We start from the raw sequence: 52685 nt of genomic DNA, 5'->3' as shown, positions 1-52685 counted from the left end.
AAGAAATTATCTAATATACTAGTCTATGTGAAAAGTGTATTAACATGATTTAGAAAAAAGCAACTGAGCAGTAATAAGCCACTCTTGTCAGTTAAGAAATTTAGAATATGTTATTAATCATTTAATAATGATTATTTTTATATGTCATAGATTTATAGGTAAAGGTTCCCCTCGCACATATGTGCTAGTCGTTCCCAACTCTAGGGGGTGGTGCTCATCTCTGTTTCAAAGCCGAAGAGCCAGCGCTGTCTGAAGACATCTCCATGGTCATGTGGCCGCCATGACTAAACGCCAAAGGTGCACGGAATGCTATTACCTTCCCACCAAAGGTGGTCCCTATTTGTCTACTTGAATTTTTTACGTGCTTTCGAACTGCTAGGTCGGCAGAACCTGGGACAAGTAACGGGAGCTCACCCCGTTATGCAGCACTAGGGATTTGAACCACTGAACTGCTGATCTTTCGATCAACATTTAGATTTATTTGTTGTTGTTAGTTGCGAAGTCGTGTCCGACCCATCGCGACCCCATGGACAACGTTCCTCCAGGCCTTCCTGTCCTCTACCATCCTCTGGAGTCCATTTAAACTCATGCCTACTGCTTCAGTGACTCCATACAGCCACCTCGTTCTCTGTCGTCCCATTCTTCTTTTGCCCTCAATCTTTCCCAGCATTAGGCTCTTCTCCAGTGAGTCCTTCTTTCTCATTAGGTGGCCAAAGTATTTCAGTTTCATCTTCAGGATCTGGCCTTCTAAAGAGCAGTCAGGGTTGATCTCCTCTAGAACTGACTTGTTTGTTCGCCTTGCAGTCCAAGGGACTCGCAGGAGTCTTCTCCAGCAGCAGAGTTCAAAGGCCTCAATTCTTTGGCGCTCAGCCTTTCTTATGGTCCAACCTTCACAGCCATACATTGCAACTGGGAAAACCATAGCTTTTACTCTACGCAGGGTGTTGGCAGGGTGATGTCTCTGCTTTTTAGTACGCTGTCTAGATTTGCCATAGCTTTCCTCCCCAGGAGCGTCTTTTTATTTCTTGGCTGCAGTCCCCCTCTGCAGTGATCTTGGAGCCCAGGAAAATAAAATCTGTCACTACCTCCATTTCTTCACCATCTATCTGCCAGGAATTGAGAGGGCCGGATGCCATGATTTTAGTTTTCTTAATGTTGAGTTTCAAGCCAACTTTTGCACTCTCCTCCTTCACCTGCATCAAGAGACTCTTTAGTTCCTCTTCGCTTTCTGCCATTAGATTTATACTGTAAGTTAAAAAAACATCTCGTCCTTCCAGCACTATTCTTTCTCATATATAGTTTACTTAGCTTTTCTTCTAAAAACACAGAAGAATGAGGTTAATAATTGAAAAATGTAATTGAAGAATGAAGTTAGTAATGCAGGAATACTGAAATGAATGTATGTTATATATATATATATTATGTGTCTGCATGTGTACATATATTTATATATACCAATGTTGCTAATATTCTAGCTAGTAATCCTCTATATTCTCCTCTCTCTCTCTCTCTCTCTCTCTGCACGTGTACACAGACACACAGAGTATATAGTATAATATCTAGTAATACCCATGTATTACTGGGAGACTGTAAGTTCTAGTCCTGCCTTAGCAATAAAAACCAGCTGGGTGACTTTGGGTCAATCACTCTCCCTCTACCCAATATACTTCACAAGGTTGTTGTTCTTGGGAAAATAGGAGGAAGGAGTGTTAGTTATATTTGCTGTTGAGTTGTTTGTAAAAAAAAAATAAAGGTGAGATATAAATAATAAAATAAAAGATATTCTATCAAGCAAGTAAATAACATTGCTGTAGAGGGCTATGAAGACTGCTAACACAGCTCAAACAGAAATTATAATTACTCCTCTCTAAAATCTCAATGAAATCTGCTAGTCTTACTATTTCATCATTGTAGAAAAGCCAGTGTTACTTCATTTTTAAAAAGTATTTTAAAGGATAAATTAGCACAATGATTTTCAATCAACACTTTGAGTCAGGAACTTTGGTTCAAGAGATAACTGGTTTGACTTCCATAGAAAATTAGGTATATTTGGATGATTTTACACAATCTAGGGGAATACACACGATCCATAGGATTCAGCTCCTAGTTTAATCCAGTGCTTTGGAAAAAGTACCTAATTGATTTAGAGCAAACTTGCAGCCCGCAGGCCGTATTTGGCCTGTGTAGGCCACATCCACCCCGCCCCTCAAGGGCAAAAAAATCCTGATGTCACAATACAGCCACATCACAACATTCGGTATTTATTCAACACAGAATAAGATGCAATCGAGTTTGACACCCCTGATTTAGGGGGTGCTGCTTTGACCTAGTGCCTAACCCAAACTATGCATGGAACCTCCCATTATCTAGTATAGGTAAAGTGTAAACCGTTGTAACATGTTTGTGAATTGAATGAGAAGAAAATTGTAAGTTTATTAGATAACACTGTCCAATTTCAGAAAAATAGGAACTTTGAAATAAACCTCTTAATTTTTTTGGTTAATTTTGTTGTAAATGTCATTTTTTTTCCAAACAAAATTAATATTTGCAAGCTATTGCCTATTTAGTGGGAATAACTTTGAATTATGTTTCTAATAATGTATTCCGTAAAGAGGATCATGATGATGGGGGGATTATTATTATTCACTCCAGGGGACTATCTAGGATTAACTATGAATTAAATCCATTTTTATGTAAGTCCATTCTAAAATTGTATATATATTTTGACTTAGAGATATTTCCTAAAGAGGTAAAATATTGAACATTCATGTATGGATACATAATTTTGTAACAGTAACAGAGTTGGAAGGGACCTTGGAGGTCATCTAGTCCAACCCCCTGCTCACGCAGGAGACCTATACTAGGGATTCGAACCGCCGACCTTTCTGATCGACAAGCTCAGAGTCCCTAAAGACTTTTGGGGACTTCATGTGTCCAGTCAGAATGAAGCCACACATTATAAATGGACATTTGGTGTTTTTTTTTCTTTTTAACATTAATATTTTTCATTTTTTTTTACAGCTAACTCCTCCAAAACGAAGTGATTTCATCTTGTGAACTGAAGTTGATTGTTTAAATATGAAGGAAAAGGCTAAGGGGTCAAGAAGTATGGCATCATCTAGAGCAGGGGTCTCCAACCTTGGCAACTTTAAGCCTGGTGGACTTCAACTCCCAGAATTCCCCAGCCAGCTTTGCCAAGTTGCTGATCTAGAGGGCTACAAGTTATATGAAAGTGGGAAGTCATAAGTTGCAGGATCCAATCTGGGTCGGTCACAGGGACCAGGCATCTTCTGAGCTTTTGGACTCATGCTGGAGCCTCAGGGAATTTCTCCCTAGCAGAATGTGTCATAGTTGGTTATAGCTGCATATTATTATTCGGCTGAAAATGAAGAATCAAGATGGGTTTGGGGAAAAACTGTAAAAGCAATTCAAGGGAATCATCTAATTTTGTCAAAGGAGTTGAATGAACGGGTGGGAATAAGGCAAGGAAGTAAAGAAAGTGTGACTGTATCACTTAAGAGACTCCAAATGAATAAAAATGGCAAGCTGGTGAATATGTGTTTAGAAAAATAAATGTAAGTATATTATGAATGGAAAAAGAATAAAATGAAAAGCATGACTGACTATGTTGAAAGACTGAGAGAATCAGTGAAGGCTATAAGGGTAATGAGAAATCGTGAACGTGGGGAAAATTACATTAGCTAGCATCAAGAATAGATCCTGGGAAATAATGGACATGGAACAAAATGAAGTAAAAGTTGAATGAAGAAAGAGAAAGTAGACATCCAACAGGGAAAAGAATTAACAAAAGGATTAATATTACAACATGAATAGAGAATGGTAAAATAAAAAAACTCTAGGAAGTGCAGCATAGCTTTATATAAGTATACCGATAGTACTGTATAGCTTATGTCCAGCAAGAATATGCATAGAAGATTCCCTTCTCTTTAGCAGGTCATTGAGAAATGTATGAATGTGAAAAATATTTACTATAGGTTTGACTATTTAGAGGACACATTCAATAAAATCAGTGGTGGGTTGCTACCGGTTCGCACTAGATCCGGCAAACTTGTAGCAGCGGTGGCAGTGCACAGAAGTGCTGTGCTTGTGTGCGCATGAGCAAACCAGTAGCGACAAGATTTGGAACCCGCCCCTGAATAAAATAAATAGGTTTGAATTATAGAATACTTTGCACAGATATGGAGTGACAGCTGGTTGTTGAACATAGTAGAGCATTCTATAATGATATACTATATACTATTATAATAATACAGTATATAATAGAGTATGCATGAGAAAAATAAAGTGCTTAAAAGTGTTTTGGTGTTAAACCGGAAATAAGACAGGTTGAGATTCTAAAAGAAAACTGGGACATTTAAAAAACAAATACAATGTATGATGGTGAGGTAGAAGAAAAAAACAATGCAAATTTGACTTGATGGTTATGTGTGTATAAAACTATCCACATGGGACGTAAGAACCACTTCCTTTCCCAAATAAAGTTTGTAACTCAGAAGCATACCAGCAAATACTCTTTTATTACATTTGTTCAATTTGCCATACTATAATTTTAAGACTGTTTCATGAACATAAAGATCAGTATGAAAGTAATGGTTTGAGAGTAAGTCAACTTCAATTTTGAAAACAAAAGTAGCATTTTTCACATACTTCAGTTTTTACACAATTACTTCCTCAACAAAAAACAAAACAAAATTATTTCAAGTTTTTCCCCATTGCACTTGTTACCACCAGAATTACATGAAAGACTTTACAATACAAAATTACAAAGAGGGGCAGAATCTACTAGTACAAAACAGATAGAGACTATGTAAATCTTAAATTGAAATGTACTAGATATTCAATGAAGAATTTCAACCTGTGGCTTCTGGTGAACTTTTCAACATTCATTTATATGGATTTTTTTTTCTTTTCCTGAAAGCGTCCTTTGTTTAAGAGGAGAATATTAGTGGTATCCTGGAAACAAGGCAAGGACAGTCTTATTTTGCAGTTCAAGTATTATCATAAAAGGGAGCCAAGATCTATGCACTGTGCTTTAAGTAGCGGCACTTTGAGATCGTACAGGGAGAAGAGGCAAGTAAAAATACAGCATTTTAGCTTATATGCATGTCCAAAGAATAAAACATTTCAAAATAAATTCCCCCAAGTCTAATTATTTGAGATTCAATTATAGTGTTAAGATAAAAATCAGTGTTACCTGTAAGTTAAATTGACCTAGCTGTTTTAAAAATATGAAAACAATTCAAGATGTTCATAAAACAAACATTATTTTGAGAGAATGTGACAAGCAAGACAGCTGCTGCTCTTGGTCTAGAGGCTTGAGAGATGATAATATACTTCTATCAGCATTTAGTGGCTGATTATGCTCATACCACTTGCCCATAATCTTCCTGCCTTAATTTCTACAACAGAGATGGGCAACTCCCATCATCCAGCACAGGTAGCCATGCTAGCTGGATTGATGAGAACTATTTGATAATATCTGAAAGGACACTTAGGCCCATCCCTATTCTAGAAGTTTAAAAAAATGATTCTGAACATCCATGTCATATATTTTGGTTTATTCGACAGAGGAGCAACACCCAAACATAGTCCTGGCAAGAACAGTAAGTATCTCATTTGCAGAGGAATAAAACTAAGATTCACTTTGATTCATATGACTAAGACTAGGACACATTTCTACCTGCTTTTGCCTTCATTTTCACTATTTGGCTAATCAGCATCCTTTCTAAAAAGATGCCTTTCCTAAAGAGACAGTCGACAAAGAGGTATTTGAGAGTGTAATGTACTAGCCAGTTGTTCAAAGTAAAGCACCTTTGCTTTGAGATCCAGGCAGCTAAATTCAGGACTTTCAAAGGCTGGCTGCAGTAGCGTACTGTGCAAATTTTGCAGTTTGTTCTCATACTTCAGTTGCATTCCTCTTTTTTGTATTGTTAAATGAATCATAAGAACATAAACATTATCACTATAGCTTAAACTAGTTTCAGCAGAAAACATCAAACTGCTTTTCACAGTGCACCGATTTATTTCATAAAACATGTTCATGATGACCCAAATGGTAACAGTTTTCCAGAATGGGGAGGCAGGCCTTTGTATCGGTTAAAGCCTCCCCAATCCTCCTCTTTGTGAGGTGGCACCCACATTTACCACGCTTGGTTTGAGGTTCCCCTGTGGAAGGAGCACTACTTCTACAGTTAGTTGTAAACACTTTCCTCAAAAGAGATTAAGTGGCATCTTTTCCAAAAGGATTCTCACACATGAGAAAACATTGAAAATTACAAAATGAGGGAGGGTTAAACTTGCAAATCAAGAAAATCAACCCTCTTAGCCCTTCACCGATTACTCAGGATCAAAGTTTTTTCTCTCTTAGTTTATTCTTCAGGTATTCATTTACCAGTACAGATTGTCCATCACCATTGCTTAAATACTTATCCTTTCCAAATTTATGTTCTTGCTTTTGCCTTCTTATCTCTTTATACCGTAAGGTGATGTCACTGAAACAAATAAAAAACAAGAATTGTTTCTTTCACTTAAAAAAAAGACAATAAACCTCTGTAGCTCCTCTCATTTCTCTAAAACAATTGTAAACTAGGTTTTGAGAATATCAAGCACCTCTTAATTCTGTTTAAAAAGTGCTAGATGTTTTAATCAGCCTTCCAAATAAATAAACTGAGATGATCCACTCTCAAACCCATCTACCCCAATTCTTTGGAGACTTAACACAAAGCAGAAATGTCTTGGCAGCACTTCAGATCTGATCTCCAAAAAGTATTTCAGGGCGTGTGGAAAAATGAACGTAGCATCCCTCTGCAATACCTTTAAGCAATTATAACTTTTCCTGAAATCCAGGAAATTGAGCCCAATTAAAGGGTTATGATCCCAAAAATATGTTTATGTGGCACCTTGAAACTGAATCCAAAGCAAGTTATCCTGCAGCCCTCCTTTCTCAGAGATGGGGAGCAGAAGATGGCCTAGCCAGATGGGATACATTCTGCCATAACCTAGGGTGTGCTATGGGATATCTTTTTGTCCCATTTCTCTACTTCAATAAGAAAGAACAAGAAATCTAGATAAGAAATTTCATTTGGGGGATTAGTTCAGTATACAAACTCTTTCTCTCCTCTTCCTTGGATCTAGAGTCGCCCTATTGATGAGATGGGTGGGATATACATTAAAACAAACAAACAAACGAACAAATAAATAATCTAATGGGAACAGATAGTGTGCTTCTTTCAGAATTAAAGGGCAATTAAGTGTTATAATTAAGGCTTTATTGAAGATCTTTAATTGAAGGGTTACCTGAAAATCAACAAGAAAGTCAATTTCTATTAGTGAGTCTCCCAACTCTGAAAATATCTTGAAAATATGGATGTTTGTTCATGTGTTTAATAATTTTTATCATACCGTAGTATTTTAAAATTCCCATACAAACAACCTAAAGATTACAAGCCTAGCTAGACAGTCAAGAATCAAATTTTGCTTACTGAATTACAAGCCTAGCTAGACAGTCAAGAATCAAGTTTTGCTTACTGAATGAAAAAGCGCCAAACTGTCCACGCAAGCACAAGCATCATTCCAAGGATCCAACATTGAGTAATGTAGAAAGGGAGTGACAGTGTTAAAGTGTATGGATCATATTTTACCACTATAAGGAACTCTGTAGCTGTGATAGCAGCAACCAGCCAAGCTTGCTGACCCAACTTCTTATGGAATTTCCTGCAATAAAACAAAAGTAGCATATATATACAAGACATATCTGTACCCAAAGTATTATTCACAAGGCAAATCCAAAAAATGCATTATCTTAAAAATGTGCTGATTAAATTGAATTACTCCAGTTAATATCAATTTCATTCAGTAATATTATAAAAATATTATCTTGAAATGCTTCTCTATACTATACCCAGGAAGCATAGCTTCAGACGCACATGCTTTTCAGACACTCTCATGTGCCCCAAAATCAGAGGCTGAAATAGGTGATCTTTGAGAAGAGTCTATATCCTAGTAAAAGATTTGATGGAATGGATTACAGTCCACAAAACATTACCCCATAAATAACAGTAAATGTCTATCATACAAATATTGATCAGCATGGTAACCAAAATTTCCACATTGATAAAACTACATTTCATATACATATGGTATATTAACCAACCTTGTTCTAATGGTTTATTTACAATGGACATTTCATTCCCCAAAGCATTCCAAAACAACAAGCAAACAACAAGCTGATCTGTTACTTGAGCAAGATGTCTGGACAGCTGTTATGGCTTCCCCTACAACAACTCTCTCCAACCTTTGCAGCTTGGCAGCCTGGCAGGGGGAGGGAGAGGAGATGAATCCCTGTGAGTGACAGGGATGTGTGTGTGTGAGCACATGCAGTTCCAACTGCCGAAGCAGCAGGTGTGCACACTGCTCACACAAGGAAGGAAGGAAGGAAGGAAGGAAGGAAGGAAGGAAGGAAGGAAGGAAGGAAGGAAGGAAGGAAGGACAGGTGGGTGGCGATTTAACAACAGACAGATTCCACGATGCTCTTTCTTGAACAATCTGTTAGACAATGGTACCTAAGCAGTTATCGTTAATTGGTTCCCAGAAGTGCAATGAATACCAAACGATCTGTATGATAAAAAATAATGTAGCGTGTCACAAAGGAGCCGACACTGAGAAGTTTGAGATTGTGCATTGAATACCAAACAAATAATGAGTACTGGGACAAAATTTTCATGTCAAAATGAGTTGAATACCAAATTTGATGAGTTCCAAAGCTGTTTAGTATAAAGGTACCACTGTATTCACTGTGGTGCAATATTATTACATTAATACTTTAGCTTTTTAATAAAGAAGAGAAAGTATAGCAATTTCACATAGTTAATTATAAATAATGAATTTAGGCAGATCATTTTGCTATACCTACAATGCAGGTTTATATGGGCGGATTCTGACATCCCTAACAAACTTTTCAGTGCCTGCTTTTAAATCTAGTACCTAGTAGTTTCCCTACACCGTATCTAGTTTCTGCTGTTTTAAACCAACACCCAGGAAAAATCTACATGAGGGAATGCTGGAAACAATAACAACTGCTACAGCAAGGAATGTTAATCCTAGAGCTCTTTAATCTATTTCCTAGCACAAAGGATCCTGCTGAACTGGATTGTTACATTTCTCCAAATATGACCTTATATTCTGTATCACCAAACCAAACACAGTAAAATCTCCAGAGTTTATCACCTCCCTACACTGACCATCTCCATAAATTGACCTAATTTTCATAGACTATTATCACTCTTATTCCAGCAGCTATGTTCCACATAGAAAGAAAAGACACAGGCTGTAAAAAGGTATGACTTAATGGCATTCCTTTACAATCCTTCCTTTGCAATCACCAGAGCACAACCAGAATAGGTAAAGCCAAGGCCTTGAGCCCCTTTCTTGTACATTTTATACGTTAAAAAAATGGTTTGAAGGAGAAAAAAAACTTAATACACATTTCCCCTTAAAAACATCTGTACCCCACTTCCAAAATGACCCCTAGCCCATAGCCTTCAATATACCATGCAAAATCTGCATAGCGGTGTATCTGAATATCTGAAAATTTGCAGAGCATTCAATGAGCATTTTAGCATCTGAAAGTAGTCTTTTATTTAAAAGAAGTTACATAAATCTTTGAGCCGCCTAACAGAATGGTGTGCTAGAATAGAAGGGGGTGGGAATCACCATTAATCTTTGAAAATACTCAGAAACAGAAATATGCCTTTATGTATGTTTTATAAAGGGACAATTCTGTAGACAGTTTGCTTTTAACTTCCTCCTACTAGGAAGTGTAGGACTGAGGAGATTCTTATGCTTGTGCAGAAATTGAAACTTTAGTGGAACTGGGAAACACTGACAGTAGTCATTTTCTCTGTAATAAAAGTTAAGAAAGGTAGGAAATGATTACATATGGGATCATTTTTTGGGATCTTTTCCTTTGATCTCCATATCGTCTTGGCAAAGAATGGCAATACAATGAATCAGTAATGAGGGGTTGGTGATAGATGAAGCTTCCCTTTTCCAATGTTATACCATGTGGTTGAACAGAGGGCAAAAGAATAAAAGATTCTTTTTCAACTCTAACACAAGGACCGAAAAATGGACCAGAATACTGAGGAGAGAAGTGAGACCTTTTCTTACTTTGAAGCAGGAAATATATTCCATATCAGTAGGTTCAAAATGAGGGGTCAGGGAACGGTCTGAATGTCATTGCTCAATATCCTGAAATCCAACTAAAGTAACCATTTTTAGCCATTCTTCCTCGCTCTGGGAATCAAAGGCTAACAAGTGATCTCCATAAGGTTTTGGAATCCTGGATACTAAACACAGAAGTTTCTCTGATAGTCAGAGATAAAACAGTATCTCTGCTTTACAGCTGAAAAGTTGTAAACCAGTTTGCTTCATTATCACCAAATTTAAAACAAAATTACAACAAAACGAAAGATAGATCCAATCAGATGGATCTGCGTTCTACTATTTGATAAACAAAATAAACAAATAATAAGCAGGCAGGTGTTTACTTCATGCATTGCTTAATGAGGTCATACTGTTGCAAAATATGAATACTGTAAAGTGCCTTTATAGTGTCAGAAACCAAGATTACAAAAATCTTTATGGTAAATCCAGATTTAACAACATCCCCAGGTCTTAAAATATTGCCTTTAAAACACTCTCCAAAATTTTCCTATGCAAAAACTAATCATAAAGTTCATTCAAGCTGTTGTGCGCTACTATACATTTGAAAATGGCATGCAGCAAAGTAATGTAACAGAGCAGAAATGTTAGTTTGTCAAGCATTATATGTCTGAGCCTGGAAAAAAGATAGTATACTTTTCCTTGAAATAACAGATGGATTCATTCATTATTTTGGTGAATGTTTCTCAACAATTTGCAGGAAACATCTCCAGTTCTAAAAATAAAGCAACTGAGTTTAAAGAGAAATAACTTACGGATCATCCATGAAATCATAGATCTCTCTCATGGCTACTCCTCCCACATTCACATAAAAGACAAGTCGCAGCAGGACCAAGTAGTGTTCTGGAGGCATCCATAGGACAAATTTCAAGTAAAATGTGTTCAACTCTGCCAATAAAAACTGACACATACCATTCAATCACTTAGGAGATTTCCTGTTATTCAAAGCTAAAATATGTCACAATTCTTCCAAGTGTACAAATTTGAATGTATGACATGTCTTGCCAAAGAAATACTATCGAAGTTAATAATTTTAACGGTTTTAAAAAATAAAGCTGTATTTTTAATCATTATCACTTATATTTTCTTGGATGCTGCTATTTCCCTATTCTCATTTATTACATAATGGAAATTTGATAAAATGACCAGGTACTTCAATGTCTAAATGAGATGTGGTTGTCCATGCAGCAATTACTGATGTTCTATATTCAAAATTATGGAAGTGAATTGTTAGAAAAAGCATAATTATTCAGTACGAAGTTACAAACTCAAAACTTCACAGTGATTTTAACCTCCTAATCATACTATTTTAAGATGGCCACTTCTTTCATATAAATTCAAAAGATCAAACTTTTAAACAAATGTATTCAAACAATAAAGTCAGATTATCATCCAAGATGACCAATTTTAACAAATGTAGGGAAAATGTTCTTTACTTCCTTTCTTTTTCCTCAGATAAATGTTTGTATTTGATTAAACAGAGAACACCAAGCACATTCTTGTCTCTAACTACAGAGTCAGAATTACCTTTTCTTCCCTACCAGTTGTCCTTTAAGTTCTACCAATTATGTGGATATGCGAATGAACTGCTTTTGATGGAGAGGGTTTCTCTTTCCTGTGATCTGTATTATCAGGGAATCATTTACTTACAATATAATAAATACTGAAATAAAATGTGTTTCTTGCATGTATACACTCATCCCTTAAACCAGGGGTGAAATGTAAAATTTGTTACTACTGGTTCTGTGGGTGCGGCTTGGTGGTGGGGGGTAATGTGACTGGGTGGGCGTGACCAATTTTTTTTTAATTTTTAAAAGCATTTTTTTACAACCTCTTCAGTTGAAGAAGTTGTAAAAAAATGCTTTTAAAAGCCTCTGATGATCCCAGCTTAGCCGCGCGATCATCAGAGGCTTTTTTTTTTACTTTTAAAAGTTTTTTTTGGCAGAAGAAAAAATGCTTTTAAAAGTTAAAAAAAAAAGCCTCTGATGATTACGCGGCTGGGCATGGGGGCGGGGCAGGGAATTTTGCTACCTGTTCTCCGAACCACCATCGCTACCGGATGGGGCAATCCGGTCCAAACCGGGAGCATTTCACCCCTGCCTTAGCCTATACAATTTATATATTGTTTAGTATTTATATAGCCTTCTAAATTAAATGGGACCATCATGGCATCTTCCTTCCTTCCTTTTCTTTATTTTGTGCTTAGCATGAAAACAGGAGTTCTGGAAGAATACTTGTATTTGTATTATGCCAAACTTAGGGAATCTGTGGGAAAAAGCAATAAATCTTTTTACAGTATTTTGAAAAATAAAAAAACACTATCTGAAATACTTATATTAGTTCACTGAAAGAAATTGCCCTTACAATAAAAATAATACCACACACTGCTAGCCATCTGCGAAGGCTGGATGCTGGCTTCCACTCAAATTTAACCCAACTGTATGGTGTGAATTGAAAGGCAATTCTCTTCATTTTACCTCTGGAAGGGAAATTAAAGATATCTCATGTTAATTTTTAAAAAACTATTAAAAAAATGTGATGAACAAAAACACTGAAAATAGCATAACTAACAAAAATCGAGAAGTAATGCAAAAAATAAAAATAAAAACAAAACAATAAAAAAGGTTTGGAAGTATATAGAAGTATTTTTGTAATTTAAGAAATAAAACAATACTTTACACAACTATGTTTGACGTTTCTACTCAAAATGTCATTTGTATAAATGGTAATAATCCATCATTAAGCTATTACTTAATTTATTTTACAAATATACCATTACATAATATTTATGAAACTTATAATTATTAATTTATCCTAAATTAAAACTATTTAATCTTAATTTAGGATTCACTAGCATAAAAGGTGATAAAAGTTATACGGTTTGCATTTTTCTGCCTCAAATATAAAATTTTGTAACTGAACATACTTATATGTGTGAATATTCCAAAGTCCTTGCCATTTATATGTTTTCAAAGAAAGCCACCCCAATGTCTTCATTCCGCAGTAAATGCCAAGTCCATTGCATAAGATTACATCCATAATCCACTACAAATAATAATAATAATTTAATGATCCATCACAATCTCTGCATATCTTGTGACTATAGCAATAATGGTACTGCAGTTTCTATACATAATATGCATATACCACACATACACACTGCTCTTATAAAATACTAAATAGCACTTTAAAATAGCATTTATATATAACCAATATTTTGGCAAAACAGACAGCTTCTTAGCCCATTAAAATGATTTCATATATAGAATTATCATGTTATCTTCTGAACAGAAAATGATAAAAAGAATTCCATCCTACTCCATTAGTCAGTTTATTATTTTTTATATTAACCAGCTAGGATATATATCCTCAATTTTTAGTTATGAAATGTGGGTTGGTCTCACACTTTTTTCTGAATATTTCTTTTTATCAAAACATATAATCTGTTCTCTCTTTAGACTTGCACATTTCACTTCATCTTTGATTCTTTCCTTGCTGATTTTTGTTCAGTTCAGAATACATCATTTAACAAAAATAAAACTTTTATTTATAAATGTCATTATTATTGTTATATTAACATATATATAATAACTAGCACAAGATCTCCAGCTGGTTTTGTGCCTAAGATGGGACTAGAACCAGTGGTGGGATTCAAGTACTTTAACAACCGGTTCTCTGCCCTAATGATTTCTTTCAACAACCAGTTTGCCAAATTGTTTAGAAAGTTAACAACCGGTTCTCCCGAAGTGCTGCGAACTGGCTGAATCCCACCACTGATTATAACTCACAGTTGCCTTAATCATTACAGTAATCTTGACTTATTATCATTTGTTTAATGATAGTTTGAAGTTAAGACAATGCTCTAAAAAGGTGATTTATGACTGGTCCTTGAAATTACGACCATTGCGTCACCTCTGTGGTCTGGTTATCGTGATTTGCAACTTTCCTAGCTGATTTCCAACAAGCAAAATCAATGGGGGAACCTGGATTCATTTAACAATTGCATGATTTATTTAATGACCAGATAATTGTCTTATCAAGCATGGTGACTAACTTAATCACCATTAAAAAAAAATTGCCAAATTGGTCCTAATTTTGATCTTAAGATGAGGACTATCCAAACTGGCTCTCAGGTTCATGTGTATCTGTATTTAATATAACATTAGAAATAAAAGAAACTGCCAATCATTTTCATGAATCCGAGGATATCAGAGTTCAATGCTAGATGGTCTCTAGAAAGAAGAGTCTATAAAAAATACTCTTGCCAAAGTTATTCATATTTAATTAGTAACTAAACCCTGTGAAATATGTTTTTGAAAAATGAATTTGCATCACTATATGCCAAATAATTTTTAAGAGAGTACTTAATACTTACATGATCCCACCAACATTCACTGAAATTTGGAAGCTGATGTTCTAGACTGTACTCCAGAAACTCAAACATTACACTGATAATCATGCACATCCACCAATCCCGAATCATTAGTGTCTAAGCAAATTATGAAAGAAGAAAATTATTCTGCAGATCAGTCCAAATTTGCATTACCCAATATTGAAGAAAAAATAAGAAAAAAATCTCACTGACATTAACTTGTGAATAGGAGTGGTAAATGCTTGCCACTGTTTTCAAACATTATATATTTGCACTAATTTATGATATTTTAAAATAAACATCAACATTCATTCTCATGTGCAATGAAACGTATCATTTAATAAATTTACTAAGCAATTTCCTTGGTAATGTTTCTGGAAGGCTACTTTCCCTAATTATTTGCATTTTTACTATGCATGGTTTTGATTGCAAAATCCAAAGGATAGTAGTATTTGGATTCATGTATTAAGTAAAGGAGCATAAATTAAGAAAACTGTTATTAAAATGTGAATCATTTTCCTCCAGTTTTGTTTATAATGTATTGTATACCAGTAGTCCTTTGAAGATGACAAATTCTAGACATTAGGAACAAAGGCTCTCAAAAACATCCGCAGCACAAAATTGAGTTTCCTTTCAGGCAGGAACTTAGAGTTACTCTTTAAATTCCAAGTATGACTCTGGACACAGTCCTATGAGAAGAAACTTGGTTTCTGTTTTTCTATTTTGAATAAAAAGGAAAATAAAATTCTACCAGTACCCTTTCATATATCATAAAACAAAAAGTGGATGAAGCATGAGGCTTGACTTTCTGCCTAATTGGAAGTGATTGCTCTCAATAAATATTATGAAGTGCTGAGAAACGTAATTGATGCTTTCTGCTACACAAACACAAGATAGCTACTGCACGGGTGATTATTATAAAAATGAAGTTATTTTGTCATGTGTTGTTGACGCCTACAGCTGAATTATAGTGCATTACTTTGTAGCAGAACACAAACTTGAACCATCTTATCTGCTCACCAATGAATAGTTGGTTCTGGTTCCATCCTGATTCACTCTATATAGTGTATATTTTTCTGAATTGTCTGAATCTTCCATCTCTAGCTGAATAAATTTTTGTCAATGAATACTTTCTACTTGGATTGCATTTTTCACTAAGCATTTAAAATAACACAGTAATGTTCTTCTAGAGTGTTTAAAAAAACATAAAATGAATATTCTTAATGATTTAGGTAGCAGTGCAAATTTTCCGAAGAGCTGACTATTATACCAGTCCAATAAAATAGTACGTTACAACAGTACAATAAAGATAGTATTTCTAATATCAAAAGCAATTTAATAATGATGGAATTGGAATAATGAGGATGTAATATAAAGTTTCCCATATTCTGATAAATGATATTCTAGGTGAAGGAATGCTGTTTGATAGTGGGATGTCAATCTAACATCCCAATAAGAACACATGCATCACTTTTCATAAATACAGAATTATGCAAGCATTCAAATCAATGACCTGTGGATATCTGTACACAAATCATATGCATGTTGAACGTAACATAGCCTTTGATCCTTATTCATGCAGAGTTACTAAACAAGAACTTTCCAGAATTATGCTGAAATCAAATACTTAAGATATAATTTCTGATGGTCAATTATTGACAGATAAAATATAGGGCAATAGGAATATGTAAATTTTTACTGCAGAATGCACACTACAATGTAGTACTTTCAAATAGTAGCATAAAATGTTAGCTTAAAAGTAGAAAAATGTGTTCTTATGCCAATATTCTCAAACTAACATTCCAAATACATTTTCCAGCTTCACGAAATGCCTGAAATTATTAGCTAACTAAAAGTGAAAAAAGTTTGCTTCAAGTTTCTATCAAAATGATGTATTTCAACTACATTCTAAAAAATCAATGGGAAGGATTACGACTTTAAAATTGGCCTCAAGTAATATCAATTCCAATTGTAAAGCAGAACAAAGGTTACTTTCTCAGTATTTATTGTATGTGTAAACACTATTTTTTAAAAATTAAGGCAGTGAAAGGAGCTATAGTGTTTTTAAAATTCATCTCTGTAGGACTGTACTGAATTGAACTGGCAGCTGAAGATACATACAGGTAGTCCTCAAATTATGAGCACAATTGAGCCCAAATTTTATGTTGCTATACAAGATAGTTAAGTGAGTTTTGTCCCATTTTACAACCTTTCTTGTCACAGCTGTTAAGTGTATCATGGCAGTTGTTAAGTGAATCATTTGGTCATTAAGCGAATCTGGCTTTTCCCATTAACTTTGCTTGTTGGAAGCTGGTTCTGAAGGTCACAAAAGGTGATTACATGACCCCAGAACAGTGGAACTGTCATAAATATAGCTGCCAAGAGCCCAATTTTTGATCATGTGACCATAGAGATGCTGCAATGGTAGTTAAGTGTGAAAAACAGCCATAAGTCACTTTTTCAGTGCCATTGTAACTTCAAAGAATCACTAAATGAATCGTCGTAAGTTGAGAACTACTTGTATACCTGAACTGGTTTTTCTGTCAGCTTACACCATCACTATATAGAGGAGGTCAGGTCTGCTGTTACGATAGCAAAAAGCAACTAGGGTAGCCTTCATAGATGCATTACAGTTATAGTCAATGTTGACTAGAAGTTTTAAGCCTAAAATAAATTGGAGTAATTATGAAGAGAAAGGTTGTTTCGTAGCTATGAAAACATAACCGACAATTTCTTAGCAGTAATTACAAAGCAGGAATGCTTCGTTTCTCTGTTCAATATACTTTGGAAATTAAGAGGGAAATAGTGACACATTTATGTGTCCATTAGTTTAATTTTAACATAGCTAGCTGTTTTAAGTCTTATATTAAAATAGCTTAATACTTTAATTGATTAAGATTTAAAAATATCTTTAAATCTTTAATTGATTAAGATTTAAAGAGAATTTTACTGTCAAAAATTTATTTAAAAAATAATTTAGATGACCAGTGATAATAATAAAGAATAAGAAACACTTGTAGTACTGACAAGGAATGAGACATCAGAACAGGGCTGAAATCTAAAAATTTTCCCTACTGGTTCTGTGGGTGTGGCTTAATTGGTGGGCGTGGCTTGGTGGTCAGATGGCTTGGTGGGCGTGGCCAATAACAATAAATAATAAAAATAATAAACGAAGTATAAAAAAACAATAAGAGGTACCAAAAACCAACTTTCACACTTTACACAAATACAACACAACACAACTGATTCACACACAATGTAAAAGCAGCTGCACTTCACACTTCACAGCCACAAAAAGCTCAAAAACCAATTTTCACACTTTACACACAGTAAACTAACACACACACACACACACACAATATGCCACATACAGCTTTCTGAGATTTTGTGTGTTTGTGTAGTTAGAATGAAATACTACAGAAACACACCAAATCTCAGAGAGCTGCACAAATATTTTATTTTATTGTGGACTTCAAATCCCAGAGTTCCTCAGCCAGCAAAGACAGCGAGTTGATCACCGAGGAAATAGATTAGCTGAGCGATTGATTCTGTCTGGCTGAAACTGAAACTGCTTTCGGGCTGTGGCCATGCATTCATCAGTAATCAGGTAAGTGCCTTAGAATCTCTACTTTTTATTTATTTTATTTATTTATTTATTTGATTTTTATACCGCCCTTCTCCCGAAGGACTCAGGGCGGTGTACAGGCAAAAATAAAACAATACAATATACAGGTTAAAATATTTAAAAAACTTATTTAAATTAGCCTGAGATTTAAAATTTCCATACTAAAAAACCCCATTTAAAATTAATAAAATTTCCCCTTAAAAACTAATTTAAGCCAGTATCCTGCAATTCAAGTAGATTATACAAATTACGGTTACTTTCTATGTAATAAAAGGAATTAACATACATGATGACAATGACTACTGAAGCATATATTTTTCATATGCAACATGAAACATCTTCACAATGTTTTCAAAATATTTGTTAAATGGTTAAAAAAACAATGTTTACATCTCACATCTAATGTATAATGTAAATTTTTCTAACAAAAAGATTAATGCTCTTCTTTTTTCAATTTCTATAAGCTATCTGGAAGATGAAAAATGCGTGCTTATCTTAGATAATACAATATCTGATCATGTAATGTTCCTGAGATGTTTTTGTGTATACCTCATCCCAGCAAAACCTCAGGCAAACATGATTATCTTAATCATGTTTAATCATTAATCACTTTCAAAAAATGCACTTTTGTACCTTTGAGCCACAAGTCTAAAAATACAGCATGAGTCGCAATCTGTTCTTTAGATCTGAGGCGTCAATGTTTTGGATCAGCTTTTTACTCCATAAAAAGGAAATACTTTACTGAAATATTATGTAATTCAAAAGTCTGGGAGTACTGTATTTTTTGGACTATAAGACGCACCCTAATTTTTTTTGGGGGGGGGGGAGACAAGAAAAAAAGAATTCTGCTTCTGCCAACCAGCATCAGGATGAGCAGCATCCTCACTTCCACTAGGATTTTGATAACAAGTAACACAGATCTTTTTATCAGTTTAAAACAAATCCTATCACTCTATGCCCATTTAACTGGAGGGGGTGGGATGGGGTGGGGTGGGGTAAGATTTTCATGGGGGCAGAAGAGGGAATTGGCACCGAAGGCTCCACTCTCGAGATGCCCTTGTCTTCCTACTTATAGCCTGGCTTTCTTGCAACAAGGCCCGATAGAGACGCACCACTTCAGTCCTCCTGGACACTGCCATCTCATAAACACAGTGCTGGGCTTCCCAGCATACCCCTGCGCCTTTGCTGCCCCAGTCAGAATCTGATTCCGGAAGTGAACTGGGGAAGTGCAGAGGTTGGTTGGTAAAGCGGGCACTGTGCAGGGGGCGTATGGCAAGGCACTGCCACCCAAAAACACTATTGCCACGATCTCTGCTGCCTGGAGATCTCCGCTGCCTCCCCGATTCCAAAAACGGGGCATGCGGAAGCAATAAAAGAGCATCACGTTTTCAGGCGCTGCGCAGGAGGTGTAAGGCAAGGCACCGCCACCTGAAAACACCGTTGCCGCGATCTCTGTTGCCTCCCCAATTCCAAAAACGGGGCGTGCAGAGGCAAAAAAAGACCATCACGTTTTCTGGCGGTTCCAGGAAGCAGAGTTTGCCAAAAATGAGCATCGCATTTTCAGTCGCTGCACACTGGCAGGTGGGCGGCGGAAGCGTTTTGGGTGCTGCTTGGAACCGGCTGAAAACCACCATTATCGCATTTTCATGAGGGTGCATGGCTCTGCGAATTGCATCAGAGAATTAGGGAGGAAAATGCCAGAAAACACAATCCATGGAGATGATGCTCTTGTGAAGCGGGCACTTCTGTGCGAGAGGCAAGGTGGCTCGCTGCCTGGCCTACCCGTTCTCCAGACGACCCAGGTGGAGGGCGGTTGGCTTCTGCTCCTGGCCCAGGAAAGTGATCTGGCCAGGAGGAAAGAAAAAGTGAGTCTGCGGAAAAGGAGGATGGCGTGAGGCTCTGCAAATTGCATCGGGGAGGAAAACACCGGGAAACACGATGCATGGAGGCGATGCTCTTTTTCCTCCCTGATGCAATTTGCAGAACTGTGCGCCCTCCTCCTCCTTTTCCGCAGTCACTAAACAAGGACTATCTGCAGTCTGTTTTCCAAGTTAAAATTTGTTTTTAAAGAAATGAAGCCTGAAATTCTCAGAAAGATTCATTGGAAGTCATCTGTGGAATTGCTGAAGACTAACTTTTAGTTATGAAACAACTGATGTTGGATTAGGCAACAATTATTACGCATCCATGGTAATCAAAGAAGAACAAAATCCTAGGACATAAATATATTATTAAATGAATAGAATCGCTCCATTTTAGCATCTTACCCAAATATTGTGAAAGGCATCTGTTCCATTATTGGGGTCATATATAAGGCAATTTCCACCATAGTCTCTTTCTGGCAAAGGGACTCCTAAATTAGGATCAATAAATTTCATAAACTGTCTTCCATCATGTACAGTCTGCAAAATTAAATACATGTTCAAGAACATCAACATTTCTTTTAAAAAGTCGTATTTGTTAAATTGGCAATGCAAAAAGAATATACATATATAATGGCTACCCCCAAAATATACATATATATTGATTACCCAGACCCTAAAAAGAACTGAAAAAAGAAATTTAGCTATCTAGAAAAAAAACATATACAACATTCCAAGTTTGGAACAGCCATATTTTGTGTGGAACTAGGAACAAGATATCACCATTCTGGATTCTTGTCTTTGGCTTATTTCATTCGATTCTTTCAAACTACCCCATACTCCTGCAAATCGCTTGTTTAAAAAAATGCAGTTACAAAGAATTCAAGACTGAATTAGCTAATAAAACAACACATATTGGTTCAATCTCTGCTGATAGGGCTAGGGGTATCTGAGAACAGAAGGAGACTATAGCTGAGGGAACAATCAAATACCTAAATATGTAAAAAAAAGTGCTGCCTGTCAAATAATTACAGTGCATTCAGAAAGTATTCTTCACTTTTGTCAATTTTGTTACGTTGCAGTCAGATTCTACAGTGGCTGAAATTCATTTTTTCTCATTAATCTTCACTCAGTGCTTCCTAATGACAAAGTAAAACAGCATTTTAGAAATGTCTGTAATTTATCAAAAAGAAAAAACTGAAATATCACATTGGCATAAATATTCAGATCTTTCACTCCTTTGAATTGAATTGCACCTTTGGCAGCAATTACAGCCTCGAGTTTTTGGTGTATGACACAAGCTTTGCACACCTGGATTGGGGGATTTTCTGCCATTCTTCCTTGCAAATCCTCTCAAGCTCAAATCAGATTGGATGGTGACCATCGGTGGACAGCCATTTTCAGGTCCCTCCAGAGATGTTCAATAGGGTTCAAGTCAGGGCTCTGGCAGGCCACTCTAGGACACTTACAGAGCTGTCCCTAAGTGACTCCTGCATTGTCTTGGCTGTGTGCTTACAATTGTTGTCATGTTGGAAAGTGAAGCTTCAGCCCAGTCCAACTGGAACAGGTTTTCATTAAGGATATCCCTGTACTTTGTTCCATTCAGCTTTCCATCAACCCTGACCAGTTTCCCAGTCCCTGTTGTTGAAAAATACCCCACAGCATGTTGCTGCCACCATGCTTCACTGTTGGGATGGTATTGGGCAGGTGATGAGTGGTGGCTGGCATAAGGTTTAGAATTGAGGCTAAACAGTTTGATCTTGGTTTTATCAGACCAGAGAATCTTGTTCCACACTGTCTGAGAATCCTTCAGGTGCTTTTTTGTAAACTCCAAGTGAGCTTTCGTGTTTTTTGCACTGAGGAGAGGCTTCTGTCTGGTCATTCTGACATAAAGCCCAGATTGATAGAGGGATGCAGTGATAGTTGTCCTTTTGGAACTCTGTCCCATCTCCAACACAGGATCTCTGGAACTCAGTCAGAGTGACCATCAGGTTCTTAGTCAACTCTCTGACTAAGGCCATTCTCCCCCGATTGCTCAGTTTGATCAGGCAACCAGCTCTTGGTTATGCCAAACTTCTTCCATTTGAGAATTATGGAGGACCCTGTGCTCTTAGGAATCTTCAATGCACCAGAAATTTTATTTTAGCCTTTCCTTGATCTGTGCCTTGCAATTATCCCGTCTCTGAGCTCTGCAGGCAATTTCTTTGACCTCGTGGCTTTTGCTCTGCTACAGTATGCATTGGCAGCTGTGAGACCTTCTATAGAGAGGTGTGTGCCTTTCCAAATCATGATCAATTTAATTTACCACAAGTTGACTCCAATCAAGGTGTAGAAACATGTCAGCAACTATCAAGAGAACTGGGAGGCACCTGAGCTAAATTTCAAGTGTTGTTGCAAAGGGTCTTAATACTTATACCAATATGATATTTCAATTTTTTCTTTTTAATAAATTTACAGACATTTCTAAAATTCTGTTTTCACTTTTGTCATTATGAGGTCTGATGAGGTCTAATGAGAAAAAAAATGAATTTCAACAACTGTAGAATCAGGCTGCAGCATAACAAAATTGATAAAAGTGAAGGGGGTTCTGAATACTTTCTGAATGCACTGTAAGTATGTTTTACACTCTTTGTTATGAGATATTTTATCTCATTTTCAGGCATTTCTCAAATTATACTATGCATAGTAACAAATGCAACCAGTATTCTTTTATGGGTTGAGCTTGGCAAGTAGATTGCCAAATGAGGGTAGTAGCACTGATATGTTACCTAGTTTGGATAATGAAACATCTGCAAGAAAAACATAAAAGCTCAGAAAACACCAAGGACCTCTCATGTCAAACCTGAGCTACAAATAGTATTTATTAGACTGCCAAATATATGAGTGTACTTCACATAAGCATTAGGAAAAAAATATAACTTAATAGTTGGAGAAGTGCATTTTTTGGAACTTTTCTGTGGACTATTGTTGTTCCTTCTTTGTTGGGAAATGCTTTTTGGCTCTGGCACTTGTTGCAGAAAGTATGCTTAATTGTTGTTGTTTTTTCCCTTTAGCTGAAAAGGTATTTGTAAAAACTAAAAAAGCATTATTTATTTTATTTAAACGAATCAGTCCTAGAGGAGATCAACCCTGACTGCTCTTTAAAAGGCCAGATCCTGAAGATGAAACTCAAATACTTTGGCCACCTAATGAGAAGGAAGGACTCAGCCTACCGTTCCCTGTCCTATTGTTCCTCTTCATTATATCCAATTAATATAGTTATTACATGCTTATGCTCATATATATGCTTATATATTATATAGTTATTTCATGTTAATGCTTATATATACTGTTATGACAAAAATAAATAAATAAATAAAAGTAAAGAAGAGCCTAATGTTGGGAAAGATTGAGGGCAAAAGAAGGGGACGACAGAGAATGAGGTGGCTGGATGGAGTTACTGAAGCAGTCGGTGTGAACATAAATGGACTCTTAGGGGATGCTAGAAGACAGGAAGGCCTGGAGGAACGTTGTCCATGGGGTCGTGATGGGTCAGACACGACTTCGCAACTAACAACAACAATTTTATTTAAGATCAATGTAAAATGGTCTTTGCTTTGGATGTCAAGTAGCATTCGTCATGAACTACATGAATACAATCGACTTTTGCAATTGTGTGATGAATTCTGGGATGAAGAAAGTAAGAAAATAAGATGATTCTGTTATTCTTTATGAAGGAACATTTAAAATGTTTCAAATTTTATTCTTCTGGACCAAAGATCATCCAGAACATACTATATTCCATGTTCTAAAGGGCCATTCTAAATATTTCATTTCAAACATTTTTCTGTTTCATGCATACCTTTAATGCCCATAAATATTTTTTTAATCGAAGTTTTTTGTAACAATCAGTTTTCTACAGATTATGGCCATCTCTAAGAAAATATGCCTTTTGCTTTTCCAAACTTTCCAAGAATAATTGTTTCATTAAAAATTAATATTAGCTGTATCATAATTAAAATGACCCCCCCATCTTGACTGGGGTTTGGTATTCATATGACAAACTAATTTGATCCATGACTCAGTTAAAAAGTTATATGAAGGTTACCATTGCTTTTGCTTGAAAAAGAGAGGGAAACTACTGCCTACTGCGACCGAATACCTCCCACCGTCCCGTGCGCTCTCACAGAGAGGGTCTCCTCAGGGTGCCGTCAGCGAGGCAATGTCGTCTGGCGACGCCCAGGGGAAGGGCCTTCTCTGTGGGGGCTCCCACCCTCTGGAACGATCTACCCCCCGGACTTCGTCAGCTTTCGGACCTTCGGACCTTCCGCCGCGGGCTTAAAACATACTTATTTAATTGTGCAGAACTGAGCTAGATTTTAAATTTTGGGTTTTAAATTGGGTTTTATTTCTATTTTTAATTGGACGGGCTTTAGAATAAGTTTTTTAAATGTTTTATATTGTATTTATATTCTATTTATCTGTTTTTAGTGCCTGTAAACCGCCCTGAGTCCCTTGGGAGATAGGGCGGTATATAAATACGATTAAATAAATAAATAAATAATAATAAATAAATAAACTAGCAGTTATCCATTTGAGATTGATCTAATTTCTTTCTTCTGAGGATGAACTGAAACCAGGAAAAAGGGCTAAAAATTTTCAGCAGAACAACTATCCTGTTAGCTAAAAGGTTTGTCCCAGTATGGAAAACAAACCATCTTAAACTTTTCAAAGAAAGATATAAGTTAGAAGTGCTGCTTGAATGTTTACATACATGTCTAAAACAAATGAGTTAAAAGGAAATTTTGATTCTTGCATTGTAAAGAGGAAGGGCCATTTTTCTGTAGAAGGTCCAGATTAAATCAATGGAATCTTCACTCACAGAAAGTTCAGTAGATATGATGAGAAATACTTCAATTCAAGATCCTGCAGAGTTACTGCCAAACAGATTAAATCAAACCCACTGCTGAAAATTCTGGGAGTTGAAATGTGCAGGATGCTCAGGTTGGGGAAAGATGCATTAGATAATGTACTGTATATAATATACTGTATATAATATACTAGAAAGCCAGTTTGGTGTAATGGTGAAGGTGCTGGCCTCAAAATCAGGAGATTGCTAAGGCAGTTCTAAGTCTGCCTTAGATATGAAAGCGGGCTGGGTGACTTTGGGGCCAGTCACTCTGTCACAGGTATGTTGTGGAGAAAAGAGTATTAGGTATGTTTACTTGAGTTAACCAAAATATATTAACAGGGGGAGGGGTATTATAATAATAATAGTCAGAGGGACTTTTGAAATGATGTCACTTATGCATTTGTATGCAATATGCTTTTATGATGCTGATGATTTCAGATGCTGATGATTACGATCTCTACTTTTTATCTCTAAGATTTTCTTTAAAATACAAACTTTAAATTCCTTACCTGAAAAAGTATGAAGATGAGAAAAAGCTCATAGACAACACTGACGCATAGCCAAAACCTCCAGTAAGCTAGTAGAACAAATTAACAAATGTAGATATATTACAGTTGGACATAAGGCTAAACTAGTACATATACTGTAGAATCTTTAGGAATAATAAGAAGCTTTGTTTGTATGGAATTGTATATGCTTTGAAGGAAGTCTACAAAGTTAAAAATAAAAATGCAGAAGGCCCAAATGTCTAACTGGAAAAGGTTCATGAAATCAGTTACAGAGAAAATTCATCCATATTTTGAGGGCTTACAATCCACTCATTCCGAAAAAGAGACTTGGGGCAGCAAAATACTATGGAGTACTTTAATCAATTCTTATGAATTAAATTTTAATGGGCTCCTTCCCTTAGCTTTTTGTTCTACATCCAACTGCAGTTTTATTCCGTATTTTTAAAATTATTAATAAAAATGAAACAAGGTTCAAAGTAGGACAAAACACCCTTGCAACTTGGCTAATGTGTACAGAACATTGCATTCTTACATTACAAATTATATCTTATAAAACAGCTGTGAATTGAAAGTGAAAATAAATCTGACTTCATCTATGTGGCATATCTCACTTATTCAGTTTCATATCAGATCATCATTTCAAAATGGAAAGGTTTAAAATCAAGGAAATTACAGATCAGGGTAAGTGTCAGCAAATAAAAATTCCAAGAATTAATAAAAGGGCATTCTGAAAATACCAGAAATTAAACAAGCAGCACCTTGTGCTGCTTATTCTTATTCTATTTTGCTATCAAGAAAACACATCTTATTTAGTCAGGTAAGATTGATTTGTTGGTCATATTGATCAAAATAAAGAAAGGCTGAACCAAACTAAAAGAAAGTAGCCCCAGAATTACTTAGAATATTTTCTCAAAATTATTCACACTGATAAATTAGAATTTGCAAGTACTTTAAGGAATAGCAGTTTACAGATGTGAGTTTCAGAAGTTCCATTCAAAATAATAATAGTTGAAATATGTATTTATTATTTTAATTACTACATCTGTTATTTCATGAATAGATTACTGGCACAGACGACTGTAAAGGAAAAATGTACTTTATAGTATCTAAGCATTATTTTAAAAAACCCTACTTCCTTATTGCCATTAAAATTAATTCTAATTAGACATGTTGCATTTTTAAAATTGTTTCGATTTTATACCTTCCATTATGAAGATGTTCCTAATGCTATTTAGCTACAGAGAAATACGTATATAAAAGTTTTTTGAAATATGAACACTTCTATTAGAATGGCTATGTGTATTTTTAAAATGATCATGGCTTTGATTGTTTCACCAGGACACATGCTTATTGAAATATCCTTCCCTGACAAGAATAGTAATGCTTGTGGTATAGTGGGGGAAAAACTCCTCCAAAAACTGGTTGGACCACTTCAACGTGGGAAAGCTGACAAGCAATGAACTAGAGACTTCACACCCCTAGAAGTACTTACAAGTGTTCATATGAACTACTCATGAAACATACAGTATATCTTCTATTAGCAATTTCATGACAAACTCACCAAACTCAGGTCATTTTTACAACATTCATTACAGTGTCCAGCACTCATTTATTTGCAATAACCATTTCCTCATGTATCATCTATTCTATTATTTTCATTAAGAATGGTAAGGAGAAGCTTTCATATACATATGGGTAATGTATAATATTAGATAAAGCTCTAAATTTTTTGATAACAAGATTTTTATCTTAAATGTTACTTATATATTCTTTTAAATATGTTGTAAAACTAAGCAGGAAATTGGAAAATTTACATAATGTTAAGCACACAGAATATATACAAATAAATACATGGTTAGTATGGACAGTGATCAGATTAGGACTTTCAAAATGCTATGACAGATTTTGTTAAGGAAATCTTGATAGATAGTATTAAAAATGACAATTTTCAAATTTTACATTTATCAGTCTATTTTAATGCTATGAGCTATTTGGATTACCTGGATGGGGTCTTGAAAATGGACCATCTTTTGCTTGAGTGACTCCAAAACACAAAAAAACTAAAATGCTGGCTACAATACCTCTGGAAAATATTAAGAACAAAACAGCCCTCAGTATATTGTAACAATAACTTGCTTACAGTCAATTTAACATATTGACTGTTCATGTAATATAAAATTAGGAGATACGACTATTAATTTTATCTTGGCTAGTGATTGGACTAAAATGGATGTTTTACCCATGAGGCTTGGCTACTTAAATGAACCTTGACAAAAATCAGTTGGACTGGACTAATTGCTATCTGGACTAATTAGCCTCACTGGACTAATTGCTATCATATAGGTATTTCTGGTATCAATGAAATTTAAATGAACTATAGAGATTCTTAAATAATGAGTTATGGACATATCATAGATTATAAAACCATTTAAACCTCTTTTCCAGTGACATTAAGTCTCACAAATAGATATCTTGCTATTTTGGAATTACTTTAAATATTGGAGGGGCCTCTCTTGGTTTCCCTTTAATATATGGTATGGCCATCTGTCTTGGTAGATTTATTAAGATTTCCTATGAGGAAGAAGCATACCATGTGAGTCAGGTGCAAACAAAACAGCTAGCTACATCTTATTTATTAAGAATATTACAAAAACATGCAGAGTAAGTTAGTTCTGTTTTTTAAAATAAAATCTTTCAGGTTCTCCAAACAATTACAGTGTCATCTTACTATAGATAGATATACTTTACACATAACAGACAATTCTGTACAGCAGCATTTAAAGCCTGACATGAAAGCCAGCTGGGTGACATTGGGCCAGTCACTCTCTGTCAGCCCAACCCACCTCCCAGGTTGTTGTTGTGGGGAAAATAAGAGAAGAAGATGTGTTGGATAGGTTCACCGCCTTGAGTTATTTGTAAAAATAATAAAAGGCTGAGAAAGAAAGAAAGAAAGAAAGAAAGAAAGAAAGAAAGAAAGAAAGAAAGAAAGAAAGATCAGTGGGCTCTAATTTTTATAGAATTAGTGGGTTTGTTTACATGCATTCTTGATATAGTCAATATATCAGTATTATTTTCGTTTTCTGTTTGACTTAAGAGTTAACATGGTGGGTATTTTTGAACCATGATAAAATTTATTACTGAACGAATGAAACCTTTAAAGCAGTCCAGGCTTGATGAAGTATCATGAAGTTTGGTTAAGACACTGGCAAACCTTAGTTTGCAATGTTTTATATCTAGCAGCCATTGGATTTGATAGCTACATAACCATTTTTCTACAATTCTATTCTATTTTTATAGAACGGACTAACTAGAACCAAATTAAATGGTGGAAACACAGGAATTCTTTTCAGTCTCAGAGATGAGTTTATAGACTTGGCCAAATAAGCATTCTTTCATACACAACCCAGTTTAGGCAGGGAGAAAAGTCTTTTCACTAGTTCTATTAGAATTTGAAAATCCTTGAGAAACTAATACAGATGACCAAGAAATCTACCAACAGACTATGATCTATTTGTCCATCATAATCTGACAAAATCTTGAAGCCCGGAAATAACCAATAAATCTAACCAACAAATAATTCAATTTAACCAAATTAAAATATAACTCTTACTCTGTTAAATCCAAACTCATTTATACAAAACAGACATATTTTTTCAAAAAGGGGAAAGAGGGCCAAATCTTACACATTCAACTTAAAAGTGGATACTTCAAGTAATTAGTCTGATGGCTTTTATTTCTAGGCTAGCCATATCAGTAAGAGGGAAATTTTCTGAGAGATATTTGCAGAAATTCAGAAATCTGATAAGATCTTTTCCAACTAATACATTTTATTAAAAGGAATTAACACGCACAATCTGCACTCACTTCTTAAATACCTAGAGTGGCAATGCTGTCTGTCTTGATTGGTTTACTGATTAATTATATGCCATCAAGCTGCATATATACTATAGTGTATTCTAATACTATATGCAAAAAAGAGGAACGTTGTCTATGGGGTTGCGATGGGTCAAACACGACTTCGCAACTAACAACAACAAATATGCAAAGAAATTCCTCTCACTTGAACTAACTCTTATGCAGATTACTATACAGAAACAGGGATCTAAAGCAGATAAAGTTTATTAGGATTTTTTTTATTTAAGAAATTTACTTGTGTCCCTCAGACTTTGTTCTCAAAATAAGATAACCTTTGAATTAAATCTACCAGACAAACTCCCAAATACAACTATAATTACTGAGCAGGAAAATGGGCTAATTTCAATCAAGGTGAATTAAATCACCAAGACCGGATGTAAGTCACCTTTCCTGTTTTAAAATTACAGTTTCCTAAAAAAACACGTAGGCTGACTTGTTAGAACAGAGCATTATTCAAACCTTTGATTAAGCAATCTAGGAAGCTGGGGGCAATGCTGTTAGTATTGACCTATTTTTTTTTAAGGATAGGAGAATACACTAACATCTTTCTGCAGTTGGGCAGCATTAACAAACCTTAACAAGGAAACAAAAATCATGGCAGTGGAAAAGAGCCCTTTATCTTAGAAGAAGGAATTTTGACCCCTAGATTCAGGAAGATTTGTGATAAGATGCTGCCAAAGGACAATAGCCCATTCTTCTCTTTGAAGCTGATGCTCCCCACATTAGGCTCTGGGATTAAGGGGACAAAAAAACTAAATAAAGTCATTCTGTCTGAAAGGCTACCAGCTGGATGACTTCAATTGAACAACTGAGAGAAGGCCAAGGCCTAAGGGTAGAAACCTGGGGACCAGGCAATCTGCTTCTCCACATGTGTTTTCCTTGTACACTGAGAGCATATGCACCAAAACAAATTCCTTGTGTGTCCAATCACACTTGGCCAATAAAATTCTATTTAATTCTTATCCAAGGTTCAGGCGCGAAAAGGTGCAGAGGATCTGCTTCCTAATCTGCTTCCTAATCTTCTCCTCTGCCAAGGCTAGAATGGGAAAAAGTAGTTCTGTGTGTTGAGACACTGCCAATCTGAACTAGAATGCTCTGCTCCTAGAATAGCCATGTCTCCTTTTCCAGAGACTGGAAAGCAAGTGGCTGTTTTTTCATTTCAACCCATGGAAATATTAGCATCTTGATCTCCTAGAAGAGATCACTATTGCCATCACAAGTTGAACTGCTGCATTGTGAAACTATCAATTCCACAATAACGTTAAGCAGTTGTATATACTGGAGAATGGGATTGCCTCATAAGAACTTTATGACCCTTTTTAGGTTTATTTTTGTCTAGACAAGAATATCAACCTCCTGGAAGAGCTGTATTCAGTTTTCCATATCAGTATTCTATGTTCACCTGAAAAGGGAGACAAACTTTCACAGCATAACTGGCATCTCCATGTCCAAACATTAACAAGTTCATCATGTATAATATTGTACAACTGCTCATTGCTTGGTGGTTGTTATAAAATCTGAGATAACAAAAAACACAATTTAAAAAAACCCTAAAACTAATTAAATCCAATAATTAAAAGTCTGCTTTAAAAAGTATCCTTACAAGTACTTACACCACTTAACAGGAATTATATTCCAAAGAAATGGAACGTATACCGAAGGCCTGATTCTAACTCACCATGAGATAAGACCAGAGGAACTATAGTGAAACCTCTCAATGAGCAGGTGGGATCATATCGAAAAAGACATTCTCTCAAGTAGTCAAAAGATACGAGTTTAAAAATAATATTTTGCATTAATTTAAAAATATGGAGGTCAGAAAATGACTTAGTGCAGGTGTAACATGGTCTCTTTGACTTCTTCTATACTAATGGAATATGCTATACTACAAATGTAGATATTCCTACACAGACCACGTTACAATACTAGAGACTGGAGTTTATTGGTACATGCAAAATTATTTAAATAGTGTAATAGTGTCTTCCAGGAAGGGATGCAATTGACACAAGCAAACTTGATGAAGAGTGAGCTTGGTTATTATTTCAAATTGGATATCAGAGATTCCACTTCAGAACATGCAGCTGATTCAAGGAAAGTGTGACTCACATCATTAGGTGGATTCAGTACAACTAATAAAACTCAGCTCTATGTTTCCTGATGTTTTTTTCTATCATGCAGATACTGAAAAGCACTGGAGACAAAATGGAGTCCTGGGGGACAATATATTAACAGCTCTCATTTCAAGAAGCAACTATATCCAAATGACACCATTTGAAATTACCTAAGACATAGAACTGCAAAAATGTGTCTCCTATTCCCAGAAATTTAGGTAATCTAGAAAGATACCATGGTCACTGAGATACTGAAAAACACCCAAATAAAAATTATTTTACAATTAAGTCGTCACAACCACATAGTGTGTTCTGAAGCCAGTTTTAAGTGGATCAAGCTAATGTCTCTTCTAAGCAATATATGATACTATTTTTCCTCCTATTTGTTTAAGTTTAATGACTATTTAAAAGTTCACTGAGTGAAGAGAAGCTTCTCAAAGAAAACAACAACTCAGTCTCATGAGAGAAGTCACAATTTAGTTCAGCTCTTTAAGAAAAGTTGAAATAAAGACCTATAGACAACATACCAACTGGACAATCTCTAAAGTAAGTTAGACTGCTTTTAAGGTAATAACTCCTGAAGTATTCAAAACAACTGGTTTCTCTTTCTAAAAAGCAATAAAACTATTCTCATATTTTAATTTTTGTTTTATTGGATCACTAAAAATGTTCATTCTCTACATTATACATGACAGATAAAGCTGCCCCTTGATATTTTGATAGTGGATTACTGAATTTCACTGAGGTTACATGCTGTCAGCAAAAATTAATATTTCACATCTTCTCCCTTTCCAAATCTGAGAAAAGGGCAAATTCTCATCCCCAATCTCATAGACAGCTCAACACAGAGACAGAAATGATCTCTCCCCACCCACACCTATTGGGAGTTGGGACACTGAACAATTTTATATATAGCAGAATTAATTGATCAGAAGGCAAAAAGTTACTATGTTTGCAGTCACTCTGTTTAATAAACTGTAGGATATAATATGTGAAAATGATCTGTAGCTCATGTAACTTGCCATAAATCCTCGCTATCTGTAGCTTTCCAATGGGCAATTTGCTTGCCTTTTGAGTAATATCTGCAAATTTGAATTATTGTGCACACTGATCAAAATCAAATTTATATGATTTAGAAAGCAGCATAAAACACTTGTTGTGCTGACTGCAATAATGAGGATAAAAATCCAGCAGCCATAAAAACTTATAAACAACACTTGCCTGATTCAGATCTTATTTATATTTTGCCATTATTATTTTTATAAATAAGTCAGAATGGCAAACATGCCTAATACTCCTTCCTTCTCCTATTTTCTCCACAACAATAATCCTAGGAGGTGAGTTGGGTTAAGAGAGTGACTGGCCCAAAGTCACCCAGATGGCTTTCATGCTAAAGCAGGATTAGAATTGACAGTCTTCCTGGTTTCTAACCTGATGCCTTAATCACTAGAGCAAACTGGCTGTCTAATTTATTCTTTCCCATAAACAGGGATTTTATGGATATATATTTTTTTAAAAAAAGAATAACAAACGAATTGAAAGACCAAGAAATTATAACTGTATCTCCTTAAGTTAATTAATAGGTAGATATATTTGATTACATCCCGGAGTTTAGCATTAGGGATTATTTTCATCCAAAGATCCCATTAGTTCTCAGACATATATAAAACTTTCCCCATCCTATGATTCCTCAGAAAAACAACGCACATCTCAGCAGTCAAATGATTATTTGATAAACTACTATTTATTACATTCATATCCTGCCTTTTTTCAATGAACTCAAAGCTACATACATGGCATTGTATCCTTTAATTTTAATTTATATATAATCCTTTAACCTCCCTAAATAACAACCCATGAGATAAATTAGGCTAAGAAACAGATTAATCCAACATCACTCACTGAGTTTAATATTCTATCTTATTGCAAAACTAGTGACTGTTTTACAGATAGTTCGTGTCACAGAAGGAGAAGCAATAGGGCAAAAGTCATATTCAGGCACATTAAACTCAGATATAGTAATTCAAACTAAGCTATGAACCCTAATCGTTCTAAGTGCTAATGAGTCAGACAGATATGATACCTATAACTATTTTAGTACATTTTTGCCTCCAGAATTATACTAGTCAAAAATCTAGCAATAATTCAGTTGGCAGGCTATTCCAATGAATTGCCACGTAAACTAGCAGATGAAAGTTCAATTTCAAAGTGTATGTCTGCTTTATATAACTAATTTGTCACCTACTTAATGTATATGTGCTACCTTTCAACAAGGAGTTCACAAAATACCCTTCTACCTTTTCACAAATAATTATGGCCCTAATATATCCCTGGGAGAAAAGAGCAGAGGAGTGACTATACTAGACAGGTGTTCAACTGATGAAATAATTAATCTTTGTTTGTTTATATTCCATTTCAACTCTACAATACCCTACTACTCACAACTATCAGATTCACAATAGCAAGGTTTTTTTCCTCAGTATGTTATACTCTGGCATTCAGTAGTTTTGAGCTTACAGAAAGAAATCAGTTGTGGTCCAATATTTTATTTCACTGAAAGCAGTTATACAGTTGTTGTCAACGTATGACCTCAATTGACCCCGGAATTTTGGTTGTAAGTCATTATGGTCATAAATTGAGTCATCATATGACCGGACTTGATTTTACAACCATTTTTATAATATCTGTAAACCAAGTCACCATAGTCATTGACTAAATCATGTGGTCGTTAAGCTAATTACATGGTTGTAAGTGTGAATCCAGTAAATGTTGCTAATCATCTGTAATGTGATTATATGACTACGGGGCAGTAGTAATTTTGAGGACAGTAACTTTCTTAAGTAACTTTTTTTCAATTCTGCTATAACTTTGAACAGTCGTTAAACAACTGCTTGTAAGTTTAAGACTACATGTAGAATGAATCTTGATTTTGTATGAATACATTAATTTTCCAATCTAATTTAACAAAACATTTGCTCTAGGATATATTAAAAGATGCTATTTGATTCATGAGGTAACCAAATACATCTCTGCTACTTAGATACCAATCTTTGTAAGTTCAATTAAACTGTCATCAAATAGAGAAATAGTAAGAAAACATTTTCAACTTGGAATGATTTTTGGAGTTATTCAAATTACTCTGTGATTTAATAAAGTGAAACCTTGTAAAAAGCAGGATTAATCAATATGCAACATTTAAATTATATTTTTATCATGTACTATACGTATTTTTCAAATGAGACTAGGAAATAACTACTAAAAGTGCAACAGACAGTTGCAGAAATCAAATCCCAAATACAGGTAGTCCTCAATTTATGACCACAATTGGGGCCAGAATTTCCATCACCAAGCAAGGCAGTGTGAAGCGAGTTGCTCCTAATTTTACACCTTTTTGCCATGGTTGTTCAGTGAATTACTGCATTTGTTAAGTAAATCACAGGACTGTTAAGTGAATCTTGCTTCTCTCATTCTGGAAGCTGGCTGGGAAGGTTGATGGTGATCAGATGACCTTGGGACACTGCAAGCATCATAAAGAGCCCAATTTTTGATCACGTGATTCTGTAGATGCTTTGATGGTCATAAGTGCAAGACTTGACATAAGTTACTTTCAGTGCTGTTGTTAACTTCAAACAATCGTTAAATGAATAGTTGTAAGTCAAAGACTACCTGTACAAAAGAACTGCAATTGAAAAATTGGTATTCCAACAAACTACAATAGTTAATGAGTGAGCAACATTGCATTTGCTGCAGTATTCTGTAAAAATTATTTACCTCTTTGTGTTATAGGTTGTGTCCTGTGGCGTTTCTTCAAGCAAGGTCACATAGCCCAGGGTGCAAGTAAGGATAAACAGGACTGTTAACGTGTGAGCTTGCCTGTTGACAAGGGAAAAAAATATCATCTTTTTCTGACAAACTGTTTATAGTTGGCTTATTATTTTATCAGCAGAAATTAAAGCTTTAAGTGTGCAAGTATATATATATGTAAGCACACAGCCCTAATATAAAATATATAGCATTTAAAAGGCAAAGTACATACACAACTGTAATGTAAAATGTATTAATATAACATTTAAAAGGCAAAGTAATACAAATTCACTACTTACATATACAAGTTCAGAGGAGTCACAAATCAGTGTCTACAAAAAGAGAGTTTTACATCTTTTTTGAAAGATCCTGAAGAAAATGCTAGTTTCCATGGGGAGAACTGTCCAGAGCTTGCAAGTACTGAAAAAGTTGTTGTTATAATAAGAGTTGTTGGCTATGTCAACTCACTTAATGAGACTAATCAAGCCTGAACAACAGATGTAGCAGAAAAATGTATGGGGTGATAATCTCAAGCAAGGAAAAGAATAACATCACCTTAAACGGGGTTCACAAGAGAAATACCAGCAACCGCATCAAAAATACATTTTCACTCACTTACTATGTGCATTTAGAGTTGTACGTTTTACGTAAGCTGAAGTTTAAAGAAATCTTCAAAAGCAGTCGATAAAACAGCAGCTAATCATTGAGGTAAAAACGAAGGGGGGGGGGAGTAAAATCCTTCAGAACCAAAATGTATTCAGAATCTGACAAGCTGATAAAAAAGATAGGGATTGTCACTAACTGTTTTCTAGGAATCAAGCAGAATCATAATGCTCTCAAAGCCTTCAGAGGTGCAGTTTTTTTCAAGAGCAATAGAACTTTTATATTTTTTAGATTTCACTTTATTTTTGGTGTTTTTTTTTCCAAATATCCAACCAAACGTGGTGAAATCTGTCTAAATTCAGAGATGACTTCTCTAATTTAAGAGGAATGATAAAAGATTTTGTCTTCTCTGTTCATTAAGTAGTATTCACCAATTTGGTCAACAACTTTCCACCTAGAAAGGACTCAGTGCCTATAAATGTCACTTTAAAACTAAGCCTAAATAACAAAAAAGCCCCTTGAAGCTATAACATCCGATCTAATTTTTGAACTTATTGCTTTTCCTACATCCCCTGCTTTTACGATGAAATGTTTTAGAAAACATAAATGCTTATACCTTCCTTTCATTTTAGCTGATCCCAATACATTCATTGTTCAACCATGAATGTTAAATTTCAAAATGATAACTGAGAAAATGTTATCTGACATTTCAGCTGATGGAAATGGTTATTCATTCATCTCCTCAGAGGAAAACTTAAAAGAATAACAGAAGACCCATGTGGCAGCCAACAGCCTCTGATAAAGCCTTAGAAATATGATGGCAGCTTTAATGTACAACCCATACTGAAAGATTATACGAATGGACTATATGTATCAATATTCACATTAAAAATTAAAATTGATGCATTTATAGAATGCTTATTTAAAAGATTTATATTAAAGTGGTATAATTTGGGCAAATGTGTAACACCCAGAACTGCACCCCCCTCATATCCTTCCTATCTCTTCCCATCCCCAAGCTAAAGATGTCTACCCTACCCAGCAACAAATACCTGGGGATGAACTAGACTCCACCCAGACTACTAGTGCTTTTAAAACCACTTAGTGCCTAACCTGAGCAGTGCCTCCCATTCCTCACCCACACCATCAGACCTATTCAATCCTCCCTCTAGCCCCCATATTCACCTGGTCTCTACAGAATATCACATCCAATAGGCCTGATAGGCCAGAGGCCTCATTCCTGCCACTGCCTCTCACTCAGGGGCAGGAGGCATGGTCCAAAACCCTCAATATCCTTGCTAGTCTAACTCATCCCTTCAGGCCATCAGCCACCATGATCAAATCAAATTAGTACATTCAAGTCACGTGTCCTACACAGAGGGAAGAAACTGCCAAGATTGTTGCTAGACCATGTACCCGGCCAGTTGGTAGCTACAGGATACATCAGTTCTCCCTCAGGACAATTGCTGACTCCTGTTCCTACTGCCACCCTCAACTGGGCATCCAAGTCCTCCAATCAGCTGGGATTCCCAGGGCCGTAGCTACCTCAGTGCACACTTTAAGAAACATTGTCCTAGACCAAACATTGATGGTTTGTGAGTTGCAATTCAACAAAAATGTCAAAAACTCCAATATGAAATTGTTGACCAATTGATAAATTATTTTATGTATTTAATGTTCAAATAAATCATATTTTCTTCTTCTAGTGGGGGCATTACTTTACCTCTGGAAAGTTGTATTTCTGCTGTTAACTACTACAGTGAACAGTTATTAAGTTTAATTTTGTATCTACTTGAATATTATAATATTATAATATTATATATATTTATACTGGCATAAATAGTGATTTTAAATTGGGGTTTTAGAGATTTTAAACATTTGTAAATTTTTTAAATTTTTAAATTATCGGCCATTTATTAATAGTTTCTTTTAATTTCTTTTAATTGTATATACTCTGTATTTTATTTCATGTACATACTTAGAGAGGAGACAATAGGAATAGTCTTGCTCCTTCTTCAAATAACTAAACTAACTAAACTAACTAAACTAAACTAGATGAAAAGCCTCTTCACAAGAAACCCTTAGGTATATATTCTATGAGTGATGATGGAAAGTAGATTGCAGCACCTGCATTCGTATTACCACTTGGATCTACAATTTAAGCAAAAAAGGGAAAATGCTATGCATTCAGGTAAAAGCATAGACTTTCATTCCTGATATTTCATGACCATACTTAGAGAGGAGACAATAGGAATAGTCTTGCTCCTTCTTCAAATATAAATACAACATGAATGAAGCATTACTTAGAAGACAGCCTCTTCTATTCCATGGACATTTAGATCAAATATTTACTTCCCCCCCACCTTGAAATGGAAGATAGCATTATAATTAGATTGTATTTCATGAACTGGAGTTAATTTAAAATGTGTCTATTATTAGCCTTTAAAGAGTTTCTCCTTATTTCAATAAACATTAATACCTACATATTTCCTTTTTTTTGTTTTTTGAGCAAATGAGTAAATTTAGGAAATATTTTGTATTAGATATATTTTTGAAGGAGAGGGGAATTGAGAGTGTGATTATGTGTGGAGTGACTAGAGATTATAATTTAAGATTTATTTTGGATTATGATTGTTAGTTTTGATACCCTGCATTTTGTTCTGGGAAGTCGGGGTGGGGGGTAAGGGGGAGGGGAACTGGTGGGGGATGAGGGTAGAGGATGGAGTAATGGTACAGGGATTATTGAAGATGTATAAATATAATTAATGTAGGGTCAGGTCTGCCCAGCTACCATTTTAGAATGGTGGGGAGGGAGAAAGGAGGAGAGAGTAGGAGGTAGGAAAGAGGAGAAGAGGGGTAGAAGAGGGAGAAGATGAAGGAAGAGGGGTAGAAGAGGGAGAAGGAAGGTGTAGGGTGGAGGGAGGAGAGGATGTAGATAAGAGAAGGGGAGGAAGCTCTGGAAAGTAGAAGAAGGTAGAAGAGGGAAGAGAGTTAAAAGGAGGGGGTGGTGACTGGGCAAGCCCAACTAATTGTATATGACTGTACATTGGATGAGTTGTTGGATATAAATGTAAAAATAAAACTTTTTTATAAAAAAAAAAACCTACATATTTTCTGAAAGTCACACTTTACATCTGTAATTATATACCGGTAATCAGTATTATAAATTAGCTTGCCTAGTGCCTAGCTTCTTACAGGACTGCTTTCTCCAACCTGAGTAAGCCCATCTATTACATTCTTCCCAGGAGAAGCTTTTGGTCATACATCACTTTTGTTAAGTACTGGCAGCCGCCCCCAACTGTTTTGGTACCAAGGACCGGTTTCGTGGGAGACAATTTTTACACAAACCCAGGGAGTGGGGCTTCCAGGGGGGAGACTGCTCACTCGCCTGACCGTAACAAGCCACAGAGTGATACCAATCCATGGCCCAGGGATTGGGGATCCCTGCTGTAAGGGGAATGGCGGCCAGGAGAGATTGCTTCTCAGTTGCTACTCAGGTCTTGTAGGATACAATTTCCTTAGAATTAAAGCTTAGTCCATCTCTTACAATGTTCTGGAAGCTATTGAAGATTTTTTTTTCCTGAAAAGTATTTGGTTGAATAGTTTGTTAACACTTTTAACTACATTACTTTAATTTTTAATATTATTTAATTTGGTTTTCCTATGATTTGTTTTATTTTATTATTTTTATTGTTGTTACCCTTAGTCAGGTGCAAGGGATCAGAAATGACACAAGGAGTTGATCAGAGTGGTAATTTATTGCTACTCGCCTATTGACAGGAATCTCACCAGACTAGTATACTTACCACAGGAACTACTAGATAAGCACTGCAAGTTTAGGGGGGACTTCAGTTCCAGATTCCACCACACTATTATATTGTTGTGACTTAGTTATTGGTTGTTTTATTTGTATCTATCATAGATGCTTTAACTGAAATGATTGCTTCTGTTTTGTAAACTGCTAAGCATCTGTAGTGATTTGATGGTAAATAGAATTAATTGCATCAGCTGCAAAAATTAACAAAAAAATTAAGGGAGTTTTTGCTAGTTTATGGCAACACTTAAAGATATTTTAATTACAATCAATAAATTATTCCACTAAAGTACTCCGGTTTACTAGCATGAAGTAAATTAGATCTTTACTATTGTACTTGTTTTTTCCATAATGACCATAACTCTAACTACTAAAAATGTAGGAACATCCATTCTTAAATGTTTAGCCAAATATAAGAATAACTAAGACTAAATAGGAACAACAAAAATAAAAGACACAAATGGAAACTTCTTTGAAATTTAACTGGGGGAGGGGGGGGGAGGGAAGTAACACAATGTACACTTATTTCCAAGATGAATAATTACAATATTATGAAGTGTTACCAAAAAAACCCCCAAAAAACAACTAGCTTAGCATAAGTTTATAAACTGAGTACTATTGGAAGAACTGGCAATTTCACCCACACTCCATTTAAAACATGGCATAATCCAAAATATCAGTAAGATCCAGTTACTAGATCACTATTTTTATACCACAGTTGTTCCTAATGTACTCTGTAAAGTGCTTCCTGAACCTATGATGAAATATGGTGTTCCCTAAATTGCAGAGCACTGAATACTGGGGCAGTGAATTCTCAGGTACTATGCTGGAATGCAACAACTTCTAGGAAGTTGCTAACTGCTCTCTAAATTTGTTGCTGAGTATCAACGTATCCCTCTTGCTGCCAAATTCACAAAGTTCAAGTCATACAAAGCCAGTTCACGTTTTTCTCTTTGCCAAGTTTTTTTTTTAAAGAGCCAGAGAATTTGCCCCCTACATTTTTTAAGTCTACAACTATTTTGTTTTCTTCTTTGTCAATGGCACAGATAGGTAAAGTCAGTTAGGTGGGAAATAAGGGCACAACAGCACAATCCACACAGATTTATGCCTTTCTAATTAGAGAAAGAATATTCTGGATGCAGTCCATATAGCTAATGCCCAAATATATGATTGACATAAATTATTTACTGTAAAATTCAAGATTGCTTTTTATTTAAGGATCTACAAGTGCAGTTGTAAATACTATTTTTAACCAATGGAGATGTCACTAATGTCATTTTTCTTATGGGCAACAAGGATTTTAAAACATCAGCTAAAATAAAAGCTGTAAGGAAGAAATAGCAGAAATTTACTATAGCTCACTAGGCTGTTATCTCATGTAGTGTTCTTATGCACTTTCTTCAGGGATTATTTTAAAATAATAAAGTGCCTTTGTCAATCTTTTCTTTTGGTACAGTTCCATTTCTTTGCATGCTCTATAAGCATTCTATACCACTTTCTAATGCTGCTAAAGTACAAAATGATTTTACAATCTTCTCCCATTGCTTTCTAAAAATAGACAATTAATGTAGAAAATCTGTACAAACTGGGTAAGTGCCAGAATAATATGAAAGAATTTGGAGAACTAACAGAAACTATTAAAAAAGAACAAAGAATATAAAAAGATATTTCCTTTTCTCTAACAATCAAGGAAAATATAGATAGCCCTTAATTTATGACCATAATGGAGCTTGCCCATTATGGTTATAGGTTGTGAGAATCGTAAAGTGGGTCACCCACATGACCAATCTGATTTTATGATCTTTTTTGTGGTGGTCAGTAAGCAAATCACCACAGTCAAGTCAACCACAGTTCACTATGGGGTGTTTTTGGCAAAAACTAGAAGTGCTAGATTTCGGCAAAAATGTTGTAAACTGTGGTCAGATAACTGCGGGATCCTGCAAACAGCCATAAATTTGGGCCAGTTGCCGAGTGCCTGAAATGCAGTCACGTGACCACAGACTGGAGGGCAGATATCAGAACTTTGGAACCAGTACCATATGTGGGGAGGGGGTGTCCATTGTAATTTTGAACAGACACAAAGTGACCATTTGTAAGTCAAGGACTACCAGTATTCTGAAAAAAGAAAGGTATGAATTTAAGCATAGTTAAGGAATGCAGTCCAAATGCCCCTTTATTGATGCAGAATAAATTGTCTTATTTCCCTAAGCTTTTATTATATTTTGCACTATCCATTTATAAACTGAACAGAAAAATGACCACAGAAAAAGATCTAGTCCAAGTCTGCCTTTTGAGTTTGTTTTAAAGTTTTTTAAAGTTTTAAAGTCTTTCTTCATTGTTTTTTTAAAGTTTTATTTTTTAAAGTTTATTTGTCAGATGGTGGATATGTGTTTATCCCCAACATGTTTAATCTCAGATACTGATGTTGACCACTATCTCCACTGATTTCTAATGATAGTCTCAACAGATTCAGGGGCAAGGCATCAGATAAAAAGAGGAGGGAAAATTGTGAAAATAGTCTACAAAGCAGTCTTAATCAGTTTTCCTGATTAAACTGTTGACTTGGTCTTTAGCAGAATTAAGTTCAATAATAGGCTATATATACTATATCCTTTGGATTCATAACCTTTAACTGGGTAAAAGTGTACATCATTTTTTTTTTCAACCAATGTACCACAAATTTATTAACTTCCAGAATGTATCCAAAATCTGGGACCCTTGATTCCCCTGGAATCGAACTTTGGCAAACTTTATAAAACATTTTATGAAATTAAAATGATCATAAATCTTCTTATGGCATAATACCAAGCGTCATAAAATATTTCCCATGGTCAACTTTTGATGCTTGACTGTGATATATACATATACCTACCTACCTACCTACCTACCTACCTACCTACCTACCTACCTATATGGGCTACTTTCAAAGCAGATACATCTCTGAATAGCTCCCTGAATGTTTAAGAACTTTTCCAATACCTTAGCAGGTCTGTCATTGTCAAAGGCATTGGAGAATCTGGTAAGGAAGCACCTCCGAAAGGATGACCCTTGCCTAGTTAGTAACTGAAAGCTTGTTTACATCTGTGATAGCCAGTGATGAAAAATCACATCCGAGACAGCAATAGCCATGGAGCCAAGTCAGCACAAAGAGCAGGGGAGGAGCAATTTGGAAAGGTCTGTCCTGAAACCAAGAACGTGCTGTACCATCTCTCGCAGAGGGCCCACATACACACAGCTATCAAAGATCAGCCTAGACCTAACTAGAAGCGAGTGCTAGCTCTAAATTCTTATCCAGCCCTCGCCTCTGCTGCTGCTGCTGTCACCTTCAGCATCAGCGCCCTGCAACCCTTCCCCTCCAGATTCAGCCACCCTCTTATTTTTATGCACAGGGTCCAGATGCACCTAAGCGCTCGTTCTGCCTGCAGAGAGTGAACAGGCAGGCAGGCAGAAGGGGAGCTCGGCCAAGCACGATCGCCCCTCTCACCAGAAGAAGGTGTTGGTCCCGTCGTCGTACACTTCGGACTCAGTGCTGCGCCGGTCGCCATGAGTGACGACAGCGGCGTTTGGCGCTGCCGCCGATGTAGCTGCTGCCACTGGTGGCGAGTCCCCGCGCGGCCCCTCTCCAACCGGCAGAGAAGCGCCGTTCGGGGGGGGCGGCGGCGGCGGCGGCGGCTGCCCTTCCTCCAGTGCCGCTTTGCCGGAGGCGCCTCCGTGACCCCGCCGCTCCCCGCGCCTCATCCCGAGAGCGACCGCGACTCGCGACTCGCGAGGCTTAAGCGATGCTCGGCGCGCGCCCTGCCGATCCCTCCGCCCGCCCCATGCGAAGCCCAGAAGAACCAACACAAGCAGCTCTTGTTCCAGCGCCTTTTCAGCACTCGCTCGTGACCCTGCGTGGGACGAGGTTGAGGGGCGGGACTCCTCTCGGAGGAGACGTGAGCGGCTAAGCCTGCGGGGCGCATGCGCGTACCGAACCCCTCTTATATATTCTCTCTCTCTTTTTTTTTCTTGGCTCGAGGAGGCACAGTCCAGCAAAGCTTCGGAGGCGGGAACGTTGGCAGGACAAGCTTCTAGCGTAGACAATAGAAGTTCAGTTGCAGCAAAGCAACGCAGGGAGGTTTACATAGAAAAGAAAGGCGTCGGGATGGAACGTTTCCTTAATGATTTGGTTGGCTGACGAAACATTTTTAGATAGTTGAGGGCTTTGTTGGTGAATTCGGTACGGTTTTTACTTACGTGCGTTAAGTAAATCCAGATATAAAAGTGCAGTAAATGCATTATACAGAGGGTTACTGTGTCTCAACACAGAAAATAGACTAAAAATTGCAGCTTAGTTAAACAAAGACGGGGAAAGGGGGGGCAGAGTGTACGTTCCTGTCGTCGAAGAATAGTAGCCAGGGGAGCCAGCATTTCAAGCAAGCCTTTATTGGCTCCATGCCTAATTTAAAAAGCTCTTTGCAAATGACCACTTCAGGTTTTTGGAAAGAGCAGTTAACCCTTATACAACCACCTCTGAGCTGTCGTTGGACTAGTAGTTGGGTGAAAGTAACCCCCCCCAAAAAAAACCCCCTGCAAAACTTTTAGAATTAGAAGTTATAGTGGAATAATTAAGACACACTTATTCATTTGCGCAGGGCTGGACTAGATTTTTAAATTTTTAAATGCTTAAATTTTAGATTTGGTTTTAAACTGGGTTTTATTATTTATATGTCTATTTTAATTATTTGGCCGATATAATAAGTTTTTTAGATGAATGTTTTACTTTGTATATTTATGTGTTTTTATATGGCTGTACACCGCCCTGAGTCCCTAGGGAGATAGGGCGGTATAAAAATATGAATAAATAAATAAATAAATAAATAAATAATTGTACTAATGACCCTGAGATCCCTGTGCCTTTCAGTGCCTTTTAACAGGGAGAAATACAGCTGATAAATTATCTTTTTAGCCTCTTTCTGGAACTAGAGCAGGGGTATATGTTTCAGTTTCTGTCCACCTGCAATATATCCAGCACAGAGGACTGTGAAATCTCGAAGACCAACATATCTATTGTGGCATAAACCTGCCAAATATAGAGAACCCTATTTTTATTGGGTAGTTTATATGTAACACATAACGCTGGTAATGTTCACATATGAACTGCTGATTTTCCAGCAAGATTAGTTTGTTACCATTTTTAGGATGTTGTTCTAGAATATTTGGTCAGAAATCAATCAATCTGAGCCCAATATAATTTACTTCTGAGCAAATGTCCATATGATTGCATTAGATCACATTGCATGTAAATTAATTTGTGGGCTGCCGCCTAGTATTGAGTAAGCACCTGTGGCTATTGTAGTAATTCGTTTATTCTAATATATAATTGGTTACATCTATTGTTTTGTTAACTTGTTAACTATACAGGTTTTGTATTTTGAGTTGTGGCTTTTCTTTTAAATTGCTGTGGGTTGCCAGTTTTGGTGTTGACATAATGGACAGATCCATGCAATGGTAGTTGTCACTGCCTTCTTCCAAAACTTTTTGACTTCTCAGTTTGGTGGACTACAGTAATGGACGTTCCTTGTTGTCTCCCACCCAAATCAGTTCCTGCTTTGCTTCCAGTCCCAGACAAGATTGACCTGGAACTCTTCCTCCATGCAGGAATATACACTGAAACAACTACAACAGAAGTTTATTTGTACAGTTCCAGTGAATGGAAAATCACTACCTCCCTGGCTAACTTATTCCATCATGGGACTATTATTCTTCAGAATTTTTTTCCTGCCATTCCTCATACTGCCTAATGGGGTGACAAAAACTTGTGACTTGTGATGTAATGTAGTTTCACTATTTGATTAATACTGTTGCATTCCAATGTTATTTTCAGTCCTGTCTCTCATACAGGACTTTATTTCCCTTGTTCATTCTTGCTGTCTCTATTCTGAACCCGTTCCAGTTTCTCTGAATCCTTAATGTATGTTGGGAACTGAACATAAGCATTCAAGAACAAAGTGGAACAATACGTTTTTGTGGTTTAGAAGCCATGTCTCGTGATGATGTCCAAAATTTCATTTGCCGTTTTTGCAGATGTACTACTGGTTCATATTCAGTCAGAAATAAATTACTATCTGACTTGTTTTTCATAAGTTCTATTGTCAAGCCTTCTACTACCACCTCCATCAAGGCCCCCCAATCCTGCTATGTCACAGGGAAAACTGTTGCCAAATGATTCTGACACATCATAGATACATCACAAGAATCAAATATCTTCAATAAACTTCATTGCCACTTTGAAGAAGCAGGATAGAAAGCAGATTAAAGCTTTTGAGCTTGATGTTGGAGAAGCCCTAAGAAAAACTATTAAAAAAGAACAAAGAATATAAAAAGATATTTCCTTTTCTCTAACAATCAAGGAAAATATAGATAGCCCTTAATTTATGACCATAATGGAGCTTGCCCATTATGGTTATAGGTTGTGAGAATCGTAAAGTGGGTCACCCACATGACCAATCTGATTTTATGATCTTTTTTGTGGTGGTCAGTAAGCAAATCACCACAGTCAAGTCAACCACAGTTCACTATGGGGTGTTTTTGGCAAAAACTAGAAGTGCTAGATTTCGGCAAAAATGTTGTAAACTGTGGTCAGATAACTGCGGGATCCTGCAAACAGCCATAAATTTGGGCCAGTTGCCGAGTGCCTGAAATGCAGTCACGTGACCACAGACTGGAGGGCAGATATCAGAACTTTGGAACCAGTACCATATGTGGGGAGGGGGTGTCCATTGTAATTTTGAACAGACACAAAGTGACCATTTGTAAGTCAAGGACTACCAGTATTCTGAAAAAAGAAAGGTATGAATTTAAGCATAGTTAAGGAATGCAGTCCAAATGCATTATTGATGCAGAATAAATTGTCTTATTTCCCCAAGCTTTTATTATATTTTGCACTATCCATTTATAAACTGAACAGAAAAATGACCACAGAAAAAGATCTAGTCCAAGTCTGCCTTTTGAGTTTGTTTTTTTTCTTTTTTCTTTCTTTCTTCATTGTTTTTTTAAAGTTTTTTAAAGTTTTAAAGTCTTTCTTCATTGTTTTTTTAAAGTTTTATTTTTTAAAGTTTATTTGTCAGATGGTGGATATGTGTTTATTCCCAACATGTTTAATCTCAGATACTGATGTTGACCACTATCTCCACTGATTTCTAATGATAGTCTCAACAGATTCAGGGGCAAGGCATCAGATAAAAAGAGGAGGGAAAATTGTGAAAATAGTCTACAAAGCAGTCTTAATCAGTTTTCCTGATTAAACTGTTGACTTGGTCTTTAGCAGAATTAAGTTCAATAACAGGCTATATATACTATATCCTTTGGATTCATAACCTTTAACTGGGTAAAAGTGTACATCATTTTTTTTTTCAACCAATGTACCACAAATTTACTAACTTCCAGAATGTATCCAAAATCTGGGACCCTTGATTCCCCTGGAATCGAACTTTGGCAAACTTTATAAAACATTTTATGAAATTAAAATGATCATAAATCTTCTTATGGCATAATACCAAGCGTCATAAAATATTTCCCATGGTCAACTTTTGATGCTTGACTGTGATATATACATATACCTACCTACCTACCTACCTACCTACCTATATGGGCTACTTTCAAAGCAGATACATCTCTGAATAGCTCCCTGAATGTTTAAGAACTTTTCCAATACCTTAGCAGGTCTGCCATTGTCAAAGGCATTGGAGAATCTGGTAAGGAAGCACCTCCGAAAGGATGACCCTTGCCTAGTTAGTAACTGAAAGCTTGTTTACATCTGTGATAGCCAGTGATGAAAAATCACATCCGAGACAGCAATAGCCATGGAGCCAAGTCAGCACAAAGAGCAGGGGAGGAGCAATTTATAAAGGTCTGTCCTGAAACCAAGAACGTGCTGTACCATCTCTCGCAGAGGGCCCACATACACACAGCTATCAAAGATCAGCCTAGACCTAACTAGAAGCGAGTGCTAGCTCTAAATTCTTATCCAGCCCTCGCCTCTGCTGCTGCTGCTGTCACCTTCAGCATCAGCGCCCTGCAACCCTTCCCCTCCAGATTCAGCCACCCTCTTATTTTTATGCACAGGGTCCAGATGCACCTAAGCGCTCGTTCTCCCTGCAGAGAGTGACCAGGCAGGCAGGCAGAAGGGGAGCTCGGCCAAGCACGATCGCCCCTCTCACCAGAAGAAGGTGTTGGTCCCGTCGTCGTACACTTCGGACTCAGTGCTGCGCCGGTCGCCATGAGTGACGACAGCGGCGTTTGGCGCTGCCGCCGATGCAGCTGCTGCCACTGGTGGCGAGTCCCCGCGCGGCCCCTCTCCAACCGGCAGAGAAGCGCCGTTCGGGGGGGGCGGCGGCGGCGGCGGCGGCTGCCCTTCCTCCAGTGCCGCTTTGCCGGAGGCGCCTCCGTGACCCCGCCGCTCCCGCGCCTCATCCCGAGCGACCGCGACTCGCGACTCGCGAGGCTTAAGCGATGCTCGGCGCGCGCCCTGCCGATCCCTCCGCCCGCCCCATGCGAAGCCCAGAAGAACCAACACAAGCAGCTCTTGTTCCAGCGCCTTTTCAGCACTCGCTCGTGACCCTGCGTGGGACGAGGTTGAGGGGCGGGACTCCTCTCGGAGGAGACGTGAGCGGCTAAGCCTGCGGGGCGCATGCGCGTACCGAACCCCTCTTATATATTCTCTCTCTCTCTCTCTTTTTTTTTCTTGGCTCGAGGAGGCACAGTCCAGCAAAGCTTCGGAGGCGGGAACGTTGGCAGGACAAGCTTCTAGCGTAGACAATAGAAGTTCAGTTGCAGCAAAGCAACGCAGGGAGGTTTACATAGAAAAGAAAGGCGTCGGGATGGAACGTTTCCTTAATGATTTGGTTGGCTGACGAAACACTTTTAGATAGTTGAGGGCTTTGTTGGTGAATTCGGTACGGTTTTTACTTACGTGCGTTAAGTAAATCCAGATATAAAAGTGCAGTAAATGCATTATACAGAGGGTTACTGTGTCTCAACACAGAAAATAGACTAAAAATTGCAGCCTAGTTAAACAAAGACGGGGAAAAGGGAGGCAGAGTGTACGTTCCTGTCGTCGAAGAATAGTAGCCAGGGGAGCCAGCATTTCAAGCAAGCCTTTATTGGCTCCATGCCTAATTTAAAAAGCTCTTTGCAAATGACCACTTCAGGTTTTTGGAAAGAGCAGTTAACCCTTATACAACCACCTCTGAGCTGTCGTTGGACTAGTAGTTGGGTGAAAGTAACCCCCCCCAAAAAAAACCCCCTGCAAAACTTTTAGAATTAGAAGTTATAGTGGAATAATTAAGACACACTTATTCATTTGCGCAGGGCTGGACTAGATTTTTAAATTTTTAAATGCTTAAATTTTAGATTTGGTTTTAAACTGGGTTTTATTATTTATATGTCTATTTTAATTATTTGGCCGATATAATAAGTTTTTTAGATGAATGTTTTACTTTGTATATTTATGTGTTTTTATATGGCTGTACACCGCCCTGAGTCCCTAGGGAGATAGGGCGGTATAAAAATATGAATAAATAAATAAATAAATAAATAAATAATTGTACTAATGACCCTGAGATCCCTGTGCCTTTCAGTGCCTTTTAACAGGGAGAAATACAGCTGATATCTTTTTAGCCTCTTTCTGGAACTAGAGCAGGGGTATATGTTTCAGTTTCTGTCCACCTGCAATATATCCAGCACAGAGGACTGTGAAATCTCGAAGACCAACATATCTATTGTGGCATAAACCTGCCAAATATAGAGAACCCTATTTTTATTGGGTAGTTTATATGTAACACATAACGCTGGTAATGTTCACATATGAACTGCTGATTTTCCAGCAAGATTAGTTTGTTACCATTTTTAGGATGTTGTTCTAGAATATTTGGTCAGAAATCAATCAATCTGAGCCCAATATAATTTACTTCTGAGCAAATGTCCATATGATTGCATTAGATCACATTGCATGTAAATTAATTTGTGGGCTGCTGCCGCCTAGTATTGAGTAAGCACCTGTGGCTATTGTAGTAATTCGTTTATTCTAATATATAATTGGTTACATCTATTGTTTTGTTAACTTGTTAACTATACAGGTTTTGTATTTTGAGTTGTGGCTTTTCTTTTAAATTGCTGTGGGTTGCCAGTTTTGGTGTTGACATAATGGACAGATCCATGCAATGGTAGTTGTCACTGCCTTCTTCCAAAACTTTTTGACTTCTCAGTTTGGTGGACTACAGTAATGGACGTTCCTTGTTGTCTCCCACCCAAATCAGTTCCTGCTTTGCTTCCAGTCCCAGACAAGATTGACCTGGAACTCTTCCTCCATGCAGGAATATACACTGAAACAACTACAACAGAAGTTTATTTGTACAGTTCCAGTGAATGGAAAATCACTACCTCCCTGGCTAACTTATTCCATCATGGGACTATTATTCTTCAGAATTTTTTTCCTGCCATTCCTCATACTGCCTAATGGGGTGACAAAAACTTGTGACTTGTGATGTAATGTAGTTTCACTATTTGATTAATACTGTTGCATTCCAATGTTATTTTCAGTCCTGTCTCTCATACAGGACTTTATTTCCCTTGTTCATTCTTGCTGTCTCTATTCTGAACCCGTTCCAGTTTCTCTGAATCCTTAATGTATGCTGGGAACTAAACATAAGCATTCAAGAACAAAGTGGAACAATACGTTTTTGTGGTTTAGAAGCCATGTCTCGTGATGATGTCCAAAATTTCATTTGCCGTTTTTGCAGATGTACTACTGGTTCATATTCAGTCAGAAATAAATTACTATCTGACTTGTTTTTCATAAGTTCTATTGTCAAGCCTTCTACTACCACCTCCATCAAGGCCCCCCAATCCTGCTATGTCACAGGGAAAACTGTTGCCAAGTGATTCTGACACATCATAGATACATCACAAGAATCAAATATCTTCAATAAACTTCATTGCCACTTTGAAGAAGCAGGATAGAAAGCAGATTAAAGCTTTTGAGCTTGATGTTGGAGAAGCCCTAAGAAAAACATGGATAGCCAAGAAAACGTATAGAAAAAAAAATCAATTCAGAATTCTCACTCAAGGGACAAATTACTAGGCTCAAATTACCAATTTTGGACACATGCAAATAGAATAGAATAAAAAATTTTATTGGCCAAGTGTGATTGGACACACAAGGAATTTGTCTTGGTGCATATGCTCTCAGTGTACATAAAAGAAAAGATATGTTCATAAAGAATCATAAGGTACAACAGGATACAAATCAGCAATCAGAAAACAATATAAGTCATAAGGAGCAACAAAGTTACAGTCATACAGTCATAAGTGGAAGGAGTTGGGTGATGGAAACAATGAAGATTAATAGTAGTGCAGACTTAGTAAATAGTTTGACAGTATTGAGGGAATTATTTGTTTAGCAGAGTGATGGCATTCAGGAAAAAACTGTTCTTGTGTCTAGTTGTTCTAGTATGCAGTGCTCTATAGCATCGTTTTGAGGGTAGGAGTTGAAACAGTTTATGCCCAGGATGTGAGGGGCTTGTAAATATTTTCACAGCCCTCTTTTTGACTCATGCAGTATACAGATCCTCAATGGAAGGCAAGTTGGTAGCCATTGTTTTTTCTGCAGTTCTAATTATCCTCTGAAGTCTGTGTCTGACTTGTTGGATTGCAGAACCAATTAATGAGGGTATTAGGTACATAGTTGGAAGAAGGGCTAAGTTGGGGACAAATGATCCTAGAGAAGGTCTAGCTATGTGGTTGCTAATACTCCACACTGATGAATAGCCACATAATCACTGCTAAGCCAGCTCTTCATATCTTATGTGTATAATACTTTCTAAGCAGAAAGTTTTGCATTTTATCTCATTTAAAGCCCATTTCTTTGTCAATTTGAATTATATTTGAATTTTATTTACATCTTATGAAATATTAAGTATTTCATAATTTGTATTTGTAATTCACAAGTTAATTCTACTACCCCATCTGAGTCACTTTCAAATAGATAAAAACATCAATGTTCAATTGTGTTTGCTTTTCTTCACATATTGTGCTGAGCCACAATTTTATTAATTGTGTTTTGTTAGGTCAGAGTGTTCAGGCTCATAAATAATGTTAAGCCTCAAATGAGTTACAATATATTCTATTTTAGTACAATGTATAAAGTTAGCCATGTACTTAATGAAGTAAAGTTCGTTTTTGCTGGCTGCTCCATTATGGTTTCAGTATGAGTTTTGTTTATTCATCAGCACAAATTGGTCCTCCCTTCCCAGGATCATTCCAGGGTAAGCCAAAGGTTCTTGAAATTCTGAACATACATTATTTTATGGGTAGTTCTCCAAATGTTATATTTTTGTTGGAAGGTTTAGATCAGTGGTCTCCAACTTTTCTGGCTTTGCAGATCGGCGGCGGGAGGGGGGAAGGGATGATTTTGCATGAGAGGTGTGCAGGCGCATCTATGTGCACAGTGCTATTTGTACGAACAGCAGGGATGTGTGCCTGCCACTCAAACAAATGGAGATGCACATGTCACAGATGGAGCTGCACGTTCCAAACGGTAGTGGGTTGCATCTCAAGGATTGGGGTTTAGATGGAGTTAATCAGTTCAACTAAATTCCTCTTTTTTCTTTCTTTGTCCTGTACTTGATGATTGCAGGTTATTCATCTAGCTTTGGCAATGTAGTCCTTGGATTTATATTTAACATAACATAATAACAGAGTTGGAAGGTCTTCTAGTCCAACCCCCTGCCCAGGCAGGAAACCCTACACCAGGGGTGTCCAAAGTTTTTTTGGTGAGGGCCAAATACAGAAAAATAAGCAAAGGCCCGCGCCACACCATTGAACGGGGGTTAATTTTTTTTCGTACCAGTTCTGTGGGCGTGGCTTATTTTGGGGTGTGGCTTGGTGGTCATGTGACTGG

At 36.6% G+C, this 52685-nt stretch overlaps 1 protein-coding gene across 1 annotated transcript; it reads right to left on the bottom strand.

Annotated features, from left to right (window-relative positions):
- Positions 1-4519: 4519 nt before the first annotated feature.
- On the bottom strand, positions 4520-43661 carry PTDSS2 (phosphatidylserine synthase 2). Its single transcript, XM_058159175.1, has 13 exons — positions 43233-43661; positions 35299-35400; positions 27502-27584; positions 25502-25569; positions 20498-20641; positions 20022-20083; positions 19748-19901; positions 14618-14731; positions 13169-13287; positions 12607-12721; positions 10998-11143; positions 7549-7734; positions 4520-6512 (listed from the first exon to the last, which is right to left on the bottom strand). Exons 1-13 carry the CDS (start codon positions 43484-43486, stop codon positions 6368-6370), a joined length of 1692 nt encoding a protein of 563 aa, XP_058015158.1. The 5' UTR covers positions 43487-43661; the 3' UTR covers positions 4520-6367.
- Positions 43662-52685: the final 9024 nt, after the last annotated feature.

This window comes from Ahaetulla prasina, chromosome 1 (genome assembly GCF_028640845.1).
Source record: "Ahaetulla prasina isolate Xishuangbanna chromosome 1, ASM2864084v1, whole genome shotgun sequence".
NCBI classification, from domain to species: Eukaryota; Metazoa; Chordata; class Lepidosauria; order Squamata; family Colubridae; genus Ahaetulla; species Ahaetulla prasina.
The sequence above is the reverse complement of the archived record's forward strand: the minus strand, read 5'-3'. Positions and strand labels throughout refer to the sequence as shown.

Coding starts and splice junctions, on each gene's coding strand:
- PTDSS2 (XM_058159175.1), bottom strand. CDS start 43,486: ATGAGGCGCGGGGAGCGGCGGGGTCACGGAGGCGCCTCCGGCAAAGCG. Junction 35,401..43,232: donor GGGACCAACACCTTCTTCTG/GTGAGAGGGGCG, acceptor CCTTGTCAACAG/GCAAGCTCACACGTTAACAG. Junction 20,084..20,497: donor ACAATATTTGGGTAAGATGC/TAAAATGGAGCG, acceptor CCTCCTGGCCAG/ATCACTTTCCTGGGCCAGGA.